At 37.3% G+C, this 72,089-nt stretch overlaps 5 protein-coding genes and 2 pseudogenes across 5 annotated transcripts; 3 read left to right on the forward strand and 4 right to left on the reverse strand.

Annotated features, from left to right (window-relative positions):
• The first annotated feature begins 7,481 nt into the window (after positions 1–7,481).
• Positions 7,482–8,441, forward strand: LOC133056963 (olfactory receptor 51G1-like). The gene has a single exon (XM_061142937.1). It carries the CDS (start codon positions 7,482–7,484, stop codon positions 8,439–8,441), a length of 960 nt encoding a protein of 319 aa, XP_060998920.1.
• Positions 8,442–20,009: 11,568 nt separating this feature from the next.
• On the forward strand, positions 20,010–20,969 carry LOC133054200 (olfactory receptor 51L1-like). The gene has a single exon (XM_061138974.1). It carries the CDS (start codon positions 20,010–20,012, stop codon positions 20,967–20,969), a length of 960 nt encoding a protein of 319 aa, XP_060994957.1.
• A 5,128-nt stretch (positions 20,970–26,097) lies between these two features.
• LOC133057019 (olfactory receptor 51G2-like) lies at positions 26,098–27,057 on the reverse strand. The gene has a single exon (XM_061143068.1). It carries the CDS (start codon positions 27,055–27,057, stop codon positions 26,098–26,100), a length of 960 nt encoding a protein of 319 aa, XP_060999051.1.
• Positions 27,058–35,279: 8,222 nt separating this feature from the next.
• On the reverse strand, positions 35,280–36,228 carry LOC133057078 (olfactory receptor 51G2-like; annotated as a pseudogene).
• Positions 36,229–47,222: 10,994 nt separating this feature from the next.
• Positions 47,223–48,179, forward strand: LOC133057142 (olfactory receptor 51G2-like). Its single transcript, XM_061143320.1, has one exon. It carries the CDS (start codon positions 47,223–47,225, stop codon positions 48,177–48,179), a length of 957 nt encoding a protein of 318 aa, XP_060999303.1.
• A 3,618-nt stretch (positions 48,180–51,797) lies between these two features.
• On the reverse strand, positions 51,798–52,742 carry LOC133057200 (olfactory receptor 51I2-like; annotated as a pseudogene).
• A 15,102-nt stretch (positions 52,743–67,844) lies between these two features.
• Positions 67,845–68,798, reverse strand: LOC133057255 (olfactory receptor 51I2-like). Its single transcript, XM_061143595.1, has one exon. It carries the CDS (start codon positions 68,796–68,798, stop codon positions 67,845–67,847), a length of 954 nt encoding a protein of 317 aa, XP_060999578.1.
• Between the last annotated feature and the right edge of the window lie 3,291 nt (positions 68,799–72,089).

Genomic DNA, 72,089 nt, shown 5'->3' on the forward strand with positions numbered 1-72,089 from the left:
ACTAGGAGTATTATTCATAATAGTTCCAATGAGGAAGTGACCCAATTGTCCATCAACTGGACAATTGATAAATAAGATGTGGTCTACCCCCAAAATTAAATGCTTCTTGTTGATATAAAAAAGAACAAAGTGTTAACATATATTATAACATAGATGAACCTCAAATACATTATAGTAGGTAAAAGAAGCTAGAGACCAAAGACCAGCTATTATATGCTTTTATTTATATGAAATATCCAGTAAGGATAATATATAGAGTCAGAAAGTAGATAAGTGGTTACCTAGGTTTGAGGATGAGAATGGAAAGTTACTGCTAATGGACAAGTGGTTCATTTGGGGAATGATGGAAATATCTTAAAATTAGTGTGGTAATAGTTGAATATTTGCATAGATTCTTAATTATTTCTTTAAGTTAAATTCCTAAGAAGTGAACTCTGAGTCAAATGTCTGTATTTTTGAAGACTTTGGACACATGGTGCCAAATTCTTCTCCAGAAGTGTTGCCTCCAGGGCTACTGCCCCCATCAGCTCACTTGTGTGGGATTTTTATAAACCAGTAAGTATGCATTATGATATAATGGACATGAGGCAAAACAGAGGAGAAGGAAATGGCAACCCACTCCAGTATTCTTGCCTAGAGAATCCTGTGGACAGAGCACCCTGGTGGGCTGATGTCCTTGGGGTCACACAGAGTCAGACACGACTGAAGCGACTTAGCATGCATGCATGCATTGGAGAAGGAAATGGCAACCCACTCCAGAATTCTTGCCTGGAGAATCCCAGGAACGGAGGTTCCTGGTGGGCTGCTGTCTATGGGGTCGCACAGTAGGACACAACTGAAGTGACTTAGCAGCAGCAATAGTTGAATAAGTCTTTCAATAAAGTAAAATGCATGAAACTGTACAATTAAAATGGATGTATTTTGTGGCATAGGTATCTCGATGTTGTTGTCCAGTAGTGTCTGACTTTTTGTGGTCCCATGAGGGTCGCCAGGCTCCTCTGTCCTCCACTGGCTCTTGGAGTTTTCTCAGATCCATGTCCATTGTGTCAGTGATGCTATATAAGCATCTCATCCTCTGATGCCCACTTCTCCTTTTGCCTTTAGTTTTCCCCAACATCAGTCTTCCCCAATGAGTCAGATCTTTGCATCAAATGGCCAAAGTATTAGAGCTTCAGCTTCAACATCAGTCCTTCCAATGGATATTCAGAATTGATTTCCTTTTTTAGAGTTACTGGTTGGATCTCCTTGCTATCCAAGGGACTCTCAAGAGTTTTCTCCAGCACCACAGTCTGAAAGCATCTGTTCTTTGTTGCTCAGCCTTCTTTATGGTCCAACTCTCACATCCCTACATGACTACTGGAAAAATCATAGCTTTGCCTCTATGGACTTCTGTCACGAAAGTGATGTCTCTGCTTTTAATATGCTGTCTAAGTTTGTCATAGCTTTCCTTCCAAGGAGCAAGTGTCTTTCAATATAATAGCTATAGTCACTGTCCACAGTGATTTTGGAGCCCGCCAAAATGAAATCTGTACAACTTCCACTTTTTCCCCTTCTATTCATGAAGTGATGGGACCAGATGCCATGATCTTTATCATGTCCATCCTTGCATGAAATTTTCCTTTGATATCCCCAGTTTTCTTGAGGAGATCTCTAGTCTTTCCCATTCTATTGTTTTCCTCTATTTCTTTGCATTGTTCACTTAAGAAGGGCTTCTAAGAAGGCCTCTCTTCTTTCTATTCTCTGGAACTCTGTATTCATTTGGGTGTAACTTTCTCTTTCTTCCCTGCTGTTCACTTCTCTTTTCTCAACTATTTGTAAAGCCTCCTCAGACAATCACTTTGCCTTCTTGCATTTCTTTTTATTTCATGTGCTTTTGGTCACTGCCTCCTATACAGTGCTTTGAACTGCTGTCCATTGTTCTTCAGGCACTCTGTCTACCAGACCTAATCCTTTAAAACTACTTCTCACTTCCACTGTATAATCATAAAGGATTTTATATAGGTCATGCCTGAATGACCTGGTGGTTTTCTCTACTTTCTTAAATTTAAGCCTGATTTTTGCAATAAGTAGCTGATGATCTGAGCCACAGTCAGCTCCAGGTCCTGTTTTTGCTGACTGTTTAGAGCTTCTAAATCTTGCAGTGCAAAAATATAATCAATCTCAATAAAGCAGTTTTAAAAGTTAGTGGAGAAGACATAGAAAATATATAATCAACATTGCCGTTATTGACAATAAAGTTGTTTCATTTACAAAATTTGCAAAGTAGAAAGTTACTAGGTAGTAGCTATCCAAAAAATATCTAGTGCTAAACAAATAAGGAAGCAGGATGGGTATGATAAGTACTAATATAATGATTAATACACAAATGATAATAACATAGACATGATAATGCACTAAAATGTTATCAAGTATCATATATGAATGTATAACATTGAGAGAAGAAAGTTAAGAGATGTTATAGAGATGTTATCTTAATAGTGATTTTAAACAAAAGGATCCCTGGTTTGGGAAGATCCCCTGGAGGAGGAAATGGCAACCTACTCCAGTAGTCTTGCCTGGAACCTACTGTTCATGGGGTAACAATGAGTCAGACACAACTGAGCAATTAACACTTTCACTTTCAGGTGTCATCTAAGTCAGAGAAGAGTAATAACCATTCTTGCATAGATACCTCATTTAGGGAACAGAATAATTTCAATTGGTTTATATAGTGATAAAGGGGTACTGGTTTGATAATTGCAAAATTTTAAGGGTTCCTTCTTGCTAACAAGCACAAGATGGCAGTGTTCCCTCATGTATGGATCTCAAATGACACATAATGGCAAAGTTTTTTCCTTCTAGCTTTTTTGCGATATAGTTGACATACACGCCTATCTGCTCAGTCATGTCCAATCTTTGCAACCTCATGGACTGTATGTACCCTGAGAGTCTCCTCTGTCGATGACATTTCTCAGGCAAGAATACTGGAGTGGGTTACCATTCCTTTCTCCAGGGAATCTTCCTGACCCAGGGATTGAACCCACATCTCCTGTGTCTCCTGCACTGGCAGCAGGTATTCTCTAGGACCGGCATAATCTCTAGGACCTGCCCAGTTCTATGTCTATTTTTTAGTTCTGTAGTCCCCTTATTTTATTGTATAGTCTTGGTATTCATAGTTCTTTTATTCCACCAAGTATTTATTCAGTTGGAACCCTACTGTCTCCCATTGTGTATCTAAACTCAGCAGCCAGAAGAGGTAGAGTCAGGATTTCCTTTAATTTGTCCACTTTTGTCTCTGTTAAGCGTTCTTCCGTTCCTATGGAAAATCCTGCTGTCTCATCCTGAACACCATTGCCTGAACTTAAATCTAGAATTTACTACATAAGAAACCTGTGATTTGGGCATTTACTTACCTTTTCAATTTTATAGCTCCCTCATAGCATTGAAGACCTGATTTGTTAATCTGTGCTTTTAATTTTCAATTATACATTTTTCATTTGAATGTTTAAAAAATATTCCAGTTTCTTCCTGAATATTTAAATCTTACTTTCTGTTTTTATCACTATGTTTATTCATAATTATTTTAAAGTTTATCTAAATTTCTTATTTTTGGATCCTCTATGTTTATCCTTGTATTATTATTATCTTTAATATTAATCTTATAACACATATACTTGTTTCTTTTTCTGCTTGGTTATGCTATGGCCAAATATTATGTGTAAAAATAAACTAGAAATAATTTAAGCCTAGGATAATGTCATATAATATTATTATTATTATATAATATATATATATAATATATATAATATTATACAAGTTTCCAGGATATGTATACACTTCTGGTAGATGGTTATTGCCACTGATAATCTCATATTTCTTTAATAAAATCAGAATTTGAGGTTATTTTCACCTATGTTAGCCCCTCTAAGAACTTATCTATTTGTGAATCACCCATACACCTAGGGAAGATCCCATATGGTCTAGGTATTCTCTAGGACCTGAGTAATCGCTAGCACCTGTCCAGTACTAATATCTAATTTAGTTCTGTAGTCCTTTTATTTTATTGTGTAGTTTTAGTATTCATAGTTCTTTTTTTCCACCAAGGAGTTTTTCAGCTGGAACCCTCCAACCTCCCATTGTGTATCTAAAGTCAGCAGCCATCAGAGGTAGAGTCAGAGTTTCCTTGCATTTGTCCACTTGCGTCTCCCTTAGGCTTTCTCTGTTCCTGTGGAATTCCTGCTGTCTCATCCTGAACAACATCCCTCCCTGAGGCTCACAGGTCCCTATTCCTTATTGTACCGCTAGTGCCTGTGATTCCCTCAGGCTTCCAGAGACCCATAAAACCAGGAAAAAGGAAGAGCTTCTTTTATCACAGATATATAAGCTGGAAACATTCTACACTCCTTAGAAAACACTATTTCCAATTTGAGCACTTTAACTATGAGCAAGAAAGCAAAGTGGCAAAAGTTAATCAAGTGACAGAGAAACACAAGTGGCCTACAGACAGGAGTAAGTCCATTATGGGGGAGGAGGGCAGATCTGGGAGGGAAAATCACTCTCAATTTCTCAATGGAAAGAAGGGAAGAAACTGTGGGTCAAAAGTAAAAGATTGGCTTTGGGTAGTTGGAGATAGAGAATTTGAATGAAGTGAAAAAATAGTGAATTTTGCAGGGAAAAAATATATCATGTGAAGCAATAATATGAGACGAAATGTGTTTTGTTATTTTAAATACTTTGGAAAAGAGTATTTGAATAGAGTGGTGAGGAAAGGAACTTGATTATACAAATTGAAAGGACAGAAGGCCTGCAGTTTAGTGAACAGGAGTGGCAATGAGGTCAAAAGTAGTAAAATGTGTATGAGGCAATCTAGGGGATTTGAGAATGAGAGCACCAAAGATGGACAGGAAAGGGAAAAATCACATGTATAATTCACCTCTCTTTTTCCATACACAGGGAAGAAGGATCTTATAAGTACTGAAATGGCTTCCCTTTCATTCAGAGATCAGTAGGTCATTTAACATATTTTAAACACAGAAATGAACTGACTTGTTTTTGTCTTTAAGAATTCACTGCTCTGCTCTAAGGAGAATTGGTTTGAGGAGAATGACACAAAAGTGTAAAGTATTAGATGAGGTAAGTGGCTAATAAAATAGTTTAGAAGAGAAATCATGACAGTGGTAAACAGCAGAGGTGAATAAGTTAAAATATTTTGGGCATTGAAACAAGAGGACATGTTAGTGGATTTGAATAACAAAGGACAACACATGTTGATCTCATATAAATATTTAGTAGTTTAAATAAGATAATGAATACACAAATCATTTTAAGATTTTGAAAGTTCTCTTGGATATTAGGACCTGAATATGATTCATGAATAAAACTTAACGGAATTGAATAATAGTGCCTGTTTTTCTCAAGCTATGGAAAGATCTGTGTTAATAAGAGATCTCTATTCATGAAATTAAAAGATGCTTGTTCCTTGGAAGAAAAGCAATGACCAAACTAGACAGCATATTAAAAAGCAGAGACATTACTTTGCCAATAAAGGTCCATCTAGTTGAAGTTGTGTTTTTTCCAGTAGTCATGTATGGATGTGAGAGTTGGACTATAAAGGAAGCTGAGTGCCACAGAATTGATGCTTTTGAACTGTAGTGTTGGAGAAGACTCTTGAGAGTCCCTTGGACTGCAAAGAGATCTAACCAGTCCATCCTAAAGGAGATCAATCCTGAGTATTCATTGAAAGGACTGATGCTGAAGCTGAAACTCCAATACTTTGGCCACCTGATGTGAAGAACTGACTCTTTGGAAAAGACCGGGTGCTGGGAAAGATCGAAGGCAGGAGGAGAAGAGGATGACAGAGGATGAGATGGTTGGATGGCATCACCGACTCAATGGACACGAGTTTGAGTAGGCTCTGGAAGTTGGTGATAGACAGGAAAGCCTGACACACTACAGTCCATGGGGTCACAAAGAGTCGGACACGACTGAGTGACTGAACTGAACTGAACTACTCATGAAAGAGTCATTGAATCATGCAGAAAAAAGCCCAGATGATTAAATTTCAAGGGATTTGATAATAGGCCTAAGATGCTATATGGCTGTTGTGACAGACAGGCTGGCAGTAAACATATAGACTAGTTAAGTACTAATTTATTTAAATGTCTGAGGGAACTACTTTTTTTGTTTATTTTAATATCACTGTGGCATTAGGACTAGCACATGATGTCAGGCATATGACTGAATCTTCAAGCACTGACCAAGCCACTCACATAACTGTAGCAACCATGTAGATGAGTTAGCCACTGTTCTGAGAAATCACCATGCACATGAGCAGAACCCTAAAACTGATATTCATTAAAGCTATTATTGTACTTATGGGGTATTGGGCAAACCATTTGAGTCTCTAAGCCTCCATTTACTTATCTAAAACATTTCTTTCTGTTGACATCACTGAGATACTTTATGGTACTAATATGATTATCAAAATGTAAAAATTCAAAATGAAGGGGGACTGTGGTAAGCATTTTTATAAATTATTTAATTGTCTATACAATATTGTGGGACAAGGCTTGTTATCTTTTTCAATGAAATACATTAAAACAGTGAGCAGAGGAGCAAAACAAAAATATCAAGAGAATGGCACTATGTTATTGCAATTATAGTGGGCCACTGAATCGCAGTCTGTGGGTGAGTTAATTTCATTCTGATATTTAGGGATGATGAGGCTGTGATGGTTATTTTTCTTGTAGCTGTCAGAGATGGCCAAAGGCCATGTCCACAGAAGCGTCAGAAAACTTGTGAGTTCCAGTGACAATAAAAGGGATCGATCAACAAACTGACATAACTCTCATATCAATTATTATCAGTGGAACAAATGATTGAAATTCACTTAAATAAAACTTTTGTTTCACTGCAGGGTATTACTGTTAGTCTTTGCAACTCCATGGACTGTACCTCTGTCTATGAAATTCTCCAGGCAAGAATACTGGAGTGGGTTGCCATTCCATTCTCCAAGGGATTTTCCTGACCTACTGACCCAGGGATTGAACCAGGGTCTACCACACTGCAGGCAGATTCTTTACCATCTGAGTGATCATTTTGGGGTAAGTACATAAAGAAACCTTGGTGGAGAATATGAAAGAGAAACCAAATTCCAAATACTCTAGACTGTAAATTAGGTCAACCCTATTTACCCTTAGATGCTTTTGGATCTGATTCCCATTTAAACAAGTTTGAGGGTCTGTCTGTGTGCTTCTTTCAACTATGCACACTTACTGCACAGTTCATACCTTATAATGTTACTTAATTATTCTTGTGGGCTTTATCCATTGGTTAAAACTAAATCCATGTATTCATTGCTTTAGTTTTTTCTGTCATACATTCTAAAATGTTTCCACCAAGTATCCTTGTCAGAGAAAATGAATGCTTTAAGGTTGTGTGTTATTATTCCTTTTAGGAGTTCACATTTTTATGGTAGAAAAATGGCTCCATGGGACAGCCTCATGACAAGCTCTAATTCAAGTATTGGACAGTTGGCTTCATTCTACCTCTCTGGGATTCCTGGCTATGAAGATGTTCAACACTTTATTTCCATCCCCTTTTGTGTGTTCTATCTGACTGGAATAGTGGGCAACTGTACAATTCTTCACATCATCCACACTGACAAGAGTCTCCATGAGCCCATGTACTACTTCCTGGCCATGCTGTCCTTCACGGACATGGGCATGTCCATCTCCACCCTGCCCACAGTACTGAGAACCTTCTGGTTTGATGCTAAGGAGATTGAGATGAATACTTGTGTAGCCCAGATGTATTTTATTCACACTTTTTCTCTAATGGAATCAGCTGTGCTCCTAGCCATGGCTTTTGACCGCTATGTTGCCATCTGTGATCCTTTGAGGTATTCCAGCAAACTTACCCCACAGCGCATTGTCTACATTGGGGTCTTCATCATAATCAGATGCTCCACTGTCCTCCCTGTTGTTCTTGTTCGTATCCCCACATTTTCTTTCTGCCACTCCCATGTTCTCTCCCACTCCTTCTGCTTACATCAAGATGTCATCCGATTGGCCTGTTCTGACATCTCATTCAATGTTTTGTATGGTTTGTTTGTTGTTGCATTTTATTGGGGTGTAGATTCTCTAGGAATCTTTTTATCTTATGCTTTCATTCTCCACTCTGTGTTGCGCATTGCGTCCTGGGGAGGGAAACTCAAAGCCCTCAATACATGTGTCTCCCATATTTGTGCTGTGCTCATTCTATATGTGCCAATGATAGGATTGTCCTTAGTGCATCGTTTTGCAAAGCATTCCTCTCCCGTTATTCATATTACCATGGCAGATATTTACCTGTTAGTTCCACCAGTTCTCAACCCAATTATTTATAGCATCAAGACAAAGCAGATTCGCCAAGGCTTGCTAAGGATATTATTATCCAAAAGGATTGGGCTTGCTCACACTTAGAAGATATTTGATCCCCTTTCAACTTTTACATTCATTTTCTTCATCGTGAAGATAACCTGTCAGAAATTCTTGGACATATTTTGTACGTATAGTTCCATGATAGTCAAATAAATTCTACATGTCACCTCAAGAAAAATAATTGTACTTGTTTCTATCATTACTTGCTTGTTTTAAATCATCTCAAAATCTTTGTGTCAGGAGAGTTAGTAAGAGGGAATTTATTTCATTCAGCTATTTTATGGTGATATTTTCCATTTAGATTTTAGGATAAAATCAAGTTTCCATGTTAAAACTAAGACAGAGAAGATAACTATTCAAAGGAAAAAGAGATAATATATAGTAGAGTTGGTGTTGATGGCTAGCTACATTTTGTTTCCATTGAGGCAAATTAGACTTCATTCTCCATATTTTAAGTCACATAATAGTCAAATAAATGTTTGATTTTAGAGATTGGATCAATGAAAATATTGCATTTGTCTCCTTTACATCTACTCAAATGATTGTCAGAAAAAAGCTAGACAGTAAATGCATAGACTTACTTTTCATCAGTGGAGAAAACTCACAAGACGAATCCAGACTTCACACAAAAGGGGCTCTCTACTAGTGTAATGGGAAAGAAAAAATGTAAAAAATCATTTGGTCAATGTACACTCCTATTAAATCTAATATAACATGTTCAGAACTTTGAATAAAAATAAAGCAAGAGAGATTCCCTCCAGATCACCATGAATTGTAACTGCCCACCACCCTTGCTGTCTCTCACAATTCCCCAGAAAATAAGAAGAAAGATATTTTCAACAGCTAAGCTTAAAGTACACATTTTAATGAAAGAATAGAAATGGATCTAAGACAATTAGAGAATTTAAAGAGAATCCTAACTAATAATTTTTGTACAAACACTATTTTAAATCATCCCTACACCCCCCCTTTGTTAAATTATGGGAAGCCAAAAATCATAAATCAATATTTTATGCAAGGGTATGACTGGAATATTTTTTGGAAGAACTAATGCTGAAGCTGAAGCTCCAATACTTTGGCCACCTGATGCAAAGAACTGACTTATTAGAAAAGACCCTGATGCCGGGAAAAATTGAAGATAGGAAGAGAAGGGGATGACAAAAGATGACATGTTTGGATGGCATCACCAACTCAGTGGACATGAATTTGAGCATATTCCAAGAGATCATGAAGGCCAGGGAAGCCTGCCATGGGGCCAAAAAGAGTCAAACACAACTGAATGACTGAACAACAATGGCTAGATAATTGGAAAGCAGAAAAATACAGAAAGTAACTTTAAAAATAAAACTATATAGAACCATAGTTTTCAAAAATTCTTTTAAAAAGCAATATAAACTCAGTAAACATAGTTAAAATAGATAATAAACTCTGCAGTTCCAAATAAATTGAAAACAGAAAAAATTCTGCCAAAATATACCTTGAAATTAAATCAGATAAGAAGACAGATTTTTAACCGAAGTGGGTCACTGAACACTGGAGAATACCAAAAAGAATTTTTTTTAAAGGTGCTATTAAGATTTACACATGATGGTAGCATTGTTTCTTCATCCTAACTATGTGCAGGCTGAGCTCCTGGGCAAATCTGTCATATATGCGTTGCCTACTAAGGAATTTGCTTGACTTCCCTTTCTAAAAGAGTCTTCTTTTCTCCTTCATATCTAGGCTTACTTGCACTTCTCCTTCATATCTAGGCTTACTTGCACTCTGTCCTCTCCTTACTCTTCATTAGTCGCAGTTTTTTCTCTTTGTTATATGTAGAAAAACTAAATATGCAAAGATTTACCTGATGCTTTCTCTCTTACACTTGGGAAACTGATGCTTTTGAGTTGAATCACCCCATTTTGGAAGAAAAACAACTTTTTGTTCTGATTAACCAAAAAATGAACATTAAGCTTCCTTTTAAAAAATGATAACTGCACATATTAAAACTTGAATATATAATAAGCTTGTAGATTGTCATGATGATAAACCAGAGACAGAGATAGAAATTGACAGAAGGTGTACACATATATATAAGGTAGAAATTTCTCCTTTGTATTAATTAAGGTTCTGTTAGGGGAAGAAAAGTCATTCTCAAACTGCATAAGGACTTTGATAAAGGCATCAGGGGGTAATTGAAAATATGTGTGCAGGATTTATGAAAAGCAAAAAGAAATATTTATTTGTATGTCTTATAAATATATAGATGATGTATATATTACAGTATTACAGAAGGGAATTTGCTGCCAACACTAGTCCTAAAGTGTCAAGGAAAAAAAAAATATTTACCAAAATATGGAAGGGACAGGAAGGATATAGAGAAGGACACTCAGCCTGAGTTTTCCCTTTCTATAGAGAGATGCAGCCACCATGAGGAAGCCACAGTGAGGGTTGGTGGGGAATCAAGGGAGTTGATTCCCCTCCAGCTGTATGTTTTTCTTGTATTCCTGTTTTGTGCCATTTCTGTTGTTGATCAAATCAAACCAGAAGTCAGAGGGCAAAGTGGCCTGTTGAGGCAGCTCACTGTGGTCAGGACATAGAACATAGCAGATCTGGAAAAGAGCTTAAGGATGCCATTCTTCCTGTAACCAGAGCAACCAGTCTTCCTTTCATACTTGTATCTACTCTCAGGCTTTGTGGTCTAGCTAGTCCTCTCTATATGCCCATTAATGTGAACATTTGCCCATTACCTTCTCATTATCAGAATGAATCATTCATAATTGAGCTTATACCTAGGTTGCCAAAGAATTCAGCAATGAGAGGTTGAAATTACTTTTTTATTTCCCTCTATTTTATACATTAGAAATATATAGACATCATGATAAAGGAATATGGTTGTGCTGACTAATAATCCTCTGAATTAGGGATCTTTGATCATATCAAACTTAGATGATGTCAAAGTGATTTAAGTTCATATTTAAAAAGTAAGTATAAGGAAAAGTATAAGGCAACTGGTGCCAATGAAATCAAGTAAATTCAAATCTTTTTCTGGTAATTTCAAAAAGATATGTGTTAATTTGGAGTTCCAAAGGGTTTCTAGTGGTATGATAGAAATAGCCTATTATTTTCATAGACTATTAGTAGATGGTGAATTTCTTAATAAGTAATTTTTCTTTATTTGAGTTATTGCTTCTATTGACATAATTACTTCTATTTCCAATTCCTGAAAGAGCCAGTTCTCAATGAGTATCTTAAATACTGGAAGATTACTAAGCCATGACATATATGCAATCTACAATATATTAGTTGAGTGAATCAGTAATAGTGTTAAGACTTATAATTAAATCAATATTACCAGTCTCAAGACCAGAATAGCAAAGATTAACAGTAGAACACATTTTTTAAAAGAGTTCCTGTACTAAGCATTTAAAAGTCAGTATTGTTGATGGACACAGTTTTATTCACCCTGAGTAGTCCACATGCCAACCCTGCTGCATGGTATAATCACCAATAGACATTTACAAGTCAATATTGTTGACAGACATAGTGAACCTTATTCATTGAGTGAAAGCTCTTCATAGTCTGATCCAGTGTATATAATCTATTCAGCAGGAAGAAGTCAATGACACAGTGAAGAAAGTACCACTCCAGAGAATCAAGATTTGAGTGATCACATTGACTTTACTGTTTATGATCTTTCAAATACACTTTATTTTTTATTGTAATTTTAAGAGTACAGCAAAATTGAGTGGAAGTTAACAGACATTTCTCACATATTCCATATTGTAGCAGTTTTGAGGGAGTTGACTCACATAAGTGTTTCATTTTTATCTAGTATTTGGTAACAGAACTGAACTAGAGTCATTCCCAGCATTTAAGTTGTAGACTCTATGTCCCTCAACAGTTTAAGTCCTTAATAAAGTCCTTCTCATTGGCTGCTCCATAGCTAACATTCTTTATCGCATGCATGCACGCCTGTCAGTGACTCATTTTATCCGACTCTTTGTGACTCTATGTGCTGTAGCCCTCCAGGCTCCTGTGTCCATGGAATTTTCCAGGCAAGAATACAAGTGGGTTGTCATTTCCTACTCCAGGGGATCTCCCCAACCCAGAAATCAAACCTGCATCTCCTGTATTGGCCGGCGGATTCTTTACCACTGAGCCACCTGGGAAGCCCAACATCTTTATTATCCAGCCATATTCTGGATACAAGCTACTATCTCTTCACATGTTGCCCTACTACATTTGTTCCAGATATCAAGGTGATCAATATTTGAGACTCTCTATAGCCTTCTTGGTTCTTTGCCTGTAGCTCAAATGGTAAGAATCTGCCTGCAATGCAGGATACCAGGGTTCTATTCCTGGGTTGGGAAGTTCCTCTGGAGAAGGGAATGGCAATCTACTTCAGTATTCTTGCCTGTAGAATTCCATGGCCAGAGATGCCTGGCAGGCTACAGTCCCAGGGATCACAAAGAGTTGGACATGACTGAGCAAGTGAACTGAACTGATAATGCAGTTTGGGAACGCAAAGGCAAGAAGGCTATGTGTGTGTTAGTTGCTCAGTCATGTCCAACTTTTTGCATCCCCATGGACTGTGAACCCCAGGCTTCCCTGTCCATCACCAACTCCTGGAGTTTACTCAAACTCATGTCCATCGAGCTGGTGATGGCATCAAATCATCTCATCCTCTGCCATCCCCTTCTCCTCCTGCCTTCAATCTTTCCTAGCATAGGGTCTTTTCCAATGAGTCAGTTCTTCACATCAGGTGGCCAACATATTGGAGCTTCAGCTTCAGCATCAGTCCTTCCAATGAATATTCAGGACTGATTTAGGGAATGGAAAACAGAGGATTTGGAGAAGAGCCATAAACTACAAGGGTGGCACAGACAGGGTTACAGGTGCAGTCTTGAATTTCTCATGGGGACTCACATCTCTAAGGGCTGGAGGAAGACTTATAAACTCATCCTTCTTTCCTTGAGAATTAGAGCAGTCACTCATGACAAGAGCAACTATTCTACCAAGTAGGTAACAACTGGGATAAGTAAAACTGGGAGGTAACAGGAAAATACAGAGGGGGTCTGAGAGATCAAAGAGAGCAGGGCAGACACCCAAAGTGTGAAAAGAAGGGCCAGGGGAATGGTTTGAGAAGGAAGAGGTTCTCAGATTATTAGAGGGCATACTTTCTCCAAATCTTTATTGTCTGTACCCATAGACAGAGGATTCAAGCCAGACATAGGTTTTTCAGATAGAACTTGCCTAATATACCCTAGACTTTCATGGCAAGTAGTCCCCTGTCTGTCAGTGGACATGACTGTTTACACAGCATAAAGGAATATTACCAGACATAACAGAAGAGGAATCCAGAATAAGAGTGGGATTGCAGCAGATAAAATTCTAGGTCCCTTCTAATCCCATGTATCAGTTATTTTTAACATGATATTAACTATTAATTAAAAACTCTAAATTAAAAAAAAGTTTTTAATTAAAAACTTCCCTGGTGGCTCAGACGGTAAAGCATCTGCCTACAATGCGGGGGACCCAGCTTTGATCCCTGGGTCGGGAAGATCCTCTGGAGAAGGAAATGGCAACCCACTCCAGTACTTTTGCCTAGAAAATCTCATGGATTGAGGAGCGTGGTAGGCTACAGTCCATGGAGTCTCAAAGAGTCGGACATGACTGAGTGACTTCACTCACTCTATTAATTATGTTTTAAACCTTTAAGACTTACAGATTTTTTAATTTATTACCTAACTCCACTGAGCTCCTTCTCCAGGGATGTGGAAGATGTCAAAAACTATGTGAATGAATTTGAAATTTCAGTATCAGGACAAAGAGGTATTGGATTGTCAAATCAAACGGGAGCTAAAACATGGGGGCTGTGAAGTAATAGATGGACCAGATACTAGTGAATATGGCGAGTAATGAATATTTATGTTGTGGTAACAGAATGCTAATGTGACTGCTCATATTCCAGTTCGCTGAAGATTCCAGTTCACTTAGGCTCCAGTTCACTGACCCCAAAATCTCATTCATACTCTTGGTGAGATTTCTCATTCTATTTTGGACTCTTCTTACCACCCCCCAATATTGGTACTAATTAAAATGAAATGTATATATGTAGTTTCATTATGATGATCAGAGGAATTTCTGCATAGAAAAAATACTAAGGAGCAATTCATATTTCTTGCTATACTGAAATTTTAGTGGAGGAAAAGGAGATTAAATTGATACAGTTCATTTTCTATTTCTCAGAGCATCTAGGTCACTTGTAAGATGGTCATTCATGGTGTTTCCTCCAGAGGAGAATACTTAATAGTCTTCCCTTGTCTTCCTCCTCTCATTATACTTCAGTCACTGTTGGTGTTATTGTTATCATCATCATTGTTGATATTGTCATCATCATTGTTCTCATTTCATCACTATCATCATCACAGAAAAGGCTCTATACCAAGTATTTAACACATAATATCTCCTTCACATCAGCACATCCCATCAAACTATTAGTATCTTCATTTTACAGAGGAAGCAACTTTGGTACAGAGAAAAAAGAGTCATTTCATCTAAATTAAAGTGAGTAAGCTTTGAAACCAGAATATAACTTAAGTTAATGTGATTGCAGAACCAGAGAAACAGATTCTACATCAGTTCAGTTCTGTTGCTCAATCGTGTCTGACTCTTTGTGACCCCATGAATCACAGCACGCCAGGCCTCCCTGTCCATTACCAACTCCCGGAGTTTACTCAAACCCATGTCCATCGAGTTGGTGATGCCATCCAACCATCTCATCCTCTGTTGTCTCCTTCTCCTCCTGCCCGCAATCCCTCCCAGCATCAGCGCTTTTTCCAATGAGTCAACTCTTCGCATGACGTGGCCAAAGTACTGTAGTTTCAGCTTCAGCATCAGGCCTTCCAATGAACACTGAGGACTGATCTCCTTCAGGATGGATTGGTTGGATCTCCTTGCAGTCCAAGGGTCTCTCAAGAGTCTTCTCCAACACCATAGTTCAAAAGCATCAATTTTTCAGTGCTCAGCTTACTATATAGTCCAACTCTCACATCCATACATGACCACTGGAAAAACCATAGCTTTGACTAAATGAGCCTTTGTTGGCAAAGTAATGTCTCTGCTTTTTAATATGCTATGTAGGTTGGTCATCACTTTCCTTCCAAGGAGTAAGCGTCTTTTAATTTCATGGCTGCAGTCACCATCTGCAGTGATTTTGGAGCCCAAAAAAATAAAGTCTGACACTGTTTCCACTGTCTCCCCATCTATTTGCCATGAAGTGATGGGACCAGATGCCATGATCTTAGTCTTCTGAATGTTGAGCTTTAAGCCAATTTTTTTCACTCTCCTCTTTCACTTTCATCAAGAGGTTGTCTGTCTCTTTAAAACCTCAGAAAAAAGTCAGTGATATGATGAAAGATGACCTCTAGATCAGGTATCTTCTAGTTCTCAATGAAACTTAATGTTTTCTACTTCATGTTAATGGAAGAGAACATTTATAAAATCCAAAAAATTGTCTGAATTGACTAAGCAGTGAGATAAAAACCATATTTTTAAATTTTGATTATAGAATAGAAATTGGGAAAGAATCAACAAAAAGAAGGAATAATATTGGAAAATCTGAGCATTGAAAGTCATAACCAGTGCAATTTTAGACAGGAAGGTGAGGCGATAGACAGGAATTTGAGAGGTTAAATTAAAGCAGGGCCATAAGAAATTTCAGTTCATACAGTAAGTGGCTAGAACTTAAGTGTAATATGAACAGTCAGGAAGATTGAATTTGTTTCTAGAATTCACTTATTTGATGTCTTGATTATGAATCTTGCATTTCTTAGAAAATTATTAAGCAATTTGGGGAAGTATCTTCTATAATCAAGTTTATTTACATGGAACTGGAGGAGACTGAGGGGATTTCATTTCCGAGAATATCAGAAAAGAGTTTCCAGGACAGAAGATGCTGATTTATTAGTTTACAGTGGAAGATAATTTGTCCCATAGACTTTAAATTCTTAAACCAATATTTTGGTGAGCATGGAGGCTGGGCAATTGATGAGCACGTGGGTTTTGAGAAGTGGCTCACCTTTCTTAATACAGAGATGTCTTTCTTGACCACAGAAGAAATCCTGGAATCTAGTGGGGGAAGATATATTTTCTCATTTGAGCATAAAAGTTTTAGTGTGAAGGTCAGATGCCAGTAGGCACTTTTTATGCAGTTTACTTTTGTTGTTTTCTCTTATTTTTGCTTTGATGGATAAGTTTCTAATTTCTCAACAACCCCTATAACTATTGTTTGCAATTTTTTGTAGGAAAAAAGTCTCTAAATGATTAATCAGTTCTGTAACATAAGAGGAGGAATGTTCTGAATCTTTCAAATCAGATTCAAAATCAATTATAATTTGCTTAACATTCCATATATTATATATTTTATAATTAAAAGTTTTAAAATCCACATATTCTTCTAAATCATCTTAACCTGCATTTACCTCAGGGGGATGCTCATCACAGAACATATTGATATTAGAATTGACTCTATGTGGATATAATCCTTAGGTGGCACTAGTGATAAAGAACCCATCAGCCAATGCAGGAGACTTAAGAGAGGTGGGTTCTATATCTGGGTAAAGAAGATCCCCAGGAGGGGGAAATGGCAACTCACTCCAGTATTCTTGCCTGGAAAATCCCATGGACAGAGGAGTCTGCCTGGTCCCAGTCCATAGGGTCTCAAAAAGTTGGACTTGACTAAAGCAACTTAGCATGCATATGTGGATACCATCCCTGTGGTATCAATTATGTAGTCAAACTCATGTTTAGTAAGAATAAGAACCATCCTGACCAAATCTTGCCTGAATACTGTAATGATGCCTTGCATGATATTCGAGTATTGCTGAAAAATCTTTCAAGCTCAGACAAAGACATTCATATAAGTCATTCTCTCTCTCTCTCTCTCTCTCTCTTTAGTCGTTAAGTCGTGTCCGACTCTTGCGACCCCATGCCAGGCTCCTCTGTCCACAGGATTCTCCAGGCAAGAATACTGGAGTATTGCAGAAAGTCATTTGTTTTTTTGTTTGTTTGTTTGTTTTATTAGTTGGAGGCCAATCACTTCACAACATTTCAGTGGGTTTTGTCATACATTGATATGAATCAGCCATGGATTTACACGTATTCCCCATCCCAATCCCCGCTCCCACCTCCCTCTCCACCCGATTCCTCTGGGTCTTCCCAGTGCACCAGGCCCAAGCACTTGTCTCATGCATCCCACCTGGGCTGGTGATCTGTTTCACCATAGATAGTATACATGCTGTTCGTTTGAAATATCCCACCCTCACATTCTCCCACAGAGTTCAAAAGTCTGTTCTGTATTTCTGTGTCTCTTTTTCTGTTTTGCATATAGGGTTATCGTTACCATCTTTCTAAATTCCATATATATGTGTTAGTATGCTGTAATGTTCTTTATCTTTCTGGCTTACTTCACTCTGTATAAGGGGCTCCAGCTTGATCCATCTCATTAGGACTGGTTCAAATGAATTCTTTTTAATGACTGAGTAATATTCCATGGTGTATATGTACCACAGCTTCCTTATCCATTCATCTGCTGATGGGCATCTAGGTTGCTTCCATGTCCTGGCTATTATAAACTGTGCTGCGATGAACATTGGGGTGCACGTGTCTCTTTCAGATCTGGTTTCCTCAGTGTGTATGCCCAGAAGTGGGATTGCTGGGTCATATGGCAGTTCTATTTCCAGTTTTTTAAGAAATCTCCACATTGTTTTCCATAGCGGCTGTACTAGTTTGCATTCCCACCAACAGTGTAAGAGGGTTCCCTTTTCTCCACACCCTCTCCAGCATTCATTGCTTGTAGACTTTTGGATAGCAGCCATCCTGACTGGCGTGTAATGGTACCTCATTGTGGTTTTGATTTGCATTTCTCTAATAATGAGTGATGTTGAGCATCTTTTCATGTGTTTGTTAGCCATCTGTATGTCTTCTTTGGAGAAATGTCTGTTTAGTTCTTTGGCCCATTTTTGATGAAAGAAATCAAAGAGGACACAAACAGATGGAGAAACATACCGTGTTCATGAATTGGAAGAATCAATATTGTCAAAATGGCTATTCTACCCAAAGCAGTCTATAGATTGAATGCAATCCCTATCAAGCTACCAACGGTATTTTTCACAGAACTAGGCCAAAGAATTTCACAATTTGTATGGAAATACAAAAAACCTCGAATAGCCAAAGTAATCTTGAGAAAGAAGAATGGAACTGGAGGAATCAACCTGCCTGACTTCAGACTCTACTACAAAGCCACAGTCATCAAGACAGTATGGTACTGGCACAAAGACAGAAATATAGATCAATGGAACAGAATAGAAATCCCAGAGATAAATCCACGAACCTATGGACACCTTATCTTTGACAAAGGAGGCAAGGATATACAATGGAAAAAAGACAACCTCTTTAACAAGTGGTGCTGGGATAACTGGTCAACCACTTGTAAAAGAATGAAACTAGAACACTTTCTAACACCATACACAAAAATAAACTCAAAATGGATTAAAGATCTAAATGTAAGACTAGAAACTATAAAATTCCTAGAGGAGAACATAGGCAAAACACTCTCCGACATAAATCACAGCAAGATCCTCTATGACCCACCTCCCAGAATATTGGAAATAAAAGCAAAACTAAACAAATGGGACCTAATGAAACTTAAAAGCTTTTGCACTACAAAGGAAACTATAAGTAAGGTGAAAAGACAGCCCTCAGATTGGGAGGAAATAATAGCAAATGAAGAAACAGACAAAGGATTAATCTCAAAAATATACAAGCAACTCCTGCAGCTCAATTACAGAAAAATAAATGACCCAATCAAAGTCATTTGTTTTTAAAGGACTAGTATAAGGAAATGGCAACCCACTCCAGTGTTCTTGCCTGGAGAATCCCAGGGACAGAGGAGCCTGGTGGGCTGCCGTCTATGGGGTCACACAGAGTTGGACACGACTGAAGTGACTTAGCAGCAGCAGCAGCAGCATAAGACCAGTGGACTTCCCTAGTGACTCAGATGGTAAAGAATCTGCCTGCTATGTGGGGGACCTGGGTTTGATCCCTGGTTGGAAAGATCCCTTTTGGCATGGTAACCCACTCTAGTATTCTTTCCTGGAGAATCCCCATGAACAGAGGCACCTAGAGGGCTACAGTACATGCAGTCACGGAGTCCGATACGACTGAGCGACTAAGCACAACATAGCACATAAGACCAGTAACTCTGGCCAAGATTGTCCTAAAGAAAATTATAAAATTAATAATGTACTCTACAATGGTTTTGTGTGTGTTGCTCTGGGGGCAGTGTCTTTGAAGGAAAATGTGTATATTCAGACAGCTTGTTAATAGTTCTTCATCTGAGGAGAAGAGAAATTCCTTATGGTTATTAAAGTAAATGTTTTTCTTAATTGATGATACTCAGCAATGAAATGAAGAAAAACAAAGCAAAACTGTGAGGGTAAATCTGGGAGTGATTATAGGACAGACTGAAGTTTTGTTTTGTTTTTGTGACACAGGTGCTGATCTTCTCATTTGGTCCCCCTCTGGAGTGTGACTGTGAATCTGGATTGCGGTTTAACAGTAAGCCCTATGGCAACTGCAAACTCCAGCAATATCCTCTCCTCCACCTTCTATCTCACAGGTATCCCTGGATATGAGGAATTTCACCACTGGATTTCCATCCCATTCTGTCTCCTCTACCTTGTTGGAATCATGGGTAACTGTACTATCCTACATATTGTCCGGACAGACCCCAGGCTCCATCAGCCCATGTACTACTTCTTGGCCATGCTTTCTCTCACTGACATGGGCATGTCCTTGCCCACAATGACATCACTCTTCAGGGTGTTGTGGTCCATTTCCAGGGAGATCCAGTTCAACACCTGTGTGGTCCAAATGTTTTTCATTCACACTTTCTCCTTCACTGAATCATCTGTGCTCTTGGCCATGGCCCTTGACCGATATGTGGCCATCTGCCACCCACTAAGATATGCTACCATTTTCACTCCAACACTTATCACTAAAATTGGAATTGCAGCCCTGCTCAGAAGTGCCCTTGCCATGATTCCACTTCTGGCCCGGCTGGCTTTCTTTCCCTTCTGCCACTCCCACATTCTTTCTCATTCTTATTGTCTACATCAGGACATGATCCGCCTTGCTTGTGCTGACACTAAGTTTAATGTTATTTATGGGTTAGTTCTGATCACTTTGCTGTGGGGAATGGACTCTCTGGGTATTTTTGTGTCTTATGTTCTCATCCTTCACTCAGTATTAAAAATTTCATCTCAGGAGGGGAGATTTAAGGCCCTCAACACATGTGCATCTCACATCTGTGCTGTACTTATTCTTTATGTGCCTATGATTGGGCTCTCTATTGTCCATCGTTTTGCCAAACACTCATCCCCCCTCATCCACATCTTCATGGCGCATATCTACCTGCTAGTTCCACCTGTGCTCAACCCAATCATCTATAGTGTGAAGACCAAGCAGATTCGCCAAGGAATTCTCAACCTGCTTTTCCCCCTAAGAATCAGTTCTTCTATGATGTAGACATGTCCTCAAGTCAAGGATGGCATCAACCTTAAGTGTGAAAATACATAGTGAATGTCTGCACTCTATGTTGGCACCAGAGTTACCAATAAAATATTACTTTATAAACAGAAATAAAACTGACAGTAGATCTAAAGGAGAGAGTTGATGTCCACTGGAATTATAAAGACTGACTTAGCATGTACTTCATAAATCTCCTTTAAGTATGAAATTGTTGGAGTGGAATTTTGGAAATCATTTCCATCTATTGTCTCTCATTTCTAATCCTAACTGTGATTAAGGTTGCCCATCCATGATGTTTTCCCTGAGTATTCTAGAATAACCCTTTTTATTTATTTTTTTTTTGCTTCTTGACATACTGTATTTGTCCATGATTATTATATTACCTTTCTGATAAGTGTGTTTATAAATCTGCTGAAGTTACCTTTATTAAAGATTGGAAAAAATCATATGTTGATGTAAGAGTTTATTAGAGCTCACAGCATTTTATCTGTTTTCATGGTACATCAGTAAAGCATATTTTAAAATTTTATACACGTGTTCAGTCTTTTCTGAGGAAATTTAGTTTCACCAGGAATAGAAACAGTCAACCTTCATAGTCTGTTTGTTTTTACTTAATTTTTAGAAATAATTTTGTTCTTACAGAAATCTGCAACTCAGAACCTTTTGAAATCCCTGAGATAATGTCTTGTGAAGTCAGTGTTTATAATTCATTGGATTAAATGTATCTAAGAATAATTTAGGATATAGTATTCAAATATAAAAATTCTAAGTCACTAAGGTATAGCCACTTACATTTGTGATACCAAGAAACAAAATATAAATCTTTTTGCCCAGAACTCTTTTAGCATACAAACTCTTTTCATATAACTCAAATGATCTAGTTGCAGGTGTGCATAGAGTTGTATAAAAAACTTACACTTCTCGTTGAAATTTCTTAATTCACATGTCTACATTTTTTCAAAGACAAGTAAATTAAGCAGAAAAAAAAAGATTTTAAGAATGCTTTATAAGTTTCAGTATGTATACTGGTTTTAATAATAAGTAATATGTTTTCTCAAATCTTATTCTATCTACTGTAGGAACTGTTTCTCATGCACCTTGCTACTTGTGAGAGTGAACACTAGTTTAGTTAAATTATGAACTTAATAATTATTGAATGCATAATTGATTAAGAAATGAATCAATCATTGAATATAGAAGAACTAGTTCTATTGGATTTTTAAAGAAGTCTTGGAGAGAAAGATTTCACCTGTCATGAGCCCACATTTCATATAACAAAAGAGGTATTATTAACTTAAAATTCCATTTCAAATGTCAAGCACGTGAAGGACGTCTTCACATGACTTATTTCTTTTGCCTCGTTTAAATTCAATTATGTCTGTTCCCATCCCTCTTTTTCTTATTTCTTAATTCTATTTCTAATTACCCTTTTCCTTCAGCATATTCACTTTGACCAAAGGGATATCAAGTAAAAATAAAGCAAGATATATGAACATCAGACTTAGTTAATATTTCCTGAAGTAGATAAGAAAAATAAAATTAATAGAAATAAATTTTAGAAGAAAATATGAACATTATCATCTGCTGTATGTCATAAAAATAACATTTAACTATAGCAATTCTATAAAACCTTCAAATTCAAAATATATTTTAGTGTCTGCTTGCTGAACACATCTATTATAATGCTTCTGCTCCAAAAAATGAAAAGTTTTACCATTTTCTTGGCTAACAGAAATATATTTAAAATATTGAATCTTAAACTTTTCATTTCACTCACAAAGAAAAATATGTAAATGAATAACTAAATATGCAAGCCAACTTTTGACTTTACATATTATTATCCTCTAATGTTTCTTAAAATTATTATGAGTAACATTATATTCATAAAATATACTTTACTAGAAACATTCAGGAAACACATAGTCTCAAAATTAAGATAACTCTTCCAGTGAAATATAGTCAGTGAAGACATGAGTGATTGAATAAACAAATGAATGAATAGCATTTTGTATTATGCTATGATTGCAAGTTTGATGATTTGAGAATAGAAGTACTATCTTGTTTTTAAAAATTTAATGAAAGCTGAAGTCCCAGCAAATAGATAGTGCTATTGAAAGAGGAAGGCCTCTTGTTTTTCTCTAAATTCACAATAATATGATCTAAGCATCTATCTTATTTATACATGGGTTTATAAATTGAGACACTCTTACTCATAGTGTAATATATAGTAATGTTCAGTCACTAAGTTGTATCTGACTCCTGTGACCCCATGGACTGCAGCACGCCAGGCCTTCTTTTTCCTCACCATCTCCCAGAGTTTGTCCAAGTTCATGTCCATTGAAAAGGTGACACCATCCAACCATCTCATCCTCTGCTGCCCTTTTCTCCTTTTGATTTCAGTCATTACCAGCATCAGGGTCTTTTCCAATGAGTTGACTGTTTAATCAGAAAATTAATGGAAACTCATGGATAATTTTTGTCATCAGTTCAGTTCAGTCACTCAGTTGTGTCTGACCCTGGACTGCAGCATGCCAGGCTTTCCTGTCCATCACCAGCTCCTGGAGCCTGCTCAAACTCATGTCCATCGAGTCAGTGATACCATCCAACCATCTCATCCTCTGCCATCCCCTTCTGCTCCTGCCTTCAATCTTTCCCAGCATCAGGGTCTTTTCCAATGAGTCAGTTCTTTGCATCAGGTGGCCAAAGCATTAGAGTTTCAGCTTCAGCACAGTCTTTCCAATGAATATTCAGGACTGATTTCCTTTAGGATTGACTGGTTTGATCCCCTTGCGGTCCAAGGGACGTGCAAGAGTCTTCTCCAACACCACAATTCAAAAACATCAATTCTTTGGTGCTCAGTTTTCTTTATGGTCCATCTCTCACATCCATACATGACTACTAGATAAACCATAGCTTAGGCGATGGACCTTTGTTGGCAAAGTAATGCTTTTGCTCTTTAATATGGCATCTAGGTTGGTCATTGCTTTTCTTCCAAGGAGCAAGTGTCTTTTAATTTCATGGCTGTGGTCACCATCTGCAGTGATTTTGGTGCCCAAGGAAGTAAAGTCTGTCATTGTTTCCATTGTTTCCCCATCTATTTGCCACGAATTGATGGGACCAGATGCCATGATCTTCATTTTTTGAATGTTGAGTTTTAACCCAACTTTTCACTCTCCTTTTTCACTTTCATCAAAAGGCTCTTTAGTCCCTCTTCACTTTCTGCCATAAGGATGGTATCATCTGCATATCTGAGGTTATTGATATTTCTCCCAGCAATCTTGATTGCAGCTTGTGCTTCATCCCGCCTGGCATTTCACATGATTTAATCTGCATATAAGTTAAATAAACAAGGTGACAATGTAGACTTTTGATGTACTCCTTTCCCAATTTGGAACCAGTCTGTTGTTTCATATCTGGTTCTAATTGTTTCTTCTTGACCTGCGTACAGGTTTCTCAGGAGGCAGGTAAGGTGGTCTAGTATTCTCATCACTTTAAGAATTTTCCACAGTTTGCTGTGATCCACACTGTCAAAGGCTTTAGTGTAGTCAATGAAGCAAAAGTAGATATATGTCTGGAATTCTCTTGCTTTTTCTGTGATCCAGTGGATGTTGACAATTTGATCTCTGGTTCCTGTGCCCTTTCTAAATCCAGCTTGAACATCTGGGAGTTCTTGGTTCATGTACTGTTGAAGCCTGGGTTGGAGAATTTTTAGCATTACTTTGCTAGTGTGTGAGATGAGTGCAACAGTGTAGTAGTTTGAACATTCTTTGCCATTGCCATTCTTTGGGGTTGGAATGAAAACTGATCTTTTCCAGTCCTGTGGCCACTGCTGAGTTTTCCAAATTTTCTGGCATATTGAGTGCAGTGAGTGTATTGAATACATCAATTACAGAATGACTATTATCACAGTATATCATAAAAAGTGGCAAAATAATACTGCTTCTTAGGTGAATCTCACTTCTCTGCTTCCTATTTTCAGTACAAATAGTGACTAATAAGCTGAAATTGCACAGTTCATGACATGAAAATACTTTTATTATTAGATGATTTGCAGTTATAATTAGCAACAATTTGAATCATGAATGTTCTCCTGGTCTCCCTCATTCCCTGATCATAAAAAGCTAGTTTCTGAGAATTTTTTTTTTCATGATTAAGAGGATATTTACCTATTAGATCATTAATGCAGTCCTAAAAGCAGAAAAAAAACACCAGGATAAAGTGCCCATAGCAACATTTACCATATTACCACTACTATGAATACTTTTGCTTTTAAAATGTTTGATTAAAGCTCAATTTATTAAAATTATACGTTATGAGCCTTCTGAAGGAACAATCTTCTTGCTTTCATTCTTATTATTCAAAAAATGGGATTATAACTCTGGCCAAAGACATTTACTATTTAAAAGCAGAATATTGAAACCATATTTGAAATTAATATTGAGAAATAGAGGGAAACAGCAAAATCCTGAAATGCCCTAAAAGGGAAACTAAGAAGTACTCCTATGCTTGATTTTCACATATCTAGAATTACATTTATTGCCTTATGAATACTTAATTCTTGCCAGTCTTCCTCAAAAATATAAAGGCATTCATTTATCCTTTAATTCAATAAATGCAAGCCAAAGACCTAATAAATAGAAAGTACTATGTTAAAGAAAGGGGATGTATTGTCAACAATAAATAAATAATTCATTTCCTCATGAAGATTATATTTAATGGAAATTTTCCAAAATACTTCTAATATCACTGAATTCCAAACATACCCATAACCCTATTTGCCCCAAATTCTCCTAAACTCCCAGGAAAAGCTTTTTTTATGTCCTTTTTTTTTTAAATACACTTGTAAAGTTTGCAAGTAATTCTTTAGAGTCCCTTTTCCTTTTAGAATGGCAATTCTCCCCTTGAGCCTTAAATTTTATGAACTTTTCTTCTAAAACAGAGGTTGAACTTTGTTTAATGCAAGATAAGTCACTGATGTGGTTATTTCTTCCCATGACTGAGAACTTTCTGTGGAAGATGTTGTGTACCTCATCCCAGTATTCTTCTCTTCATTATAGGACGTACTTTATGTTCATTAGAAAACTATGATGGAGTCTTGCATGATTTTTCTCTCTCTACCAAAGACTTAATGATCCTGAGCATCTCTGATGCCGGTCCCATTTGAGCGGAAGAGGTGCAGCATCCTCAGTCGGATCTGCTTGGTCTTAATGGTGTAAACCACTGGGTTGATCACTGGAGGTGTGAGAAAGTGCAGATAAGAGAGCAGCACATGGCCGGAAGGGGAAGCTCGTCTGCCAAATCTGTGGATCATGGACAGGCCGATCATAGGTGTGTAGAAGAGCAGCACAGCACAGATGTGGGAGACACAAGTGTTGAGGGCTTTGAGGCGCTCAGCCTTAGATGCAATGGACAGCACTGTCTGGAGGATGAGCCCATAGGACAGGACAATGAGCACAGAGTCCACCCCCAGTGTGGACAGCACCACAAAGAGACCATAGGCGCTGTTGATATGGGTGTCAGCACAGGCCAGCTTCATGACGTCTGGGTGCAGGCAGTAGGAGTGGGACAGCAGGCGAGTCCCGCAGTAAGGCAGCTGCTTCAGCATGATGGGGGCTGGGATGTGGAGACCGACGCTGCGCACCACAATGGCCAGGCCCAGCCTGGCAATCCTGGGACTCGTGAGGATGGTGCCGTAGTGCAGGGGCTTGCTGATGGCTACATAACGGTCAAAGGCCATGGCCAGCAGCACAGAGGACTCCATGATTGAGAAGGTGTGGATGAAGAAGAGCTGGGCCAGGCACACATCCAGGGCCACCTCCCTGACGCCCAGCATGTAGATGGAGAGCATGGTGGGCAGGGTGGAGGCAGACAGGCCCAGGTCAGTCACAGCCAACATGGACAGGAAGCAGTGCATGGGCTGGTGCAGCGAGGGCTCTGACCTCACCACCCACAGGATCAGGCTGTTTCCTGCCAGAGCAGCCACATACACGGCACATAGAGGAATGGAGAGCCACGTGTGCACAGCCTCAAGGCCTGGCAGGCCTGTGAGGAAGAAGGAAGTGCCCGTGTGGTTGGAGTCTGCCATGGTGACCTGAGGGGTGGAACTCCAAACAGAAATACAATCACACGCCCTAGAATGAAAAGATTACTGGGTCAGAATCTGTTCTATGAATTAATACACTGAAAAGACTCCCCAAAATGATTCTCTGATAATCACAGCCTTTTAATTTCTCCAAGTATTCCCCCTAGTTCATAGATCAGGAACCCTTAAAAAAAAAAAAAAAAAAAAAAAAAGTGAGTTTGAATGATTAGAAGGGATCTTGCATATGTAGTAAGATTGGCTCAGGAGCCACACAACAAAATTTAACCCTAAATCAGAATCATGATTCTTGAAAGGGAGTGAGACCTTATTGGTTCTAACTCTACATTATGCCTACTGGGAAATTAAATCCAAGTTCCTGTGAAGTCAGTGTGTCTGATCTAAAAGCAGAGTTCAGTTTTCCTTACTCCCTATCAGAATCTCCTTCTCATACTTTTCAGTAAGTATAAGTTCACCTTATTTAATAAGGTGAACATGAGAATTTTGCAGAGAGATACCTTCTTACATACTAAAACATAGATCCCTTTAACACATTAACACACCCGTGTGGGCACACAAATGAAGCCTTTCTACAATGCAATCTAAAATGCCAAGTTATGGACATTTATCCAAATATGATTCATTGTCTAATGTCTGTGATTCTCTGTCTTATATGCATATGTATAATATATAAACAGAATGATCACTAACTTATTGAATATTGAACAGACACTTTAAAGATCATCAGTAACTCTTCAGCATTATATTTATGAGATTATAGAAACTAGAAAAAGACATTTGTTTGCCAAGGAATCAGGATTTGGCTCCACTTAAAAAGTAATTTCTGGAGGAGTACAAAAATCTGAGAGTAGATCTTTTGTTTTCTCTGTGTCCTCTCCCTTGAATTTTGGCTACTGTGTCACTCCATGCCATCTCAACCACCTTCCGATACTTTGCCCATTATGAGTTCCATTTTTGAGAATACAGTGAAAGAGAACTCAATTTGAAAGGTTTTTCACTTTCCTTCCTAACCTAATCATAAACAAAGGAAGATTACTTCAGTTTTCCAGAAATATAAAACATTAAAGAATCACAATGAAAAGGGTGATTTAATTTTGAGGAATCTTACTTAATCTTATACTCAGAGACTTTTTTCAGGTGGAATTGATATTTTTTCTTTATCACATTTCATTTTATATGCCAGGGGAAATGCAATCCAGTATTATTCTCTCTTTGAAAAGGAAGTCAGCATATTTGAGAATTCTTTCATGTTTTCTTCTTATAGTTCATTACCTTTTTATTTCACTTAAAGTACTTTACAGAACATTTTTATATATACCATTTTATAGCAATTCAAACTTCAGAATGTAGCAAATCAGCTTTTCCAGACAAAGCAAATTAATCATGAAAAATTCAAATACTTAACTTTCCTAAGTTTACATAGATAATAAAAGGAGGGAGGCTTTCCTCATGGCTCAGGGGTAAAGAGTCCATCTGCCAATGCAGGGGACACAGGTTTGACTCCTGGTCCAGGAACTTCCCACATGCTATGGAGCAACTAAGTCCGTGTGCCACAACTACAGAGCCTGTACTCTAGAGACCAGAAGTCACAAATTTGAGACCACATACTGCAACTATTGAAACCAGCCTACTCTAGAGCCCATGCTCTACAACAAGAGAAGTTGCTGTGGTGAGAAGCCTGCACACTGCAACTGGAGAGTAGCCCCAGTTTGCTGCAACTAGAGAAAGCCCACGCAGCAACAAAGGCCCAATACAGCCATAAAGGAATAAATAGAATTATTTTAAAAATAAATCAGTGAAAGGAGGATCCAGGACTGGAAGTGATTCTCTCTGACTTAGTGTTTTTTATTCTGAATATTGTTGCTTGGAAGACAAAGGCCAGTCAAACAAACTTGAGGTACTCACAACCTTATCTTTAAGTCAAAGTAAACTAAAAACTCTCATAAATTCCTGTTTTTCTAAAGTTCCTTCATAATGGCCCCATCAGGTTTGTCTATTATAATCTACTTTCTTACCACCAGATTAGATGCCTGCATTTTCAGTCAGTAATTAAACTGTCTGAGGCAATGTTCAAGATTCAGGAAATAGAATGATGGAAAAAATAATAAGATCTCAATAAAAAGCAATGCATGAGTCAATATTATTTTAAATATGTGAAGAAAATAAACAATGTGGAAAGAGAAGGGGGTGTTATTTTAGACTGCCAGTTTAGATTGAAGTTCTCTCAGGAGGGGGCAATTGAAGAAAGCAGAAGGATGAAAAGGAACAAGGAAGTCAGAGATTTTTGTGTATGTGATTGAGTGGTTGGGTTTGTTGTTATTGTTGTTGTTGTTGAGTTGCTCAGTCATGTCCTACTCTTTGTGGTCCCAAGGATTGCAGCATGTCAGTCTTTCATGTCCTATATAGACGTATCAAGGAATACCTTATGTTAGCACACAGGTTAACTAGGAGGTAGGTATCTATGATAGATGTAATTGCAACAGAAATAAGAGAGTTAGGTGAACCTTCTAGAACCAATACCATCACTTAAGAAAACTGTATTCCATTTGCTGGGGCTTCAGGGGTCAGGGTGGTGTTCTCTTCTGTGCTGAATATATAGCAAGTGGCTCTGAAAGTGTGGACCCTGGGCTAATGGTATCAGCAGCATGAGAAATTGTAATAAGTACAAATTATTAGGTCCCACCCAAGCCTACTGAATGATGGTTTCTCAGGAAGAAGCCCAGAATTAAGGTGCTTTAACCAATTCTGCAGGTAATTCTGATGCAAACCAAAGTCTGAGCGTCACTGTGGTACATTCTTGGGAATAGTATTGCTTAGTAAACTGTTGAGTGCAGTGCTCTTGAAGTCCCACTAAAACAAAAAAGTGGGTGAGAATCAAAAGTCATGAGTTAGGAGAAAAGGAACACTCTTACACAAAGAAAGAAACCTTTTACCTTAGTGCTAAATTCTGAGATGGGATCAGCAAAGACAGTCACAAACACTGAGTGTTTTAGTAGGATGTACCAAATGAGTTTACCATAGATCATTAAAGATTAAAGAAACATGTAGAGATTATAATAAACAAGGATACTATTTAAGAAAAAAAAAAAAAAATTCAGGACTTCCTTGATGGCTCACTGGGTAAAGAATCTGTTTGAAAAGTATCAAATTGTTAATAAGGTAATCTGCCCACTAAATTCTGCTGCTGTAGGAAGTTGCAAATGCTTTTTTATCCTTTTTACATGCAGATTTGTGAAATTTCTAGTCAATTACTGATTTCTCATCCTATCTTCACCCTGCATAGTTTCTTCAAAGTTAGAGAAGAATCTTTAACATTGCTTTAACAGATTGAAAGACCCTTTGCTTCACACACAGGTTTTACATGTATAGGTAAAAGTACAATGAGTGCCCCTAAAATAAGCAGATTCAGGGTTCCTGGCATTATTTCACTTACTTAGTCTTTGAGAAATGGAGCTATGAAAAAAGGCATTGAGATGCTCATATATGTAGTGTGAATTATTATTTTTTATGTTTTGTGCTAAACTGACTGCCTAGAAGAGGGAAAGTTTGGTTTGTCTGTGTGTGTATTCATGTGCATGTGAAGATTTTTCTTGTTTTAATTTTTTTAAAAAAGTATTTGCTGAGTGAAGGGATTTCATTGTAAGAAAGAGAATAATATGGTTGAAAAGTCTGGGTACCTGCCTCTGGTGCAGGCTCCAGCAATAAAACACTAAATAAATAAACAAGCAAAGCAACTTGGACAAAACTCGGACTTAAACATGAGCTGTTTCCACAAGAGTTAAGGATGCACTGTGAGCTACTTCCTCATAGGAATTCCTCCTTTTGTTTTGTCCACAGATTTCCAACTAGGAGAAAACCTGTGGCATCAAGGTAAAAAGTGGGAAGCCACACTGGATTTTTCTAACACCAGTATTTAGTTTCTTCTGCAGGCACATTAAAGTGAAAGTCTTGCTCAGTCATGTCTGACTCTTTGCAATCTCATGGACTATACAGTTCATGGAATTCTCCAGGCCAGAATACTGGAGTGGGTAGCCTTTCCCTTCTCTGGGGGATTTTCCCATCCTGGGGACTGGGTCTCCCTCATCGCAGGCGAATTCTTTACCAGCTGAGCCACAGGGAATGACTATAGAATCCTTAGGTACATTAGGATTCGGATCAACAGCATTGAGAGAGAATATTCTGCCATGATAGTAATAGGAAATAATCAGAGAATAGGCTTCACATTCATAAAGTATTCTCCTCTCACACTGCATACACACACTTACATATACTATGCTACTTTTACTTCTCCCATCATCTAAAGAATGGAAATGGGTGAATTGTACTAATTCTCATAGTGTGTCAATCTGATAGCTTTACTTGAAGATAAACTAAGACAGTGGATAGAAAAGTTCCTAATATTCTATAAAGTGTTTAGAAAGTAAATAATAACTGTGAATATTGGTCCATCCTTTAATTTAGAAAATTTACTTACCATAATCAAAATCCAAGGCACGTTTTCAATGCTGATTCTTCAGAGATTTAGACAAAATGGCAATTAATCTTGATCACCTTAGGCTTATCAATTCACATCTTTTTGTTCACTTCCATCTTGCAAGGAGAAATAGACCATCTTTTCAAACTGTCTTCACAAACCAGCAATCCCCATACCATTCTGTTCCTTAAACTTTTCCTCACTTTAGCTTATCTCCCTAAGGAGCATAGAATCCATCTGCCTAGAAATTCAGGTACACACATATCAGACTGTATTTAAGACAGTGGAGGCTTTTGAAAATAAGTTGCCAGCTCCTATTTACCCATTTAATTAGTTATATCTGTTATGACAACACTTTTGAGAAATTCTTTAGAAAACCTATCCAATAGCTCCTAGATAGTATCTGAAGATGAAGAGCCCCTTTTCTTCCTCTAAATCTTCAATATAATATCCTTTTTCAGGGTCTTAATTCAAAACATATTAACAAGTCCTTAAACTAGCACTAATAAGGAAACTTGGTAAATTGGTTTTACTCCTTCCTTCCACTCCAAACCCCACAGATTGTTTACTTACCAGAAGGAGATAAGATCTGAGAACATTTCCCACCCCTCTCCTGGGTACATTCCTGAATTTTCTCCCTTGATGAACACTCTGGGCTTTGGGGAAGCAACTGCCTTTAACCATGTCACTGCCAAACAAGTTTTGCAATGGGCCAAAGACTTTGTTGTGATTGGAAGTTCTTTGGACCAGCCAAGGCTGAATTTTCAGTTACTGAGTCCCTGTATATTCCAATTAAAAAGCAGTTGGTCTTTATGAGAGTACAAGCTTCAACATCAGAAAGGCCTGAGTTGAAAAAAGTCTTTACTGGTAATTGCATAAGATGTGTAGGCTCTTTTGGGCCTCATTTCTCATGTCCATAAAATATAACACTACTACCATTGGGAAGTAATGGATATATGATTAACATCAATGGCCCTGGGGTTAGACTGTCTAGGATTGAATCTCAACTCTGTCACTTAATAGCTCAGAATATTTGGATATGTTATTTAATCTCTCATTGACTCAGTTTCCTTATCCATAAAATTGGAATAGTGAAAAGAGCTAATTCACTGTAGTTTTGAGGATTAAACCAGGTACTCCATTAAAAAATTTAAATCAATGCTTGTTGTTATTCAAATATTCAAATAATTATCTGATTATTATTTTATAATACTATAGTGAGTTTTTAATAAATAATATACACAAATCACTAGTAAGTTATTTTAAAAGCACATATTAAACATTAAGTAAATTGTATGATAATGATGGTCATACAAACGCAGCAAAGAAACTTTCTATTGTTGCCACAGAAATTTTAAAGTTCAATAAAATGAAAGACTTTCCAACTTTGAGGACATGTCTCTATAGTTAAATAGAAATTAGAAATTTAGCCACAGCATTGAAAACCACGACAATTAATGCTACTATGAAATAATGTTTTGTAAAGTTCTTTGTTTCACAGTATAGGCAAAATAAAATGAAAGCTTAATTTTTGTAGACACACTTACTTGTCAAATCCCTGAGTATGAATGCAGAAAAATAGAGAGGCTCGAAAAACTTTCCACTTCAATTTCCATCTTCGTGTTATATGTCATAAAGAAATAATGGATATTAAACATATTCCAACTAATAAATAAATAACTCTAACTCTGAGTGAGATATGTAAAATACACAAAACCTTGAAAAACAAGCAGGAAGATCTTTGATTTCTTGTGATAAAGGAAACAAGATGTGAAATTCATATCCATCTGGGCTTTCTGCCTGACTGTATTTTACAGGCTCAGACAAGGAAATTGAATGCAAATTTAGAGCAGTTCTCTTCCAAATGGAGGAAAGTATTAGCCTGTGAGTGATAGTCCTACTTGACCTAATGTTACCTAGTGTTACCAAATCCAAGCTCCCTCTGCTTACCACGTATGAAAGTGAAAGTTACTCAGTCTTGTCCAACTCTTTGGGACCCCATGGACTATACAGTCAGTCCACAGAATTCTCTGGGCCAGATTATTAGACTGGGTAGCCTTTCCTTTCTCCAGGGGATCTTCCCAACCCAGGGATTAACCAAGGTCTCCTTCATTGCAGGTGAATTCTTTACCAGCTGAGCCAAAAGGGAAACCCAAGAATACTGAAGTGGGTAGCCTATCCCTTCTCCAGGGAATCTTCCCAACCCAGGGATCGAACCAGGGTCTCCTGCATTGCAGGTGGATTCTTTACCAACTAAGCTATCAGGGAAGCTCAACACATGACAAATCAATAAATCTGAGAGACTAGGTGTTGAGGCAAGGCATGTGACCTTATATAGGAAGCTGGCTGCTCTAGAAGATGGCAGACTATTGTCTAAAGATAACATCTTATTGGGGTCTGGATGCCAGATTCTTTAATATAGCACAGATTGGGGAGGAAGGAAGGTGAGGAAGTAAAAGGAGAATGTCATTAATCTTACAAATATCTCCTGGAATGGCCAGTCTCAGGGAAGTGATGTGTTAATTTCTTCCTTCCTGTAGATATCTACTTGTGGACAGGGTCCTGAACAAAGGCATTTTGGTTTAACATTCAGATAGAGGAGCAGGGTTCCCTATGGCAGGCCATTATGTATAGACAATGTCATTTTAGTGAACAAAAGCAATGGCAAGCAAAGATTAAAATGAAAGAAACAGATGCAACATAGAGTCAAAATTTGCTTTTCCCTATATCACCAGTACATATTATATTTGTAATAGAGCAGTTCTATCAAAGAAGTTAACTCAAGATTTACTTTTGAAAGAAAAAAACCATGACACCAGAGCAAATCAGTTTCTCTAGCTTTGACTTCTCTATGAAAGCCTAGTAAGTTCTCATAAAAATGGCCTTGCAAGATGACAACTTTGCTTACTTTTTAAATCCTCCTTAAAATTCAGAGAAAATTCAGTTGTACATGGTATTCATCATTCAAAGACTATAACACAATAGCTTATGAAGTCTCAGAATACCCCATGTCTTTATTAGAAGGTGAGGAGCAGTGCTTTAATTACATTCAGAGGGCTGAAGAATACTGGATTCTGTATCTGCTTTTCATACCTCATGAAAGTTAAAGAAACACTGATCTGCATAATATGCATATTGTAATACATTTTATTTTATTATAATAATTAAAGTATTTATTTCTTCAAAATGCACTTCAGTTTTCTGAAATATTCTACTTGGTTTACATTAACCAGTGTAACCACACCTCAAGTTAGTATGCAAATCATAAGAAAAACATATTTTGATTTCACGTATTTGTCAAATTTTTAGACAGTACAACAAAGTGAGGCTCTTTTGAGCTTAATTTTGTGTGGTTTTAGGTTTTTAGTTGGAAGACATCATTAGATGTCATTTTGGAATCCTACTCTTCTAATTTGCTTGCTTTTACATGAAAATGATATTCTCAGGAGGCTGTCAGTTTCCTCTGCAATAATCTGAGTAGTCTGCAGACTGATAATGACTTTGTCAAATAAGAAACATATTTGTTGGTTAGTTTTTTTTGTTTTGTTTTGTTTTGCTTTGTTTTTCATTAAGCAGGCACTGTTAAGCAGGCTGGAAAAACACCATAATGTATTTTGGTTAGTGTTTCTGACTAATCAGTTGATAGATTGTATGAAAAGTACTCTCTGCCTCCTGTCTGAGAAATCTTCAGTCAGCAAGCTGGTAATCATAACCAGGATTTCAACCCTGAGGCTCAGAGTTTACTGGGTTGGAGCATCTTCAGAATGCGTGCTCGAATTTCTTTGGTTTTGACAGTGTAAACAACTGGGTTGAGCATTGGAGGTACAAGAAAGTGCAAATAGGAGAGAAGCATGTATATCTGAGCTGGCAGCTTCTTTTTCCCAAAGCGATGGATCACAGACAGGCTGACCAGTGGTGTATAAAATAACAGTACAGCACAAATATGGGAAATACAAGTATTGAGGGCTTTCAGCCGTCCAGCATTGGAAGCAATGTTCAATACTGTCTTCAAAATCATCACATAGGAGAGGAGAATGAGGACCGCATCCACCCCCAGTGTGGAGAGCATCACAAAGAGCCCAAGGCCACTGTTCACAACTGTGCTGGAACTGGCCAGCCTCAGAACATCAGGGTGAACACAGTAGGAATGTGACAGTGCATTCACAGGTTGGAATTGCAGTCTTCCAAGGAGCACAGGCAGGGGCAGGTGGAGGGCAGCACTACGGGTCACACTGGCCAGCCCAATGGCCCCGATGCGCTTGGTTGTCAGGATGGTGGCATAGCGTAAGGGCGCTCGGATAGCCACACAGCGGTCAAAAGCCATGGCCAAAACAGCACAGCAGATTCAATTACTGAACATGTGTGGATGAAGAAAAGTTGCACAAAGCAGGTTGCCGCTCCCACCTTCCTCTGGCCCAGGAGATAAACAGCTGCCATGGAAGGCAGTGTGGAAACTGCAAGCCCCAGGTCAGCCAGTGAGAGCATGGAGAGGAAGAGGTACATGGGAGTGTGGAGGCTGGGAACAGACTTGACAATGTGCAGGATGGTGGTGTTGCCCAGCGGAGAGAGAACATAGACGACCAGACAGGAATCGCTGTCCAGCAGTGAGCAGTCTCCAGTCCTGGGAAATCCATCAGCATGAAGAAGAAACTGCTGGCGTTATTGTTGATAGGAATTCCCATAACTCTGAGAGATTTTTGCCCTTTGATGACCAGGCAAAAACTATTACAGCTTACCTGGGTAGTTCTGATTCATTCATATTCACCAGACATTGCAACTTTGGATTTCAGTTTATTTTGATCTTTACAAAATTCTCACTGTGAAGAAAAAAATAATAATAATAATTTCAATTCCCAGAAAAACTAGAAAAGGCACCTGGGACAGCTCTTTACTCAAAAAGATAAAAACTTTTGGGAACATGGAATTATCAAGTTGCCTGAAAAGTGGCAAAAGGTAGTAGAACAAAATAGTAAATACATTGTTCAATAAAGTTTTTTGTGAAAATGAAAAATGTCTCTTTTTACTTAAAATCTGAAGGAACTTTTTGACCAACTCAATGTAATAAAATGTCACAAATCAATAATTAGAAAATAAATACCGTAAAATGGCAAAAAGGAAAAAAAAAAAAAACAGTTTACCAAAGAAAAGGTTTACCTGCAGAACAAGCCCTAAGCTGGCCATATCCTGATTCTAACAAGATGCTGATTTTTTTTTTCTGATTCAATGGAGTAAAACCTTAAGTCATGCAGCCATAGGATAAGCAAGAGGGGAAAATTTTGACCTCAAACAACAATTGGAAGCAAAGTCTCTTCTGCAAGGAGTCAAAGAACTGGGACATGGCCTGAATATGAATATGAAACCCTTCCAGCAGCAAAGGGTCCATTGTCCAGGAAGATTCTGTGCCAAAGTCCCTTTACCACACCTTACCATAAATGAAAGGTCCCAAAGCCCTTCAATTAGAACTTGCCCAGCCAATACTTCTGCATACCAATCCTCCTCCCCTAAATCATGAAAGTTTGACTGAACCTCTGATGGAATCTTGTCTCATGTCTGCCTTGGGGTTGACCTCTCAATAAAGTATTTTCTTCCCTCAACAGATGGTGCTGTAGTATTGGCTTCTATCAGCCCTTTGCTAAGTAGCAAAGGTACTAAGAGAAAATAAGATATGAAAAGGTACTCAATATTGTTAGTCATTAAGGAGATACAAATTAAAACTGATACCTCTTTGCAGTGCTCAAATTTTACAGTGTATAAAGTCTCAAAAGAACTTAGAGCACCTCTCACACTTACATATCTATGATAAGAATGCAAAATAGTATGTCAGAAATAGTATCCTTACTCATTGGTATTTAACCAACTAAAATCAAATCATGTTCATTGATACACCTGTTACTCAAATATTCATAATTGTCCCAAACTCAAAGCAATGCAAATGTCTATCAAATGGTGAATGAATAAACAAATCATTTTGTAGCTAATATTGTGATGTTATTGGGTAGGAAAAAAAAATCTGTGAATTTCCTAAACGTGCAACAACATGGATGAATTTTAAGAGCATAATGCTAAGTGAAGAAATAAAAATAGAATAGCTATATACTGTAGAATTCCATTTTATGATATTCTGAAAACACTAAAGCTGTAGAGACAGAAACGAAAGAAGTGGTTTCCAAAGCCTAGAGTCTGTGGGGCAATAAGTTCCTCAAAACAGTGCATAGGGCATTTTTGGTGTGATTAAAATATACATTTGAACTTAATGATGTTTATGTGAAAGTGTACATATTTGTTAAGGGTCGGAATTGTGTACCTACAAATACTGAGATTTACTATATTTAATTTATATCTCAATAAACTGCTCTTGAAAAAGATAATAACTGTGAGTTTTATCATATGGTGTTCCACAGATAATCTTAAACGCAAATATTTTGTCACAACTGAGGCAGAATCAAGACAAGGATATGAAGATATAAAATGATTGCAAGGTCAATTATGAAGGGGGTCCTGGTTTTGAAGTCTGAATTTAAGCATGCTCCCTAATCAAATACATACATGGACTCATTTTTTGAAAAAATAATTGACATGCCTCTATTTTGTAATATAAAAGAAGACCTAGACTTTCTTGGTGGTACAGTGGAAAGGAATCCTCCTGCCAATGCAGAGGACATGGGTTCGATCCCTGCTCTGGGAAGATTCCGTATGCCTCAGAGCATCTAAGCAGGTATACCACAACTACGAGTCCACGATCTAGAGAGCCCATGATCTGCAACTACGGAAGCACTCATGTTGCAACTACTGAAGGCCGTGTGCCTAGAGCCCATGCTCTGCAACAAGAGAAGGCATCTCAGTGCGAGACTCGTGCACCACAACAAAGAGGGTAACCACTGCTCGCTGTAACCAGAGAAAATCTGCAAGCAGCAACAAAGGCCCAGCACAGCAAAAACTTAAGTAATTAATTAAGTTTTTTTTAAAAAGTAGACCTGAGCTAAGATGAACCATACTTTTTAATCTTTTGAAATGCGTGGTCATGCAATGTACAAAAGAAAATGCACAAATGTCCAACAACATATACAAAAAATTCCTACCTTCACTAGTAATCAATACAACAATATAAATTAAGGGAATAACTGTACTTCTTTCAGTCTAGCATGATAGGAAATTTAAGAGTTTGACAAATATGAAAGAAAGTAGACAAATATTTATACTTTGTATATACTATATTTTAATATTTTTTAAAATTAACTAATAATTTTGAAAGGAAAGTGGACAAAAATTGAATTTATAAAATGGATATACTTCGGTCCAGCAATTTAACTTGAACATTTATCCCACAGAAACATATAAAAAGTGCACAAAAATTATATGTACCAAGATGGCATAATTATCATATTGGTGAACTAGAAACAATTTAAAATTCAGGAAAATAGTTAATGCACTGTATTTCTTTCCTGTTATGCAATATTTAGTATCTTTTTAAAACTCACAGGGAGTTTTTTTATACTATCAGGAAATACATGTACGATAAGTTCTTGAGAGAAGAAAAAAACAAGGTTTGGAAGAATACTAATGATGTCCTGTACTAAATTACTTTAATATATTTTATTATCTACTCAGGAAAATAAATTTAGAGAGTCTTGTTTTGTTACTTCTGGGGAAAATAATTGGTGTTTTTGCCCCTAACTTGCATGAAGCAATCCTGCATATTTTAAATTTTGACAATGTGCAAGCGCATATTTGTACAGAATACTTTTAGACAGTTATTATTTTTTATATTATTGAAGTATAGTTGATTTACAATGTGTTAATTTCGGCTGAACAGCCAAGTGATTTAGTTTTATATATATATATACATTTTTTATATTTTTCCATTGTGGTTTATCACAGGATATTGACTATAGTTCCTTGTGCTGTATGGTAGGATGTTATCGTTTATCCATCTTATATATAATAATTTGCATCTGCTAATCCCAAACTCCCCATCCTTCCCTCCCCCACCCCACCCCACTGGCAACCACAGGTCCGTTCTCTGTGTCTGTGAGTCTATTTCCATTTCTCAGATATATTCATTTGTGTCATGTTTAGATTTCATATATAAGTGATATCATGTGGTGTTTGCCTTTCTCTTTCTGACTCACTTTGCTTAGTATGATAATCTTTAGGTCTATCCATGTTGCTGCAAATGGCATTATTTTATTCTTTCTTAAGGTTGAGTAATATTCTGTGTGTGGGTGGGTATCACATCTCTATCCATTCATCAGTCAATGTACATTTAGGTAAATAGTTGTGCTATAAATGTAGGGGTACATGTATCTTTTCAAATTATAGTATTGTCTGGGTATATACCCAAGAGTAGAATTGCTGGATCATATGGCACCTCTATTTTCAGTTTTTTGAGGCGCCTCCATATTGTTTTCCAAAATGGCTGCACCAGTTTACATTCTCATCCACAGTGTAAGAGGGTTTCCTTTATACTCTCCTGCATTTCTGATTTGTAGGCTTTTTAATGCTGGCCACTCTGACTGGGGTGTGGTGGTATTTCATTTTAGTTTTGATTTGCACTTTAACAAATTACATTGATGAACATATTTTCATGTGCCTACTGACCACCTGTATGTCTTCTTCAGAGAGATGTCTGATTGGGCTTTTTGATTGGGTTGCTTGTTTTTTTGTTGTTGAATTGTATGGGCCATTTGTATATTTTGGGATTTAAGCCTTCGTTTGTCGCATCATTTGCTAGTATTTTCTCCCAGTCCATAGGTTGTCTTTTCACTTTGTCTATGGTTTCCTTGCTGTGCGAAAGCTTGTAAGTTTGATTAGGTTCTGTTTGTTTATTTTTACTTGTATATCTATTGCCTTGGGAAACCGACCTAAGAAAACATCAGGACAATTTATGGCACAGAATGCTTTGTCTCTGTTTTTTTCTAGGAGCTTTATGGTGTCATGTCTTATATTTAAGTCTTTAATCCATTTTGAGTTTATTTTTGTGTATGATACGGCAATGTGTTCTAACTTCATTGCTTTATATGCAGCTGTGCAACTTCCCCAACACCACTTGCTGAAGAGACTGCCTTTTTCTCGTTACATATTCTTTAGGCATTTATTATTTTATTTACTAAATAGCTTTCTGTTTCAGAAACAGTCAATATCATATAGCTCTATTTGTATGCTGTCATTCCAATTTGTTTTTCATACAATATAGAAAGAAATGGCTCAGACCCAATGGGTTCCAATTAAATGAGAGCTTTTGGTTTCTCCAGTACAGAAGGTGCTCTATGATGTATAATATTTATTACATGCTCACTTGTTTCTCAAAGATCCCTTGGGGTGAAAATAAATTTAAGCCCCTGGCTCAGAAAGTTGGGAATTCCCAGGGCTTAAATTTTAGCAGACTTTAGGCCCTAGGAGACCCTCTCGTGATTTGTAAAGTGCCATTCGACAGCCCAGTACTAGACGTAAGGCTCTTTGTACAGAACATCCTTCGGGCTTCTGTGCCTTACAGGGAGTCCTGCCGCCAGGCACACCCAAGAGTGAAAAAGTCATTCATTGCACAGTAAGTAAAGTCCTTCAGACATAGACAATATCAGCTACAATTGTAAACTAGAGGACGTCCATTCAAGTAAGTTAGTACAATAATAACCAGCTTTTCAGGATAAAGGGACCAACAGGAATGGCTAGTGTTGATGAGTTAGGATGTGTGGGATTAAATTGTTTGGAGAATCCTTCATTTGATAATCAGTACATTTTAAAGTTAAATGATTAGTTTAATTTTATTTTTGTTTTCTCCTAATTAAAAATTACTGTAGTCATGACCAATTTAAAGGATATTTGTTAATGCTACGTGTGCATATATGTTTACATAAGCTACATTTTTAGATTTCCAAATTTTAAGAACTGTGTTTCTTGTTTTGATAGCTTTCTCGGAGTCCTGAGACCAGGGTCTCATAAATATAATCTGCAGACATGCATTAGACTTAACTAAATCAGCATGTTTTGTTTTTAGGTGCTGAATCATTAAGAACATAAATACTTTTGCAAATTTTGGAGGTTTTTCTTTGTCCTCTCCACCTGAACCCATGAAAGAAAAGAAGTTTTGGTGTTTTTTTGTTTTTTTTTTTCACTCTAAATTGAGCTTGTGTTCACTAGAAATATTTGTCATCTTTTTTTTTAACAAGTTCCAAGATCTTTGAATGAGAATTTGTGCTTTAGAAAAATAATCATTCAAAATCAAACTTAATTTTCCAGATTAAAAAAATAAAGAATTGACCCAGGTGAAGAACTGTTCCACTAGTATTTTGAAACAGTAATAAAATTTGACAGCCACAATATTTTTTATCCAAGTTCTCTTTAAAGTCTCTGTAATTTCAATGATGTCATTCTTTCACATAAACAATATATTTGGTTTTATCCCAACTGATGCTTCTTTAGACTTCATATATTCCAACTTATCAGAAAAACCTCCCTCTAGATTCCCAAGTTAAAATATATATAGTGATCTAGATATAGATGTAAACTTGGTATGTAACTCTAAATCAGACCTTGACATATTACAATAACTTTTATGTAAACTTTGTTTTCCAATTGTGTTGGTATTATTACAAGCTCTTTTCTGTTCTATGTTTAATCTTTCTAAGTACCCATTAAAATAGGTATAATTACACATATTTTGACAAGTAATATTAGTTCTCAGAAAGATTGAATTACCCTCGGGATCATATGAGGAAAAAAATGATAAAGCTAATTTTTAAATCATAATGGTTAAGTTTCTTCCATAATACTGCTTTATTTCTCACACGTTTGACTCTCTAATGTTTAGAACAGTACCTGACACAAGAGAGGCTTCTCATTAAAAACTGTATGATTGGTACAAGGAGGTATAATAAAACATCACATGACAACATGACATAACAGAATATAAATTCAAAGGGAAAGCAGGCAAAATAGAATTTTCCTTTCAGAAGCTGTTATAAGGATGGGTTTAGAACCAAGTTTTTTCCTTGACCAAAATAAATAAGCAAATTTAAAAAAATAGACAAAGCATGACTAAAAGCTGAAATCAAAACGATTATATTCTATTAACTGTTTGAAGCTGACGTTATGATAAAGCAAGAAGATTTTATGCTATTAACAAAGATATATGCATGACATATGTATGTGAATGAGTGTGTTTATGCATATGTTTATGTGTAAATGTAGGATATTTTTATAACAAGATGCATTATGTGATTTTAACCTGCTTCTACCAGGGCATTAGTCATTTTTACTTGTATAAGGTAGAATGCTTAAAATCAAAGTGGCATTTTTTAAAACTGTGTGTAAGAACTTGGCTTCTGGTTGGGCTTTGAAGAGAAAAATGAACACACACACATAAAACACTCAACATTCTTATATTATTTTGATATACAATGTTTTATATATATTAAGTACTTTACTTATAGAAATTCAAGTACTAGGATCTAGGAAACATGTTCTGGTTTCAGCACTGCAATGAGCATCAGATGTTCCTTAATTATTTTTTCTAAAAGTTTCCCACCTTTCTTCCTTCAACCTCCCTTCCTTCCTTCCACCCTCTCTCCATTCTTTTCTTCTGTTTTGCTTTCCACCTGTATCACTGTCTTATTCTGCCATTCCTGCTGCCTCTGCTGCTTTTTTACTTTATCCAACATATGTTTAAGCTGCTATGCATTGAGCTGGAACACTGGCTTGATAAACTACAATTTCTTACCAATTAGTATTTTCTTGTCAAATCAGCATGGGACTTTATTTTATAATGTTTGCAATTTACTTACGCATGTATTTGTTTTGAACTGAATACTATTAAAGCTCAAAAACAAATGCTGTCTAACTTTTAGGCAATATGCAGTGTGCTTTTGCTCTGTCTTATACAATTAATCCTCATAGCAACATTTAATATAGCATCTCTATTATAAATTTATTAAAAAGAAAGCTGGGAATTATTGAAATCAAACAACTTGCCTCAGTTATTTTATTAAGTCACTCATTTATAAAAAAAATTTATCATAGTACATAAAATATTTTCAGAAAAAAATTTCACTAGAGAAAGAGGCATGTGATCTCAAATACGTGCAGATTAGTTAATTGGGCAGAAATATAAGAAATACTTTCTAGAAGACGCAGTATCTCAGATTAATTTTTCAGGACTAAATAGAAATTCACTGGGTATTTAAGAGAGAGGGAGGAGCGAGTGATGGCAGAGGGCTTGTCTTGAGCAAAGGTATAAAGACACAGAATAATAATGCATAAGGCTAGGGCTCCCAGCACCTTCAGAATTATTGCAACAAAATACAGAGCATAGGGATGTCATTTATATTAATGATGAACTTAGAGAACTATACACATTGGTTTTGTAAACCTATTGTGCCTCATAATAAAGAAGCAAAGGAAATAAGTTAATTTTGTTGCTTATGGGAAAACATGTAAAAGGGTACAATGTAGTCTTATTGACATTTTAGAAACTTACTATGAAAAGTGTAGGATCAATGTATTAAAGGAGAAATACTAGAGACAGAGTTTTCAGATAAGAAATTACTAGTTTGTTTAAGGTGAAGAACAATGTTAAGAGTTAATACCAGTAGCCTTCAGTTGAGACCTGGGTTCGATCCTTGGGTTGGGAAGATCCCCTGGAGAAGGAAATGGAAACCCACTCCAGTACTCTTGCCTGGAAAATTCCATGGATGGAGGAGCCCGGCAGGCTAGAGTCCGTGGAGTCACAAAAAGTCAGACACGACTAAGTGACTTCACTTTCACTTTTTAAACAGCATTTATATCTGTCTTGTGCATGCTCAGTAATGTACGACTCTCTGTGACCTCATGGATTGTAGCCCATCAGGTTCCCTTGTCCAGCGGATTCTTCAGGCAAGAAAACTGGAGTGGGTTGCCCTGCCCTTATCCAGGGGATCTTCCTGACCCAGGGATTGAACCAACTCTCTTTAGTCTCTTGCATTTTCAAGCAGGTTCCTTACCATTTGTGCCACCTAGGAAGCCTATGTATAGATATATCTCTATGTATGCATATATATGTATATAAGTCTATATATATGAAGTGAAAAAAGTGAAAGTGTTACTCGCTCAGTCATGTCCAACTCTTTGTGACCCCATGGACTGGAGCTTGCCAGGCTCCTCTGTCTGTGGAATTCTCCAGGAAAGAATACTGAAGTAGGTTGCCGTTTCCCTCTCCAGGGAATCTTCTTGACCCAGGGATGGAAACTGGGTGTCCTACATTGCAAGACGCTTCTTTTATAGTGTGAGGCAATTTTTTCAGTCATTTCCCATTAGAACCTTACAGACAGTAGATACTGATATCCTCATTACACAAAGAGGGAAGTAAGCACAGACAGATCAAAGCCAAAGACAAACTACTGGTTAAAATGGAGCCATCTGTTGAACTCGACAGTCTGGCTCCTGACTTTGCTTTTCACAGCTACATTACCAACAGTAAAATAAACTGGCATTACATTTACGATAGTCTCATCAATACTAGGACTTCCCAGTGGCACAGTGGTAAAGAATCCACCTGTAATACAGGAGTCACAAGAGAGGTGGGTTTGATCCCTCCGTTAGGAAGACCCCTGGAGAAGGAAATGGAAACTCACTCCAGTATTCTTGCCTGGAAAATTCCATGGAGAGAAGAGCCTGATAGGCTACAGTCCATGAGGTCACAAAATGTCAGACATGACTGAGAACATAGTTCATCAATAATATTTTTTAATAAAACACATGAAAAAGTTGTATGGGTTGGAAAGGGTTAAATTAACTCTTATGTTTAGGGCATATATTTGAATTTCCTGTGAAGCAACTGGTTAGATATGTCTTTGTATCAGTTGAACACATGTTCAGAAAAGGTATCTGGATTGAGAGTGAAAATTTAAAAGTTAATTGGAGATTTTAGAATATTCAGATTGCTCAGAAGTTTTCCATGGACCATAAGAGAAAAAGCATAAATGTAAGCCAAAGAGTAACATAGAAATACTCTAAGTTTCTAAGGAAGAAAATAAATGTAGAGAATTAGAGCCCTTTGAAATGGAGAAAAAATGAAAGTCACTGCTCACAACAATGGATAGAGTTAATTTGTTTTTCTATGTATTATGTGGACCACTTCAATTGAGTTCAGTCACTCAGTCGTGTCCAACTCTTTGCAACCCCATGAATCACAGCACGCCAGGCATCCCTGTTATCACCAACTCCTGGAGTCTACCGAAACCCATGTCCATCAAGTCAGTGATGTCATCAAGCCATCTCATCCTCTTTCATCCCCTTCTCCTCCTGCCCCCAATCCTTCCCAGCATTAGGGTCTTTTCCAATGAGTCACCTCTTTCCATGAGGTGGCCAAAGTATTGGAGTTTCAGCTTCAACATCAGTCCTTCCAATGAATACCCAGGACTGATCTCCTTTGAGATGGACTGGTTGGATCTCCTTGCAGTCCAAGGGACTCTCAAGAGTCTTCTCCAACACCACAGTTCAAAAGCATCAGTTCTTCGGTGCTCAACTTTCTTCACCGTCCAACTCTCACATCCATACATGACCACTGGAAAAACCATAGCCTTGACTAGACAGACCTTTGTTGGCAAAGTAATGTCTCTGCTTTTAAATATGCTACCTAGGTTGGACCATTTAGAGGGAATCAAATAGGTGAATGTATAAAATAAAATAGCCTGATACCCATCTCAGATATTAATCAATTTCTAGTAGTGGAGATCAAGTTATTTCACAAACTACAGTGACATTTCCTTTTTGAATGACTGAAAGGAAAGAATTAGGGAAGATATCCCTAATGAGATGCATTTTAATGAACTACAATTTGATGAGTTTTAAATAACATGCAAAATCATGTGATTAGTACATCAACCATGATATGGAACATTTTGATCTTCCAAAAAGTCGTTTCCTGCCTGTTTGTACTCAGTCTCTTTATACTCCCTTTTCATCTCTGAAATCTCTGATCAACTATCACTGGCTTTTCCAAAATTTCATACAAATGAGATGATACAGTATGTGGTGTTTTGTATTTGCCTTCTTTCAGAGAGCACAAATGACCCTTTCAAGCTATTGCCTCTATCAGGAATTATTTCCTTTTCAAATTAAAGCTTATGGATCTTTGTAATTTGTTCATCCATTCAACACTGGGTGTATGTTTGGTTTCTTTCTTTTTTTTTTTTTTTTGCTATCATGAATAAAGCTTATTTGATTATGTACAAGTCTTTGTATGGATATGTGTTTTTGTTTTTCTTGGGAAAATTGCTGGGTTCTGTTAAATGTTTGATAAGACTGCATGTGACTTTATGTGAAACTGCCAAGTTTATATCCAAAGAGGCTCTGAACCATTTGTATCCCTTCAAAATTCCAGTTGTTCCATATGCTCACCAACACAGTATTTTCAGGTGTTTTTAATTTTAGCCATTCTAATGGTATCTTATTGCACTTCTCATTTACATTTTCCAAATAAATAAGATGTTGAATATTTTTTCATGTGCTTAGTTACCATTCATAATATCAAGAGGAATATCATGAAGTTATATATATAAACTCAATTTTGAGTTCTTCATATCTTAACTTTATAACTCTATGTATAAGTAATCAGTTTGCTTTTAATCAGATTTCCTGACACGCAATCTCTCTTTTATAGGGTGAGAAGCGTCTTGGACTTCAGTCTTATCTACACCTTTCCATGTGGTCTTTTAATCACACTGCTTCCAATTGGCCCACCTTCTCCTTCATTGGTATTCTTGGTCTGGAGGCTGCCCAAATATGGATCTCCATTCCCTTCTGCCTCCTGTACATCCTAGCCCTTGTGGGAAATGCTCTTCTGCTTATCCTAATTAAAGCAGAACAGAATCTTCATGAACCTCAGTTCTATCTCTTGGCCATGCTGGCCCTTACTGACCTAGGCCTTTCATTGTCTACAATGCCTAGTGTCTTGGCTATCTTCTGGTTCAATGTCCACTACATTGGCCTGGACGCCTGCTTAACCCAAATGTTCTTCATCCACGCCCTCTCCTCAGTAGAATCAGGTGTCCTGGTAGCCATGGCTTTTGACCGCCTGGTAGCTGTCTGCGCTCCACTGAACTACACCAGGCTCCTGACCCACTCTACTGTCGCCTGCCTTGGTGGAGCTGCTGTCACACGTGGTGCCATCCTGGTGGCCCCTCTGTCTTTCCTCCTCAGGACCTTCCCTTTCTGTGGGGCCAATATCCTCTCTCACTCTTACTGCTACCTCCCTGATATGCTGAAACTGGCCTGTGGAGATGCCACTTTTAGCAGTGTCTATGGATTGGTCTTTGTCCTCTTCACATTTGCAGTAGATGTTGTCTTCATCTTAGCTTCGTACATGAAGATTTTGGCCACTGTTATAAAGCTGGAGGATCAAGACAGAAACTGGAAATCACTGCATACCTGTGCCTGTCACCTATGCACAGTATTTGTGTTTTATCTGCCCCTCATCAGCTTGGCAGTGCTGCATCGCTACACTCAGAACACTTCCTCAATTCTGTTTACCAGCATGAATAATGCCTACCTCCTCATGACACCACTGCTCAACCCTCTTGTCTACAGTCTCAAATCCAGGCAGATCCAGGCTGCTCTGCGCAAGCGATTTTGGGTGCAACGTGTTTTTGCTGGAGAATGAGATTTTTGTCTATAGCAGAAGAGACAACCAATTTAAAAAGTGCTGTTCAGGATCTGCTATGTGCCAAATAGTATGCTAGGCACCATGAATTCAAAAATAAAAAGACTCAGGCCTTTCCTTCAAGCTAATCTAACTATGGAGGGAAAGAGAAGCAGAGGGTTTAATAAATGATCACAACTGATCATGAGTGATGCCTGTTTGGTAGTGGTAAGGAGAAAGGGCAATAGAAACTCAAGTTCAGTGTTTCTGCTGTATGAATCGGATGAAATAATGTATTCACAACTGCTAAATTGAAGTGTATGATGCTTGATTTTAAAAGATCAAAGAAGGGCTGATTTTACTGAGAAAACAAGGTTTCACCTGATTCTTAATTGCCCATGTTGTTGAAGTTGAAGCATTATACAATTTTAAATTGGCGATAGATTTATGACTATATGCTTAATATTTTTGACCATTTCTTAGGGTTGGAGTACTAGTTGATATCTCAATCTGATGGTTTTTAACAAAAAATAAAGGAGCTGTATGAAAACAAATAATATATAAGAATATGCTACTTCATTCAGAATTCATACTTTATTTGGATATTGTTTGGTGTCCCACTCCATACTGAGAATATATAGGGTTACATTTTGGCTTCTGAAACAAGGATGCAACTTCTTTCTCTAACTTTCCAAAAGGAAAAATTAATTATTCTCCTGGGTCAACTCTTGAGATTAGTCATAAACAAATGAAGACTTGTCTTGCTGAATTAGCTTAGGAAACAAATAAAAGACTTAATTGTCAGTGGCAATGAAAAAACATACAGTAGCTTTACAAGAATTTCAAACTAATTTATGGAAGTTCTAAGTAAATTTCAAAATGATCTCTAAAGTTATCAAAATATTTTTCATATTTGTCTAGCATATTTAGTAAGGCATCAGAGTCATACAGAAGGCAAAACTATAATATTCACATAGCTTCCATTCTATTAATGAAAATCATGGAACAGCAGCAGATCATGCACCTCAATATAATTAGTGAATTGGAGCCTCGGTTTAAATTATGTAAGTTAGGAGGAAAGTGAGCCAGTGAAGACTGGGTTTATTAGAAATTTCTGCCTGCAAGACTGAAAAGATCACGAAAAGAAAGACCATGGAAGCTTACCATCTATCTCAATTTCAAAAGCATTCATCTAGCTGAAATCTGTTATATATTAACAGAATAGAGGGAGTAAAATATATATAAATGTATAACCTTTGATCTTACTGAGAGGTCATTTGAGAAATATCATGAGTACCTTCAAAACATAAAATGAAATTCTGATTCTTAGTATGTTTCTACAAGTTTTAAAATCTGATTTAATATTTTTCTTTATTGAGTCTTTCCACTCAAAATGGTTTTAATTCTGACACTCTTAAGTATGATGGTAGGAAAATGGGGATCATTTCTCAACATTGTTCCATTTTTTTGAAGACTGCAGGTAAATTTCCTTTGAGGAACTCCTTATCTCTCTGTACAGCTTGAGTGAGACCAATAATAACAATATTCTAATAAATCACTCTCCTGACCTTTCAACCACAGAGATTAAAAACTGAAGAAAAAAATTCTCCCCCTTTACACAATATGCTACAAAGAGTTTAAGATTACCCTTTCTACTGGACAGTGAAATGACACAAAACCATTTACAGAACATCTTCCCCAGTTATGTGATTATCTACATTAGGGAAAAAAATGAGTGTAAAACAAGATGAAAACAGATATGAGGGATTGACTCAGAAAGAAAAAAAGGACATAATGACATTGAGTGCTAAAGCTTGGGTCCCTAAGATCCTTTAATTTAATCTGTGACCCATTCTGTTATTTCAGTTTACTTATAGATCGCTTTATGTGTAAGTTAAATGATTAAGCAATTAATGGCACATCTGTCTTAATGTTGCCTTAAAGTATGACAATTTTATTCCTGTGTTGTCTCACTCACCGTGTACTAAGAATCTAAATGAGAGCATTTTGTCTCATTCATTTGTCCCCTAATGTGTGGCATATAGTGGATGCCAAGAATAGCTATGTAAAGATACGAAATAAGGGGGAACATGAGAGAGTGTAAGAAACAAAGGAGAGAAGGTGATAAGTAAAAACAATTATACATGACTATTGAATCAATAGATTCATGAATTAATGTCCACATAGTTAATTAAAAGTGAATGGAATAATAACATATGGCTCTACTCTGTGATACTTAATTTTCAGGCATCATTAGCATCAATAAATAACTTAATGTCTGTTTTTGATTTAAGGTAACAATACTGAACAGATAAATATATGATATACACAGTTATATTACAGGCAATCTAGTCTGAATTCTCGTAAACATTTACAAATATATACATTTTATATTACAACATATGAAACATATACTAAAATGAACCTCTAAATATGTCTTTGAACTTCAGAGCAACTGTATTATTTGCTGGTCATCTTTGATATCACCATCTGAGCAAAAAAGACTTTATTCTTTCATATTTATCTTTAAATCCTGGCTTGACCCTTGTCCTTATCATATTTTTAGCTTGTATATAATGGTTAATATTTATTGAACATTTATTATATACCAGACATTGTGGTAAGCACATTAAATAAGTTATGTGTAGCATAGCATATTTCTTCTTGCAATGTTCTTAGAAAATAGATGCCAGTATCAACTCCTTTTCACATTGAGGCACATTAATGGTCACTTACCATGTTCCCTGGATACATAGCAGATAAATTATAGAGTCCGGATTTTCCTTTAATTGATACATATTTATCTTCAAATTAATGTGAAATCCAATTTAATAAACCTGAGAAAATTATGATTACATAGATGGCAAATTTTAGGTACAGAGGCTTTGTTATATTTTTGCTTTAATCTCTTATTGTATTTTTGTATCAGATGAAGTTTATATTAATGTGGTTTCAGGAAAAATCATAAAGTAGATTTCAATAAAAAATATAAAAATAAAACCTCTTGTCTCCCATTTGGACTTTTCCCTTTATAATATCTCAAACCCACCAAAGATAATAACTCTCTGTATAATAATATGAATATCTTGCTTCTAACCAAATTTGAGCCATATAACTATATATGAGGGATTCTCATACAGAAAATATTTGTCAAACTGTTTGGATTGGAATGGGGCTCCTGGATAAGTGATGTGAACTTTAGGGAGGAGAAACATAAAGTGAAGGTGAAGGAACCTTTAGAAATATATTCCCTGATCTGATATTTAAAACTAAAAGGGAAACTCCTACTTCCAAAAACATTGTAGTAACATTACACAAAGTGAAAGTGTTAGTCACTCAGGTGTGTCTGACTGTGTGCGACCCCATAGACTGGAGCCTTCCAGGCTCCTCCGTCCATGGAATTCTCCAGGCAAGGATACTGCAGTGGGTTGCCATGCCCTTCTCCAAGGGATTTTCCTGACCCAGGGATTGATCCTGCTTTACAGGCAGATTCTTTACCATTTTGAGTCACCTACGAAGCAAAATCACACAGAAACATACCCCAGGACTTCAACACACAAGAAATAAATGTCTATTCCTGTTTCTTTTTACAATATCCCTGGCCTTTTGGTCATCTACTCAGAATACTTCTACTCTGTTCTATCTTGTCTTATATTTGAACAGTCTACCTAGTGCACTTCTAATCTGCTTTGTTTTCACACTATAAACCAATGGGTTAAGAACAGGTGTGAGAAAATGGAAAATATTGGACAAGGTGATGTGGGGCAGAGGGGAGTGGTACCTGCCTATTCTGTGGATCAAGGCTAAGGCAATAAGTGGGACATAGAAAATGAAGACAGTGTGAATGTGGGAGACACAAGTGTTGAGCACCTTAAGGCATGCTTCCCTGGAAGCTATTCCCAGAAGTGTCGTCAAGACTAGAGCATAGGACAGAACAATAAACGTGGAGTCAACTCCAAAGGAGCAGAGTACCAAGACCAGCCCATAGATAACATTCACACGAATAGGCCCACATGCCAGCTTCATCACATCAGGGTGGAAGCAGAATGAGTAGGATAGAACAATATTCCTACAGAAGGGAAGCTGTTGGAGCAGAATGGGCAAGGGCATCATCAGTGCTGCCCCTCGAGCCACAGCAGCCAGGCCCATCTGAGTAATGTGGGAGGGAGTCAGGACTATGGTGTAGCGTAGTGGGTTGCGTATGGCCATAAAACGGTCAAAAGCCATAGCCAGCAGCATGGCTGACTCCATGGAAGAGAAGGTGTGGATGAAGAACATCTTTGCCAGGCAACCATGGGACCCAATCTCTCAGTGGTTGAAAATAAAGACTTTAAGAACAGTGGGCAGTGTAGATGCTGACATGCCTATGTCAGTGGCAGCTAACAAGGACAAGAATACATATTGAGGCTCATGAAGGCTGGGAGCCTTGTGTACTATGTGAATGATGATGCTGTTTCCCAGGATGGCAGTCACATACATGATGCTCAATGGGATGGAGATCCAGATATGAGATGCCTCCAGCCCTGGGATTCCTGACAGGAGGAAGAAGGGTGGTTGATGGTGGGTGCTGTTGAGCATAGACATGATGGTGAAACCTGAAAAAAGAGAGTATGTGTGGAAATTCAAGCAGTAAAGTTAACTCAGTTTCATTCCATAGTTGAAGAGAGAATTTAGAGGCAGAGGAAGGTAATTTCTGTTGCATGAAGAGAAAATTGAATAGGGTTAATTCAAAAAGCTTATGTAGTATTTTTAGGTCATTAGGACAGCAGAGCCTGGTGGGCTGCTGTCTATGGGGTCGCACAGAGTCAGACAGGACTGAAGTGACTTAGCAGCAGCCACAGCAACTGTTTTGTGAGTATATTTGTTGATGCACTGGTAACATCCAAACACTGCCAGGTGAACTATACCAAAGGATTTTAAACAGATCTCATAGAACAAATGAAGATTCACAAATCACATAATTAATTTAGTCACTTTAAAACATGCAATGGGGGACTTTCTTGGTGGTTCAGTGGTTAAGACTTTGACTTCTAAATCAGGAGGTGAAGGTTCAGTCCCTGGTCAAGGTGCTGGGATCCCCCATGCCTTGTGGCAAGACACAAAACAAAACAAAAACAAAACAGAAGCAATACTGTAACAAATTCAATAAATACTTTAAAAATAGTATGCATCAAAAAATTCTTTTATAAAAAATAAAACAAAACAATGTATTGGAAACAAGGGTACAGAAGGGGTTCATTAGCACATTTAAAACAGTGTACAAATGGGAAGGAAAGCCTGCAGTACCTGAATGCTGGATCATGCAGTATCCATATATCCTGTCTCTCTGCTGATGGCGTTAGTGAGACGAGGTGAGGTCTGAGCAAGGGAACCCCACAAGTGAAAACTCCTTGGAGCCAACACTCATGCTCACTCTATCAGGACACGATAGCATCATGTACGCATGGCCACAGCTTTAATTTTTTACTTAAGGCTGTTTGACATGCATAAATTCTGCCCATATTTCTTGGGCTGAGAACATGGGGGACCAGAGAAAAACCACAGTCAATGTTATTAATGGGTGATTGATTTAGGTACTTATAACATAACTGTCATTCTAGGCATGGCATTATCATACCTTCTGATTTTTTTCCATTTTCTATCTAGAAATAACATGTTTTGTTCTATCATATATTTCATTATTCTGTATTTAACATGTCCTAACATGACCTACCACTTAGCCACTATCTATATTTACTATAACTTATTAGTGTTGCCTATATTTTATAAGCTACTTGTTTGTTCTTCATAATAATACTTCACAAATACCATGCATCCTAGCTAAATCTCAAAAGGACTATATTATTCAATATCTATGCTTAATGCAGATCATAGCTTTCATATACTTCATTGTCTTCTTTTCTATACTTGAATTGAATATTTTTCAATCATAATATTCATGACTACTTCTGGGGATATGAAAGTTCTTGCTTGAAAAGTGATAGAGAAAAAATTGTATAAACAAAAGAAACAATAAACAAGGATTGACATAAAGAAACCTGATAAAAGAGAAATAAATTGATAACTGTTTGTGACCAAAACTCTTTCAAATAAGTACAATGAGAGACAGAACAATAGAAACCTGAGTAACACAGATATTTGTTGAGCACTTAATTTGTACCATAAAATATTTGTTGAGCACTTAATTTGTACCATAAAATTTGATACGATCTCTAGGTGATAGAAATGATATGCAACTTATGATCCCTTCTCTAAAGTTCCTTGCAGAGTATGACACACTTGGTGGAAGAAGCATCTATTCAAAACTAGGAACAAATAAAGACATTATAAAATGATCTCTCACTATGTTATTTACAGAAATTTATGCAGTATTTTTTCCTCCAACATTTTATTTGATGACTTGACTTCAACAAAGAGGAAGCTAGATTTATTGTTTCAAAGCCCAAACAAAAATGAAAACAGAGGAAAGCAAAAACTAAAATCTTAATAGACTATGTGTCCTTAGCCACTTAGTCATGTCCGACTCTTTGTAACTTCATGAACAGTAGCTCACCAGGTTCCTCTATCCATTGGCTTCTCCAGGCAAGAAGTAGGGAATGGGTTGTCATTTCCTCCTCTATAACAGACTTAGAGGGGTAAACAAATTCCCAAGGTCACGTGACTTTGAGTCAGTCAGTATTAGAACCTAAATTTTCTGTCCTACTACACTGTTCCTTCAATAATATACCCTTGTTAAGTTATAAAAAATAAATACACAGATAGTAGGCATACAGTGGCAGGGTACTAAATGAGGAGTTGTAGAGTCATAGCAGAATTCAAGGAGAGAAACAAATATGCGCTCTTATTTGGGTGGTGAAAATTTTTAATTAGAACAAGTTCTAGGCTGCCTAATTCCAGGCTTACTCACTTATATGAACAAAGGAATAAACAAAAACAAAAATCAAAAATGAACAAACAAAAGATAGCAAAGGTATGGACATCAGAATAAGACATATTAGGGCAGGACACAAGGAATATGCTTCTGAATGAAAAGAAGAGTTGAAAAAGAAAGGAAACTAAAATAAGATATAATAGATAGTATGGAGTCTTGTTAGAAACCATAATGTCAGGGGTAAAGAGGATGTGGTATAATTAGGGTTTTACTGAGTATCAGAATGCAAAATCATCAGTGCTAAAGACAGCTTGGATTTATTGCAAACTGTTTGGCTACTTTTATAGCCATTAAGAGGTCAAGTGGTGAGAACCTACACAATTGTATTTGATCCACCAGAGAGAGACATAGACAAGGGCAGTTTTAAGTGGAGGCCAAAGAAAACAAGCTACAAAAACAAACAGGATTCAAATGATAAGATAAAGGAGAAGTTTTTTGTATTTCCATACAAATTGTGAAATTCTTTGGTCTAGTTCTGTGAAAAATACCGTTGGTAGCTTGATAGGGATTGCATTGAATCTATAGATTGCTTTGGGTAGAATAGCCATTTTGACAATATTGATTCTTCCAATCCATGAACACGGTATGTTTCTCCATCTGTTTGTGTCCTCTTTGATTTCTTTCATCAGTGTTTTATAGTTTTCTATGTATAGGTCTTTTGTTTCTTTAGGTAGATATACTCCTAAGTATTTTATTCTTTTTGTTGCAATGGTGAATGGTATTGTTTCCTTAATTTCTCTTTCTGTTTTTTCATTGTTAGTATACAGGAATGCAAGGGATTTCTGTGTGTTAATTTTATATCCTGCAACTTTACTATATTCATTGATTAGCTCTAGTAATTTTCTGGTAGAGTCTTTAGGGTTTTCTATGTAGAGGATCATGTCATCTGCAAACAGTGAGAGTTTCACTTCTTCTTTTCCTATCTGGATTCCTTTTACTTCTTTTTCTGCTCTGATTGCTGTGGCCAAAACTTCCAACACTATGTTGAATAGTAGCGGTGAGAGTGGGCACCCTTGTCTTGTTCCTGATTTCAGGGGAAATGCTTTCAATTTTTCACCATCGAGGGTGATGCTTGCTGTGGGTTTGTCATATATAGCTTTTATTATGTTGAGGTATGTTCCTTCTATTCCTGCTTTTTGGAGAGTTTTAATCATAAATGAGTGTTGAATTTTGTCAAAGGCTTTCTCTGCATCTACTGAGATAATCATATGGTTTTTATCTTTCAATTTGTTAATGTGGTGTATTACATTGATTGATTTGTGGATATTAAAGAATCCTTGCATTCCTGGGATAAAGCCCTAGCCAAAGTAATCTTGAGAAAGAAGAATGGAACTGGAGGAATCAACCTGCCTGACTTCAGACTCTACTACAAAGCCACAGTCATCAAGACAGTATGGTACTGGCACAAAGACAGAAATATAGATCAATGGAACAGAATAGAAAGCCCAGAGATAAATCCACGAACCTATGGACACCTTATTTTTGACAAAGGAGGCAAGGATATACAATGGAAAAAAGACAACCTCTTTAACAAGTGGTGCTGGGAAAACTGGTCAACCACTTGTAAAAGAATGAAACTAGAACACTTTCTAACACCATACACAAAAATAAACTCAAAATGGATTAAAGATCTAAATGTAAGACCAGAAACTATAAAATTCCTAGAGGAGAACATAGGCAAAACACTCTCCGACATAAATCACAGCAAGATCCTCTATGACCCACCTCCCAGAATATTGGAAATAAAAGCAAAACTAAACAAATGGGACCTAATGAAATTTAAAAGCTTTTGCACTACAAAGGAAACTATAAGTAAGGTGAAAAGACAGCCCTCAGATTGGGAGAAAATAATAGCAAATGAAGAAACAGACAAAGGATTAATCTCAAAAATATACAAGCAACTCCTGAAGCTCAATTCCAGAAAAATAAATGACCCAATCAAAAAGTGGGCCAAAGAACTAAACAGACATTTCTCCAAAGAAGACATACAGATGGCTAACAAACACATGAAAAGATGCTCAACATCACTCATTATTAGAGAAATGCAAATCAAAACCACAATGAGGTACCATTACACGCCAGTCAGGATGGCTGCTATCCAAAAGTCTACAAGCAATAAATGCTGGAGAGGGTGTGGAGAAAAGGGAACCTTCTTACACTGTTGGTGGGAATGCAAACTAGTACAGCCGCTATGGAAAACAGTGTGGAGATTTCTTAAAAAACTGGAAATAGAACTGCCATATGACCCAGCAATCCCACTTCTGGGCATACACACTGAGGAAACCAGATCTGAAAGAGACACGTGAACCCCAATGTTCATCGCAGCACTGTTTATAATAGCCAGGACATGGAAGCAACCTAGATGCCCATCAGCAGATGAATGGATAAGGAAGCTGTGGTACATATACACCATGGAATATTACTCAGTCACTAAAAAGAATTCATTTGAACCAGTCCTAATGAGATGGATCAAGCTGGAGCCCCTTATACAGAGTGAAGTAAGCCAGAAAGATAAAGAACATTACAGCATACTAACACATATATATGGAATTTAGAAAGATGGTAACGATAACCCTATATGCAAAACAGAAAAAGAGGCACAGAAATACAGAACAGAGTTTTGAACTCTGTGGGAGAATATGAGGGTGGGATATTTCAAAAGAACAGCATGTGTATTATCTATGGTGAAACAGATCACCAGCCCAGGCGGGATGCATGAGACAAGTGCTCTGGCCTGGTGCACTGGGAAGACCCAGAGGAATCGGGTCAAAAAATGAAAGGGTTTCAGTTTTTTTTGAAGGAAAATATTCTATAATTGAAGATGAAGAACTGAGAAACCCACAGTATTGTAGCTGATGGTTAGAAAGATTGTTGGTAAAAGTGGTTTTAGACTAGAGCACTAGGAATCAGGTATGAGAGGTGGTGTCTAGGAGTTAATGGGTAGCGCAAAACTGGTGGTGGAAAAATATAAATTATTAAGTACAAGTTACAGCAAAAACAGTACTAGATTTTTGTAAGATCAGTTCAGTTCAGTCTCTCTGTTGTGTCTGACTCTTCGCTACCTCAAAGACTACAGCACGCAAGGCTTCCCTGTCCATCACCAACTCCTGGAGCTTGCTCAAACTCATGTCCATTGAGTCAGTGATGCCATTCAGCCATCTTATCCTCTGTCATCGCCTTCTCCTGCCTTCAATCTTTCCCAGTATCAGGGTCTTTCCAATGAGTCAGTTTTGCAAGATAGCAGGGATAAAAAAGACAATTCAGAACAGGGTTTAAGAGCTTAAGCTCTGGAATCAGAAATCCCCAAATCAGACTCCTGCTCCCACCACGCCTATAATATATTAGATTTGTGATCTTGGTTAACAGTTTAACCATTTGGTTCCTCAGTAAAATGAACCAGAGGGAACCTATCACATTGCCACTAAAGTAAGACTTTAAGCTAAGCAGATAAGCAAAGAGTGCACTGCTGGAAGCTGAGAGCTGTAAGAAAGAAGGAAGGTGGATAGGGCTTAGCAGGAAAGAGGGGGATTTGGAAAGCAAGGACATCTTCCTTTCAAAGCCCTAGTTTTGTAAAGTCCTCCCACTGTAGAATACAAAGGAACAACTGCACTGTTAAATCACATCTCTGTCATTTGTCATGCTGTGCAATACACACATAGGAGGGCTTGCTTTTTCTCCTAAAGTTTCAGAAAATATACAGTGTATCATATAATTTCCCTTGGGGAACCTGAAACAAAGAAGACACTTAGGAACAGAATCTTATTTTTTCTAGGTCATCTTAGAGCTGTGGAGCATTGGTCTCTCTGAATTAGTCCTGGGGCAGGAAGACAGGAAGGACTTTACTTGTTTTTGGAAGTGGCAAAAGGCCTCCATGGACCCAGGGCAAGGAGCAATAAGACTAAACTACCTAGTAACTCTCATCCTATATGTTATCCTCAAATATCCCTACACAATAAAGAATGTGAGAATCTGCCTCCCTTTCATAACAGAAGGGTAGATAGTACTATCATAAACTATGTTACATTTAATATTTAGATAACTTTGTATCTGTTCCTTCCATGGTAGAGAATTAATGCTGGGAAAGATAAAAATATTTGAGAAAAGGAAAAAGTGAATCATGGGAGCTTGTGGAAATGGAGATGTTCAAAAAATAGGAAGGACATCAGCTTCAAAGCAGGACTTCAGGATGTGAGAAGACGAGAAAAATGAAGTCTAACATGATAATCATGACAGGAAGCAATATAAGGGCATAAGCAATATTAATGGTTCATTGACCTTAAATTCAACCACTATGAGAACACTTTTCCTTTCAGCTTTAACCAACCTTTTCCTGTGAACTTCCTCTGAGTTGTAATAAATTACTGCCTTCAGGTCTTCATACTTAAAGTTTAGTCAGAAAAGTCCTAGGTTACATTGGAGCCACAGCACCTACGACAGGATAGCTGAACTCTGGACAATGGTTGGAGCATTTATTCACATGTTGTAGTGTTTTGGCAATGCTGGAACATGTTCCAGGTGGTAAAGCGCAATTAAAAAGCCATCTGGCTCTTCCAAATCTCTTGAGGATTGGCCAGGTCTTACAATGTCTTAGGAGATCACAGAATTCCTCAGAGAATAAGGTTGGGGCAATAAAGTGAAAAGAAATCAGGTCAAAAAAAAAAAAAAAAAAAAAAAACTTTCATTTTCTTTTTACAGAGAAAACAGTTTCAATGTCCAAACATTTCTGTGAAGAGATAATGGAAGTAGCTAGATCACAATAAGTTACAGTGTTGTGTCTGAGTGTGTGCATGTGTGTGAGAGTGTATGCCTGTGTGAATGGAATAGTATGAGGACAAGAAATTAGGACTTCTTATTTTTAGTTAAAAATATGTTTTTCAAGAACCTTCTTTAAAAATGTCAATCTCAATTATACTCCGTGAAAAACACTGTCACACATTTGAGACAATGCAAGTTGAGCCAGATCAATTTTGACAGAAAATTTAAAGCATGCTAGTTAGTTTTCTTTTGGATAGACTAAAGAATTCAAGATTATTGAAAGAAGATATCCCCAAACAGACAAAAATATACCAATTCAGTTATTGATGAGTTTTCCTTTAGAGCCATACATACATAGACCATTAGAACAAAACTGAATTGTAGATTATCATAGATTTCTCATTTATAGATATGAGTCCCTGATGAATGGATAAAGATATGGTACATATATAAAGTGGAACATTACTCAGCCTTTAAAATGAATGAAATAGAGACTGTGACATTGAGTGAAGTAAATCAAAGTGAAATATCATATAATATTACTTATATGCAGAATCTAGAAAGAAATGATACAAATGAACTTATTTACAAAACAGAAACTAACTTACAGGCTTAGAGAATGAATTTATGGTTATTTGGGTTCTGAAGGAGGGCAAAAGGATAGTTATGGAGTTTGGGATCAACATGTACACACTGCTATATTTAAAATGGATAAACAACAAGGACCTATAGAATAGTACAAGGAACTCTGCTCAATATTACATAACAACCAAATGGGAAACGATTTTTTAAAAGAATGGATACATATATACATATAACTGAATCACTTTGCTATACATCTAAATCTATCACAACATTGTTAATCAACTATACTTCAATGTAAAATGAACAATGCAAAGAAATAGAGGAAAACAATAGAATGGGAAGGACGAAAGCTCTCTTCAAGAATATTAGAGATACCAAAGGGATATTTTAGGCAAAGATAGGCACAGTAAAGGACATAAATGGTATGAACCTAACAGAAAAAGGAGACACTAAGAGGAGGTGGCAAGAATACACAGAAACTATACAAAAAAATGTCTTAATTACCCAGATAACCACAGTGGTGTGATCACACACCTAGAGCCAGACATCCTGGAGTGTGAAGTCAAGTGGGCCTTAGGAAGCATCACTATGAACAAAGCTAGTTAGGTGATGGATTCCAGCTGAGCTATTTCAGATTCTAGAAGATGATGTTATTAAAGTGCTACACTCAACATGCCATAAAATTTGGAAAACTCAGTGGTGGCCACAGGACTGGAAAAGGTCAGTTTTCATTCCAATCCCAAAGAAAGGCAATGTCAAAGGCAATGTTGAAAGGATGTTCAAACTACTGCACAATTGCACTCATCTAACACACTAGCAAAGTAATGCTCAAAATTCTCCAAGCTAGGCTTCAACAGTTTGTGAACCAAGAACTCCCAGATGTTGAAGCTGGCTTTAGAAAAGGCAGAGGAACCAGAGATCAAATTGCCAACATCCATTGGATCATAGAAAAGGCAAGAGAATTCCAGAAAAATACCTGCTTCATTGACTATGCTAAGGCCTTTGACTGTGTGAATCACAACAAACTGTGGAAAATTCTTCAAGAGATAGGAATACCAGACCACCTTACTTGCCTCCTAAAAAACCTGTATGCAGGTCAAAAAGCAAAAGTTAGAACCAGACATGGGAAAACAGACTGGTTTCAAATTGGAAAAGGAGTATGTCAAGATTGTATATTGTCACACTGCTTATTTAACTTATATGCAGAGTACATCGTGTGAAATGCCAGGGTGGATGAAACAAAAGCTGCAATCAAGATTGCTAGGAGAAATATCAGTAACCTCAGATATGCAGATGACACCACCCTTATGGCAGAAAGTGAAGAAGAACCAAAGAGCCTCTTGATGAAAGTGAAAGAGAAGAGTGAAAAAGCTGGCTTAAAACTCAACATTCAAAAAACTAAGATCATGGCATCTGATCCCATCATTTCATGGTAAATAGTTGGGGAAACAGTGGAAACAGTGACAGACTTTATTGTTTTGTGCTCCAAAATCACTGCAGACATTGATTGCAACCATGAAATTAAAAGACACTTGCTCCTTGGGAAAAAAAAAAAAAAACTATGACCAACCTAGATAGCATATTGAAAAGCAAAGACATTACTTTGCCAACAAAGGTCCATATAGTCCAAGCTATGGCTTTTCCAGTAGTTTTGTATGGTTGTGAGAGTTGGACCATAAAGGCTGAGCAACAAAGGATTGATGCTTTTGAACTGTGGTGTTGGAGAAGACTCTTGATGGTCCCTTGGACTGCAAGGAGATCACACCAGTCAATCCTAAAGGAAATCAACCATGAATATACATTGAAAGGACTTATGCTGAAGCTGATGCTCCAATACTTTGGCCACCTGATGATAAGAGCTGACTCATTAAAAAAGCCCCTGATCTGGGGACAGACTGAAGGCAGGAGGAGAAGGGGATGAAAGAAAATGAAATAGTTGGATGGCATCACCGACTCAATGGACATGAGTTTTGAGTAAGCTCTGGGTGATGGTGAAGGACAGGGAAACCTTGCATGCTGCAATTCATCCAGTTGCAAAAAGTCGGTCACGACTGAGAACTGAGCAACAACATAAAAACTCACAAAATTGTGAACTTGCTAAATATATTTAAAAAAAATGAGTTGTCCATGCTCATGAAATATATTTGTAGTATGTTTAAAAATATAAGTCCAAGTTTTTTGACTGAGTTTATAGAGTCACTGAGTTCAATCATAAACCCAAGATTTTGTAGCCAAACTGCCTGGAGTCAAAACTCCACTAAACTGGGACACTTTGGTGTCCTTTAACAAGTTATTTTAATGAAATGTGCCTTTGTTTGCTTATCTATGAAATGGGTATTTATTAGTAGTAATGCATTATATATATATATATATATATGTATATATGTATATGTAAAGAGTATAGTATATTTGGCAAATGGCAACCCACTCCAGTATTCTTGCCTGGAAAGTTCCATAAACGGAGGAGCCTGGTAAGCTACAGTCCATGGGGTCACAAAGAATCAGATAAGAATGAGCATGCATGCCTGTTATCTGAGCCCAGTGACCATGGAATACAGCTGTTAATCTAAAATAATAAAGTATCCAGTTATTTTACCAGCAAAGCAGGTTTATTCAGAAGCAACAAAGAATTGCAGTTTGGTTACATGGAATTAAGGGTGTCCCAGGTGGCTCTGTGGTAAAGAATCCTCCTACCTATGTAGCAGACACAGGAGAACATGGGTTTGATCCCTGGGTTGGGATGATCCCCTGGAGTAGGAAATGGCACCCTGCTCCCCTATTGTTGCCTGGAAAATTCAATGGACAGAGAAGCCTGGAGGGCTACAGTCCATGGAGTTGCGAAGAATTGGACACACACTCGACTGAGCACACACACGCACTTGAAATTATGGCAAACAACATGCAATCCCCATAAAACAAAAGATAAGAAACTTTTACAGAGAAGGGGAAGTTGGGGGCAGAGCGGGGGAGTATTAAAAACAAAAAAACATTGGAGGAAAAGGAATTTGTAGTATAGCAACTTTTTATTGGCTACGTGGTAACAGTCTTCATTGACTGAGATATTGCCAGGCAAGGAGAAAATATTTCTTCCTCCTGCTAATAATAAATTACTGTCACTTCCTGCCGGATACACAAAGCATATCTTCCGGTCAAGATCTGTATTGACATCAAGCATGAGAGCTGCCCCTTTTGGCTTTCCAACTGCATTTTTGTGAGGTTTTCCATGATTAATTTGCACAGCACAGTTTAAGAGTTCTCTAACTTTTTTTTAGTCTAGGAAGTGGCTTACTGCAAGGAGCCAACCTTCCCCATACGACACAGATGGGGTTCAGTGATGCCCTCTTCCTTACCTGTGACAAGGCCAGACACAGACCATTTAAATTCCCATTTTTTTTTAAATCTCATAAATGATTAGCTGAGCTATTTTGTCTCCAATGATCAATTTTTCCTGCCTTTGCAATAATCCTTTAAAGTAAGTACAGAGTTTGTTTCATATTTAAAAATGTCCTGACATAGGTCAAAGACTATAAAGGTATTACTTATGACATTATTTACTATGTGATATTATTAGAATCTTTATAAACTAGGCTCACAGACTTTTTAAGTAAATTTATTTATTTTTAATTGAAGGATAATTGCTTCACAATATTGTATTGGCTTCTGCCATACATGAGTCAGCCAGAGGTACACATATGTCCCCACCCTCTTAAATCTCCCTGGCACCTCCCACCTCTTCCCACCACTCTAGGTTGCTCACAGAATTTTAACTTAAGATTTTAAATGTAAATGTATGGAAAATTTAAATTATTATAAATAACATAACTAAAATTTTAGATGGGCAAATATGAACAAACATAACAGGTTTATTAAAAGTCTAGAACATTTAAAAGTGCATGAATCACTCACAATCTCCCCACTTCTAACACAATTATTATCACACTTGGTATCATCCTCCATCCTTTTGTAGATAGTTTAGTTTATTATAGTTTCAATCATATACAGTTTTAAGCATTCTGTAAAAACATAACTATTAATTAAAGAGTAAATATGTAATTCATATTCCATAATATCACTTTAAAGCATACAATTCGTGGTTTTCAATATTTTCAAAAAGCTAAGTGAACATTTGAAGTAACCCTTAAATACAGACCCCCTACTGCAGCAGCAAATGAAAATAGGAGTTGATAGGTTTTTATGTCTGCTTTTGAAGGGACAAAGGATCCTGCTTTCCCCATAAATGAGATATAAAGAAAACAGTATATCACCAAAGACTTGAGATATAACTCCTTAAATTCCAGTTGGAGGTCCAATTCTTGTGTGCTAAAGCAATTTGGAGACTGAGAAGAGATAAAATTCTCTTCATAAATTCCACTAAAAAATTACAGAGGAAATGTTTGGATTATCACAAACCCAAAAAACCAACCAAACAAGAAAAAATATGTATTACAAGGCATCTCAGTTTCTCAAATGGAAATATGTAAGCACAATTAAAATTAAAACTTTCATCTAAGATGAATATTACAACATACATATACAAAAATTAAAAATTTTTTTTAAAAGACAGAAGATAAACACCAAGCTTCTAAGCTCAGTATTTGGCCAGGGTTGTGTGCATGGTGCTGAAGCATTTATCCTCTCATAATAATAAATGGAATTTAGTAATAATCTGAGCATATCCTTATAAAGCCTCACATCTTAATATCTTAGCTATCATTGACTTCTTTTTTGGCCTGTAAATGACTGACTGGAGTGGAAAGAGTAGTATTATTGACATGAAACAATAAGACATCCAGTTGTTTCTTAGAACAGTATATGTATCACTTAACTAGGGGCTTTCCTGGTGACTCATGGTAAAGAATCTGCCCGCAGAGCAGGAGACTCAAATTCAATCCCTGAGTTGGGAAGATCCCCTGGAGATGGGCATGGCAACCCACTCCAGTATTCTTGCCTGGAGAATCCCATGGATAGATGAGCCTGGTGGGCGACAGTCCAGAGGACTGCAAAGAGTCAGACACAACTGAGCAACTTAGCATGCACTTAATTAGGCATATTTGCTGGCCTAGCAAACAATTGTTATTTTATCAAGAATTTCTCCAAGGCCCTTACCTCACAGTATTTGTCAATTCTAATCTATTTTATCATGAATTTTGCTCCATTTTAATCTCTAGATTACATCTACATTTAAATCATTATACTTTTAGATAGAGCTAAATCAGATTTATCTGGGGATTGATTATCTCCTATGAGGATCTTATATCATAATTACTGTGCAATTTGAAGGAAAGTGTTTAAAGTGCAGGTGAAATCATCCCTTTTTCTTGCACTCCAACAATATGACATATTTTTGTCTGCCTCATATTTGGACATTGACTTTACCTGTATTTTATAATTTTTTAAATTTATTTTTATTATTTGGAGGCTAATTACTTTACAATATTGTAGTGGTTTTTGCCATACATTGACATGAATCAGCCATGGATTTACATGTGTTCCCCATCCCGATCCCCCCTCCCGCTTCCCACCCCATCCCATCCCTCTGGGTCTTCCCAGTGCACCAGCCCTGAGCACTTGTCTCATGCATCCAACCTGGGCTGGTGATCTGTTTCACACTTGATAGTATACTTGTTTCAATGCTATTCTCTCAGAACATCCCACCCTCACCTTCTCCCACAGAGTCCAAATATAAAGATAAACACCAATACAGTATACTAATGCATATATATGGAATTTAAAAAGAAGGTAACGATAACCCTATATGCAAAACAGAAAAAGAGACACAGATGTATAGAACAGACTTTTGGACTTTATAATTTATTTTATATAAAATTTCTATTTGAATATATCCATTTTTGTTGTTGAAGAAGCATGAACTTTATTACGACTCTGTTGCTGTCTGCCAATTGTGCCCTTGATTATATTGTTTAGGCTTATTTTTTTCTTCTTTTTAAAAATCACAAAACAAATTTCCCTGGTCTTATTGAACTAGAATTGACATATAACATTCTGCAAGTATAAGGCATATAATGTATGTATTTGATACACTTATATATTACAAAATTATCAGAGTAGAGTTAGTTAATACCGCCATTGTGTCACATAATTCAGTCAGTTCAGTTCAGTCACCCAGTAGTGCTCGACTCTTTGTGACCCATGGACCGCAGCATGCCAGGCCCCCCTGTCCATCACCAACTCCTGCAGTTTACTCAAACTCACGTCCATTGAGTCAGTGATGCCATCCAACCATCTCATCCTCTGTTTTCCTCTTCTCCTCCTGCCTTCAATCTTTCCCAGCATCAGGATCTTTTCAAATGAGTCAGTTCTTCACAGCAGGTGGCCAAAGTATTGGAGTTTCAGTTTCAGCATCAGTCCTTCCAACAAATATTCAGGACTGATTTCCTTTAGGATGGGCTGGTTGGATCTCCTTGCAGCCCAAGTACTCTCAGGAGTCTTCTCCAACACCATAGTTCAGAAGCATCAATTCTTCAACTCTCAGCTTTCTTTATAGTCCAACTGTCCATCCATGCATGACTACTGGATAAACCATAGCTTTGACTAGACAGACCTTTGTTGGCAAAGTAATGTCTCTGCTTTTTAATATAATGTCTAGGTTGGTCATAACTTTTCTTCCAAGGAGCAAGCACCTTTTAATTTCATGGCTTCAATCACCATCTGCAGTGATTTTGTAACTCCCCAAAATAAAGTCTGTCACTGTTTCTACTCTTTCCCCATCTATTTGCCATGAAGTGATGGGATCAGATGCCATGATCTTAGTTTTATGAATGTTGAGTTTTAAGCCAACTTTTTCACTCTCCTCTTTCACTTTCATCAAGAAGCTTTTTAGTTCTTCTTCTCTTTCTGCCATAAGCGTGATGTCATTGGCGTATCTGAGGCCATTGATATTTCTCCAGGTGATCTTCATTCCAACTTGTGCTTCTGCTGGGCTGGATAGCCCAGCATTTCTCATGATGTACTCTTCACATAAGTTAAATAAGCAGGGTGACAATATACATCCTTTCTTGATTTGGAACCTGTCTGTTGTTCCATGTCCAGTTCTAACTACTGCTTCTTGACCTGCATACAGATTTCTCAGGAGGCAGGTCAGGTAGTCTGGTATTCCCATTTCTTGAAGAATTTTCTGCAGTTTTTTGTAATCTACACAGTCACATAATTATCATTTCCTTTTCGTGGTGGGAACCCTTAAAATGTATTCTAAGCAATTTTCAAGTATATAATGTAGTATTGTTAACTACATCACCATGTTATACATTAGATACCCCGAATTTACTCATTTCATAACTAGAAGTTTGTGCACTCTGACAAAAGGTTTCCTATTTCCTCATCTCCCCAGTCCCTGCCAAGTACCATTCTACTCTCTGTTTTTATCAGTTTAGCTTTATTATATAACTCATATTTGATTATGTGAGTAAGTTTTTCCTGCTCTTGAATACCTTGTGCACTGCGAACCTTATCTGTTTGGTTTTTAGACTGTAAACCAAGGGGTTGAGAACAGGAGTCAAGAAGAGGAAGAGGTTGGCCATGGTGACATGAAGAAGAAAAGATGTGAATGTGCCAAACCTATGAATTACAGCCAACACAATGAGTGGCACATAAAAGATGCAGACAGTGAAAATGTGGGAAACACAAGTATTAAGTGCCATGAGCTGACCATCTTTGGAGGCAATACCCAGCACTGTTTTCAAAATTAGGATGTATGAAATGACAATGAACATAGAGTCAACTCCAAAGGAGCACAGGACAAGGGACAACCCATAAATGATGTTGACTGTGATAGGGCCACAAGCCAGCTTCATAACATCAGGGTGGTAGCAATAACTATGTGATAGAATGACGTCCTTGCAGAAGGGCAATCGCTTGAGCAGTATTGGCAAAGGTACCATCAACACCACACCCCTAATCATGGCGGCAAGCCCCATCCCCATAATCCGAGAATGGGTTAAGACTACTTTGTAGTGCAGTGGGTTGCAAATAGCTACAAATCTATCAAAGGCCATGGCCAGCAGGATGGCTGACTCCACGGAGGAGAAGGTGTGGATAAAGAACATCTGCATTAGGCAGGAGTGCAACTCAATCTCTCTGTGATTCAGGAGGAAGACACTGAGGACTGTAGGCAGAGTTGATAAAGACAGACCCACATCTGTGGCTGCCAGCATGGACAGGAAGATGTACTGAGGCTCGTGAAGGCTGGAGGTGGTTTTGATGATGAAGAAGATAGTGCTGTTTCCTAGGAGGGCAATTAGGTACATGACACACAGTGGGATAGAGATCCATATTTGTACAGCTTCAAGTCCAGGGATGCCTGTTAAAAGGAGAATGGGTGGCTGGAAACAGCTACTGTTTATAAGCTCCATAAAGATATGTTTGGGGGGCACAGCCCAAATCAGTTTCTAAATGTTTCTACTGGGAGAAAAACACAGATTTTTAACACAGAATATAATGCATCTACCTCTTGTGGGGCAGTGTTAATTCTAGTCATCTTTACATCAAGGAATGGACCCTTTGAATGTTTTCAACTCTTTCTGAATAACTACTCAGAGTGAGGACAATGAATAGCTATTAAATGTAAGATCTACTAGAATTATTTCAGTCTAGAAAGCTTCAGTCATTGATTAAGTAGCAATGAAAATAAAGAATATTATTATCTATTTTTATCTCAATGCTTAGAGAAATTTCATTCTTGGATTCTGTTTCTTAATATATCCACTTAAGTTAAATATATTTACTTTGGCTAAGATGCCTCTGAAAGAAGTTTCTGCACTTTCCCCACATCTATGTCACACCTGTAAATATTCAGGCATCTGGGGACTCCCCCAGAGGTCCAGTGGTTAAGACTCTATGCATTCACTGCAAGGGGTGCATATTCAATCTCTGGTGGGAGAACTAGGATCCCATATGCCATGCAGTATGGCCACACACAAAAACAATATTCAAGCATCTTGAAACCTGAACATTTTTCCTGTTAATTATACCTGCAGAAATAAAGAATAAGATATTTCAATAAACCACATAAACCTCAAGCTATTTAAATAAATACTTCAAGTGATACTGTTCATTTTCACAATTAATTTCTAGGTTGTTTGATATGCTCTTTTAAAATGATATGTTGATTTTTCAAAATATGAGAGAGTGATAAAATAATCAAAATGAGTATTGTCATTACTTTTAAATTGGTGCTAGAATAGTATCAAACCTTAATAAATAATTTCTTGAATAAAATCTGCAATATCTCTATTTCAAAAACACATATATAATATATTGTGTGTGTGTTTAGTTGCTCAGTCATGTATGACTCTTTTGGCCCCAGGGACTATAGCCTGCCAGGCTTGCTCTGTCCATGGGGATTCTCCAGGCAAGAATAATGGAGTGGGTTGCCATGCCCTACTCATATAATATATTAGGAAATAATAAATATCCACATTTCAATAAATATCTTAAACATGGCATAATTGGAGGAAATGGTATTAATATCTATGTGTTTATCCTCCAAAGATGAGTAGAAAGAGATTATATATTATTGCTTAAATACAGTTATATTTAAGTGTTTTGTTTAAATTTGGAAGCAGAAGCAAAATAGTGAAGCAACTACATTTGGATATGGGGGAGAATGTAAGGGAGCTAATATGACTGACCTTTTCTGGAAAAATATGAAATAAATACACACTCTTTAATAAAATCATATTACTTAAAAGTGTAGCCAAAAATTAAACACTAGAAACAATTTTTAAAAAAAAATTAATAAAGTATTCCTTCTGGAAGAAAGTGAGAGACAAGGTGGATTGGGATAAAACAATACTCTGTTTTTGTCCTCAGGAAAAATTAGTACTATAGTGCTGTTTTAAAATCAAGTAGATGTGAACAAACAAAATTATATTTTTATAGATGGAAATTTATCTTTGAAGAGCAGATTCCAGATGAATCACAATGTATACATTTCCATCCATTGATGTATCAAGACCTATACTAATACAGTCAGTCATCCAGTCTACAGTCAGTCACCCATTCATGTATTCTTGGCAATGATGTCTTCTATATTCTACCACATTCTCTCTTAGTATGCTTAGTAAAGAGTGTTCTACAACTCTTTACTTATGTTTTCAGACAGGGACTGAGTCTATAATAAAGATAACCCTAGTAGAGAAGTTGACTTCTTAGGGACTTAGATGTTTAAGTTTTATAATTTTTTAAGACTACATGAAGTGTCAGAGTCACTCATGTTTAAAAAAGAGAAGAAGAAAGCCATGGTTCATAAGAGAGTAGGACATCAATCATACCACAGACACTATCCACAGTCATTCAACACACTGCATCTCACAGCACTAACATTAGACTCTCTTATAAACATAAAATTCTGAGCTACCCCAACACACTCTGCATCTCATTTAAACATATGCAAAGATATATACTATTAGCAAATGGAGAAGGAAATCGCATCCCACTCCAGTATTCTTGGCTGGAACATCCCATTGGACAGAGGAGCCGGGTAGGCTGCAATTCATGGGGTCACAAAGAGTCAGACATGACTTAGCAACTGGGCATGCATGCACACTACTAGCAATAGCAGACATGGACATTAAAATAGTTATAACTGTATTCTGCATGTCAAATTAAATAGAGACAGTGGAGTAATACTGAGTCTGAACTACTGTATATAGTGGAGAGTTCTGTTTGGTAACGCTGTGCTTTCTCCAGTACAGATTTCCTCCTCACTCAAGATGGGCTCTGACATCCTGTGTACCGCTCTCCTTATTACGCGGAGGACTCCTCCACCAACTTGTGTTCCAGCACTTCGTGTCAGGATGCCATGTCTGGGTGCCAGAACATCCTCCTTAGCTCACACAAGTCCACATTTCATTTTGGGACACCTTTTGCAGATATATACCCTTCCCACTTTGCTCAGGCTCTGGCGTTCATCACTTGGACTACATTTAGAATCCAGCTTCCTACTGGGCTGATACCCTCCCTTCCACTCCCATCTGAACATCACTATCATTCTCTCTTGCTCTGACGTCCCATGCTAGTCTACCCCTCACAAAGCACCCTCCTCACAACTGTTAGGACCAAGCGCCATGTTTAGGAGCATTAGCCATGCCCACTCCCCACCCCATACACAGAATGGTATACTAAAGAATACTACATGTATTCTGGCCTGGCAAATCCCATGGACAGAGGAGCCTGGTGGGTTACAGTCCATTAGGGTCACAAAGAGTTGGACACAGACTGAAGCTATTTAGCATGCATACACATGAATATTAAACACTGCTATACTTGTTTGCATTTTTCTCAATTAGTCCTCATAAAATTTTTGCTACTATTATGTGTACTTTACAGAGAAAGAATCTAAGGACCAAGGAGGTTAAGTAACATTAGTGAATGATGGTAGAGGAATATTAACCCAGGCAATCTGGCTTCAGAACTAGCTTTTGTACCCATTTTTATAGGTCTTTTGTGTCCTTGTAATGGCAATATAATTCTGATTTTTCCATGTGGCATGATGAAAAATCCTAATTTATACAGTACACTTAAGTATTTTCAAATGGCTTACCAATTTAACAAATGATTTAAGAATATGTATGCATGCATGCTAAGCCACTTCAGTCATGTCAGACTCTCTGCGATCTTATGGACTGGAGCCCACCAGACTT

Source organism: Dama dama, chromosome 1 (assembly GCF_033118175.1).
Source record: "Dama dama isolate Ldn47 chromosome 1, ASM3311817v1, whole genome shotgun sequence".
Classification (NCBI taxonomy): domain Eukaryota; kingdom Metazoa; phylum Chordata; class Mammalia; order Artiodactyla; family Cervidae; genus Dama; species Dama dama.

Bases quoted from the DNA above. Each gene is read 5' to 3' on its own strand.
- LOC133057255 (XM_061143595.1), bottom strand. From the start codon at position 68,798: ATGGAGCTTATAAACAGTAGCTGTTTCCAGCCACCCATTCTCCTTTTA.
- LOC133057019 (XM_061143068.1), bottom strand. From the start codon at position 27,057: ATGGCAGACTCCAACCACACGGGCACTTCCTTCTTCCTCACAGGCCTG.
- LOC133054200 (XM_061138974.1), top strand. From the start codon at position 20,010: ATGGCAACTGCAAACTCCAGCAATATCCTCTCCTCCACCTTCTATCTC.
- LOC133057142 (XM_061143320.1), top strand. From the start codon at position 47,223: ATGTGGTCTTTTAATCACACTGCTTCCAATTGGCCCACCTTCTCCTTC.
- LOC133056963 (XM_061142937.1), top strand. From the start codon at position 7,482: ATGACAAGCTCTAATTCAAGTATTGGACAGTTGGCTTCATTCTACCTC.